A 72,089-nucleotide genomic window follows, 5' to 3' on the forward strand; every position below is an offset into this window, starting at 1 on the left:
TTTTGCTAGCATGTTTTAATCAAGCAATATTATTATGGATTAAAAATTTAATATCTTGTTGTTTTAATGGTGATTGGGTTTGTTTTGTTCAATCGTGAGGTGTGAAAACTCATTCAACCATTAGGTCAAGGGTGTTCATCTATAGGATATGGATGGGGCATGGTGGGATGTACTGGAGCATCTGGGAATTGAAAGAGGAAATTAGTTGGTGGCTCATTTTGAAAATTGGACAACAGAGTACGACGAGAGTATCACCATAGACCAACTCAAGCTCTAGTCAAGGGCAACCAAAAACTCTAACAGTGCCAATTTCTTGAATCCCAAAATGAATGTCTTGGTTGGGCTTCAAGAAATTGGCACTATTGGAGTTTCTTGTTGCCCTTGATCGAAGCCTGAATTGGTCTATGGTGATACTCTCATCATATTTTGTTGCCTGGTTTTCAAAATGGGTCATCGACTTCCTCATTCAATTCCCAGCTGCTCCACATCCAACTATACCTCATCCAAATATGCATCCACTTTAACCCCTGTCATAGCATCTCAATTTACCTTTGTTGCACAGAAACAACTCAAATGACTAAACTGGAGGTATAACAATGCACATGAGATTTCAATTTGATCATTGTACTCGTTATCTAGTAGATTTGTGTCTTTTCATTATTATGTTCACTGACCATGATTATCATTATGTGCTCTCTAATTATTGATTAGATAGTGGAGTTAAGAGATGTTGGGTTGTAAAAGAGATGTTGGGTTGTAAACATCTAATGTTAATATCTTTGAGTTGAAATAATCAATGATTTTTCAGCTTTTTAGACACATTTTTCACGGTCATTGTTACCTCTATTTATCAAATATATGGCAGTTGAATCAAAATTTCTATTTATCATTATTTTTTATGATTATCCATTCAAGACGTTTATCAATATTGCATGTGTTATTTTTCTTGAAATTTGAACAAAAATCAAGAAGTATATAGACAAAAGACAAATCTTTGTGAATGAACCTAATGGTACTCATAACCCTCCTAATCCAACTCCTATATTACCCACTAATATCCCTCAAGTTCTAGTTCTTAGTGATCCTAGGGTTGCAAGATCTAGTTCTCATATTCCTCAACCTATTTTTAGCTGATAGGCTTTCACCTGGGTGATAGCCCACCGGGAATTCCTCACGTTGCTCCTTGCACCGGACAGAAAATTTGGTTTGTGGCCCTGTTTTCCTGCCTCCCACATATGCATTACACTAACCTGCTTATAGTGGTTCGAATGATAGAGCAACCAATACAGGATAGAGAGTTGCTTTCTCGTCAGAGGGAGCTGCCAGGAGTCTTCCATTGGAGAGTGGGATGCTACCGATACTTATTATAAGAACTTAAGGAATAGGGTCACTAATTTGTTGATAGAGAAATAGATGGAGTGTGGGGAATCAGGGATTTTGGTTGATAGGGACGATCAAGTTGCGCTCTTGCAGATTTTCACAAAACCACTCAGGGATAGGTATGTAATCTAGTTTTTCCTTTTATATGTAAAGGGTCATGATAGTTGTGTTGAATGTTGTCCGAAAACAACCAGAAACCAACATTAGTCAAAGTTGAATGCTGGACGAGGCCACCAGTGCTCTCGACGTGAAGTCGAAGAAGACTGTGCAAGATGCCCTAGGTAACACTTCCATCGGTTGCACAACGCTCATAATTGTCCACTGCCTCTCCACAATCCGCAACGACGACCTCATCTATGCAGGAAATGGTCAAGTGATCGAATCTGGGCAGCACAACAATCTCATATGCAGAGGGCGGAGCCTATGCAGCTTTGGTTCAACTACAGCAAGCGGGAAGTAAAGTGGAGGAGGCAGGGGAAGAATAGGGGGACGTGAGAGAGGCGGGGCTTACAAGAGAAAGAGGCTCCAACGGGCTAAGAAAATCGATCTCATTCCAGTCTTTATCAAGGCATCGAGAAGAGGAGAAAAAGCAGGTTTTTCTTCTGCCCCATCATTTCAGTGGCTGGTGAGGTTAAATGGTCCAGAATGGAAGCACTAACTAGATATTTGTGCTTGGACAATGTCAATATATTTTACTGTTCATCAGAACAGAACAACCAACTTCACAGAGACAATATTATAAAATTTATTTATCTACTACTTGAAAGGCTCATTGGTGGTTTTGGACAAACAGCAATAGAGTAAACACAGCAGACAGAGATGTAACTCTAATTTTCAAAATAACAAAAATAACATTGAATGATATACTTTTAAATTACATGATACGTGTAAAAATGGCTTTGTTGACAAGGTTCCAAAAAATTTCAAGCAATGAAAATTTTGTATTGGATCTCTTTTGTATCAAACTCTTGCTTGGTCTTAATACACCTCTTCCGTTGACAATGTCATTTTGTTACTGTTGAATCTATTGTTTTGTTATTGCAAGTGTTCAATGAAGCTTGAATCTTACCTATATTGAAATCATGACTTAAGAAATATTGTGCAGTTAATTTCTACATCACTCTACAAATCTTGCATATAAATTGTGGAGAACCTGTATCCAATCATATAATAAGTTCGATCATATAATAAGTCCAGAGTAATGCTATGTGCACATTGCAACACCAACGCCTATCGGCTGTACTCTTGGACCCTATTGGGGTACAAGCGCTAGTAGTAGATACTCTCATAAGGGTTAGCAAATCCTTTGATTCCTATCAAAATGTTATACATAATAAGGATGTTAGACATTTCCTAGATAATTTATCTGTGAAAATATTAGATAATCCTGATCATCTTTCTTCACAATCTAAAGATGATAGGAGAGATGATCTCATCAATGATAATATCCCTACCTCAATTCCTTTGTTTTGTCACTTACTGCATTTTTGTATTTAGTTTTGTCACAATAATATTTGAACATGTCTACCGCAGGTTGAATGGATCTATCTTAAACATCGCAAATTGGACATGATAAGATTTAGAGCATTGTGGTTCTTGTAGAACCTTATTTGGTTTCATATTGTAAAAGAAATTGTGTTTCGAACCAGAGTTGTCCAAACCCTCATTTAAAGGTGGATTCCACAAGCATCATGTTATCGTCTTTGAACCCAAGCATGAGTGACGTATGTCTTCAGCAATCTTAATATCTATCTGAGGACTCAGATGCCCTATGCCACCTGTAAGTAATGAGAGTCGGTAAAGCATAATTCAATAATCTCTAGCCAGGAGTTGATAAAGCCAAACTTCGTCATAATATCTAATAAAAAATCCCAATTACTCTATCATATGCCTTACTTACATCTAGTTTTATGAGCATACATCATCACCTGTTTGTGGCGATAGTGTGTAGTTTCTCCAATGTAAGTATGATGTTGTCAATGATCTCACTTTCAGGTGTAAAACTATTTTGCTCCTCTAAGATGATCCTACCTAGTAAAGATTTTAGGCGATCCGTGAGGGGCCTTGGCGACAATAGTATATATCGTGTCATACATCAAAATTGGTCAGTAGTCCACAAAGGATTTGCAAGCAATATGCTTTCAAATCAACACGATTGATGTGATGTTGATACCTTTGACAAATTCTTCTATCCGACACTAATCTCCAAACTTCTTTGCCAATGAAGTTTCGGCATACCTGATAAAGCTTCGTAGGCATCCTATCTGGCTCAGGGGCTTTCTTGAGACTGTTGAAATCCTGCTGCTATGATCTCCAAGAGTGAAAAATAGAACATTGTTCAATTCTGTTCTTCAGTTACTTATTGGAGGATGTAGTCCAAGATGGAGTAATCCCATTCCTCTAGATCTCCAGTCCACGCAGCCAACAATTCCATGGAGTAACTGATCATCTCCATTTCTACTGAATCTCTGCCCCTTCACATACCTTCTATTTTCCTACACCACACCATCCACATGGTTCCTTATTCTACATGCTTAGGTGGAGGCATGGGAGAACGTTGAGTTAGCTTTGCCTGTTGCCAAACATGTTTCTCTTACTCTATCATTCTAATACAATGCTTCTCAGACAAAGAGTTTTGTATGCATCTCTTTGAATTCTTTCTCTTCTTCATAATCATTAACAAACATTTTCTTATTAATAATATCAGATTTCTATTTTCTCATTAACAAACATTTTCTTGATAACTTTAGCAGTTTCCATTCAATGGTGTGTATGCTATACTGTAACTCACACAGATTGTCACGAGTTCTTTAGAGAAGACAATGATATCATTAAATATACAATCATTGGTTGCAGAAATTAACTATGGCAAGATTTTAATATGTAGTTTGACCATGCCCAACAATGGCATCATTTAAAGATTTCAGTTCAAAAGTTTTAAACAGTGAGTGGAAGCTATCACCTCGCTATACAGAAGGAACATATAATATATACCTTTCTCTACCACTATTAGAGTTCCTAAGAAATTTTAAAATGCTAGATAGGAACCGTGGCTGGAGGTTTCAGATGCAACCAGCGTCTATGGTGGCTTCTGAGAAGGATGTTTTTGTTTAAGTCTTGAGGCCAACACGAGGTCTGGATTACATTCCCAGCCGCCTGGAATTAATCCAACCAAGATTTGGATTACATAAATTAGCATAATAAAGGAAACTAAAGAACCATTGTTCCTAATGTGCTCCTAGTATATGCATAATTGTGTTGACAGGATCAACATTAAATATCATACAATAAGGAAGAAATTAAGCATGAAAAAATAAGTCAACTTTGACTATTTAACAATTTTAGCTTAACAATTAAGCATTAGTATGTGATGTTTAAACCGTCCCTGTTGAGAAGGGAGGGGAGCGGGCATTAGCACAGGTACAGGTTTCCATTCCACACAACTTTGGCATAAAATCATAACTTAAAGCCACTTCGTAATTGTCTCCAGGCATCGTGGTTGATTACTAAGGAAATCTGACCTGAGAAGGCCTTTCTAACAAGTTTGATTATGGATCAATGGATTCTCTAAGGCGAAGTCTTATCAATGACAACTCTATCATCATTCTGAGCATAAATTTATGGGTCCAATGCAAGCACACAGCATGGGAAATGTTGTAAGCCACTAAACAACTTGCACTTGGAACAAGGAGGATTTGCAAATTCTGCGCAAGCTCCAACAATAACCAGTAAAGAATTTGATTTGCAGTAGCAATAACAAAGGGAGAATCACATTGTAATACATTGATAGCATTTAAGAAAATAAGGTATCTTGAGTTAACCAGGAGTGCCCACTAATACGCAATATATACAGAAAAATGAACCATTTCTCATATATTTGTTTCCATTCCACCAACATCAAGAACATTTCAATATTGTTAGAAACACATCTCTAAAAGAGGGACACCTTGACTTTCTTAGCGGATATGTACCTCCTAGCTATGATCCATTATCAAAATAATTTATTTATTTTAATACAAGGCACTTGTCAAAATTTCAACGCTAACTGGTAGATATCTCGACAAGGATTGTCGTTGAAGGTTCGGCATCCTCGTCGCAACAACCATCTCCTTTCGTCGTAATTTTGACATTCGGGTGGCGAAGAGAACTGTCATCGAAGGCTTGGCATCCTCGTTGAAACAACCATCTCCTTTCATCAAAATTTTGACGTCGTTGGGTAGATCTTTTAACGAGACTCTCGTCAATGGCTTGGCATCCTCGTCGAAAATGGGTCTAGCTCTTGTCGAAGGTTCGACAAAATTTGTTAGATGTTTCGACGATGTTGAGGTGATGCTTGTTGGATCAAATTAATTTGGAAGCCTCCTTTTCAGCTATTTTTTGATGAACTTTTTCATCAATAAATAGTCGATGCATAGGTACCTCAAAATTTTGACAATAAATTAGGAACACTTATTTTGGTCAAAATTTCAACCATTTGGTGTCGGAAGTTCAACCAACTGACGTCAAAAATTGGGTCCAAATATACTAGTGTGGAGTCATGTGGGTTTTGTGGTGTGTTTGATTTACTAAATGATTTATGGTATTTGAATAATCATGAGATATTTGAATTATTAAATATTAATTTAATTAAAAGAAGAAATATTAAAAAATGATGATATTTAATTAATTAAAAACTAATTAAATATATTTGTTTAACTTAAAGACTTAAATTAATAGTCGAAATATGGCAATTGACAAAAATAATTAAATTTTAAAGTAATTAAATTTAGTAGATAATATTTATCGACATATTGTTATGACTAACTTAGGTGGTTGAAACTCACATTTCATACTATTGTTATGAGACGACTTGTCAAGGTACAAAGAGCATTAGGCCAAATGGTTATATGGAAGGCTTTGAATTTAGTTTGGTCACAAAAGATCAAGGCATTGATCTTGGATCATAGTCAATGAGCTCATGTGCAATTTGTATTAGATTTCACAGACCCTATCATGCATATGCTTCAATTTGTTGATACAAATCAACCTTGTTGTAGGGATGTTTATGATGGCACATCTACACTAGTAGAGAAGGTGAAACTTTCTATACAAACATGTGAGAATGACCTCACACAATGTGAAACCTTATGCAATAAAAAAATCGTTGATCATCATTGAGAAAAGATGACTACCACATTATACTTCCTCGCATATGTGTTATTTGTAAAGTACTATAGTGAGGAGACACTTGTTGTGCTAGATAGACTAGAATCATATGTGAATGAATTTGATAGTGGGATGACATCATATGTGAATGAAGAAATTGCTAGTTGGTTGTTATAAATCATTTGCAAGATTCTTCCTAGATGATGACATTCACAAAAATGTTAGGACAAAATTTGGATTAGTTGCTTCAGGAGAAAAACTTATTCCAATTACAATAGAGGACCAATGTCACATGGGAGCTATCAGATGATGGTACCTCTATAATCAATCATTTAAGCATCTACAATTCACTCACAAATAAGTTTTTTTTTAGTTTACCACTTGTGTTCTACAATTCAATAAATTGTTTTTCATTTTTATGCTTTACTTCAGTTTTATGACCAACATCCACATTGCAAGTTATTTTGTTACTAAATGAGATTGGACGACATACTCTTTTATCCACCTAGTGAAGCGTAATTGATTGGGCTCACAAAATAAGATGAAGGCTTGTTTTACACTAATACCAACTTGTACCTTTTGTCGCATAAGGAAGATTGTTACAAGAAAGGGGCAACCAAGCTTTAGGATGTAGAACTCGAATATGCAAACTTGGATGCAACGATTCAAGATCTCACTACATTCACAGATAATGATGTTGACAACATAATGACACATTGTGCATCTAGTAGAAGTTGAACCGTTTTTGGTTTAAATGATCTTGAACTTAAAGCAGTTGAAGGAGTTGACTATAATGAAGATATTTTTGCAATTCATATGATTCTGATTCAAATTGATGAACATTGAATCATGAACTATATTTTGATTTTGAAATTGCAATAAATAAATAAAAATTGCATTCAAATAGTGAACATGGACAAATATGATATGGATCATAATCTAATTGAATATTCAGTTGCTAGTTATAGCTTAGTCTTATTTGAATTTCAAATTTTATATGCATTGGTAAGTACCATGCTATTACTATATACTACATAACATTTTTTGCAAGCCTAAGTCACACATACATCATAAGATATAAAATTTTATACCACAATTAAGTACATTTATTGTGTAAATACAAAATGGTATACAATAAGTTTGTTTATCTATCTATAGATATACTATAGCTCTTAGTTTCAGTTGTGACTTGCTTTCAAATGTGCTAGTATAGGCCCTCTAAATCATTGTTGTCACCTCTTCTTTCAACCCTCACTATCCACCCCATGTCTCCTTCCATCTATTTTAGTTATTGATATTGCTAGATGGGGGTACAATAGGTGTGCATCACTAGTTCTACGAGTATAACTTAACAACTTGAACTATTGTCAAGGGAATGGATGCCACCACTCCTATCCCATGTGTATATATTGAATATTTCTCACTTATAACACTTGTTACCTATCTAGTAAAAAGATCCTTAGACTTCCCTCTAAAGAGTTGTATAAATTCATTAACTAAACTTTTAATTATGATTTGTAATTTTGTAAAAGGACATAGTTTAATTTAAGGCAACTTTAAAGCTTCTAAAGCTTCAAGATCTCACAAAACTCAATTTTACCCCAATCAAAATGGTGCAAATATGTACCTACGTGAATCAAGTAAATCTAATAATTGTACAGACGCTTGCACATCACAAGGACAATAATTAATTCTAACATAATAAAACAAAATTTATAGAAAATAATGTTGCAGAGATTATTGTAGTAGTAAATCTATTTGTTATATGTTTTTCTGCTTTTACTTAGTGTAATTTTCTCTAAGTTGTGACATTCAACCTTATCTGGTATACACAAAGAATTTTGTTCCTTCATAAGTCAACTCATTTGTTGACTCTCAACCAACATGTGGATTCTCAATTTAGCTCTAATGTTATGCAAGTTTTCTATATTTTTGCACCTTTTCCCTACCATTTTACTTGCCATTCAAAAAAGTAGGTCTCCCATCCCATATTTTAACCCCAACCTAAAGACATAATGGAACATTAAACATTCCATATTTTAAGACCATCCCAAAGACATGGAACATAGAACAAATATGATCTCTAGATTTAAGTAGATTACCAAGGATGACTACCTCATATTTATGAAAGACTAAGCATGGATCAATCAAGCTAATCAAAGTAAAAGCTTTTACATCTAGGGAAAGGAGCAAACACATTCAACTAAAGACACACATATTGTTGACAACATTCATGAAGAACAGTTGCAGATTCAATTACATGCATCTAGTATTGGCAAGAGTGGCTCCTCCCAAGCTTCATTTGAACTTTTATGTTTATGAATAAAAGTTAAAACCATGTGCACGGATTTTCAAGTCCATTTAGTGTACACAAGGAGAAAAGTTATGAATATACGAACAATTGTGTCCTTATATCAGCTTCACATTTAAATTCAACATTCAATATCACATTATTTATGTATCGTGATGGATACACATGATAAACATAATTTATTATTATTGGTATACAATAAAAGTTCATTTAGAGACCTTTTGTTGAAAGGATGGTCAAAAAGTCAACTCTGACAGTTGTTAAAGGTATGTACACATTCGTTTGTAGCACAGTTGAGTATTTCCCATAGAGAATATACGGTAGTCCCTGCTACATCTCAAATTTTTTTATCTTTTAAAATAATATTATAGTTGTTGTAATTGTTAGTTAAAAACCCTCAGATATTATGATCTTGTGAAATGCAAGTTATTATTAACCAAATTGATTCTATGAAAATAACTTGTTAGTTGATTATTGTTATTTCGACTACAAATCAATGATTATATTTTAAGAGAAATGTTAGTAGTCATTAGTCATTGTAAGAATTATTAGTTATTGTGTTTTCTTCATATTCCAATTTAAATGGAGGAACATGTTATTATTGTGGAAATATGCATTTTTGGTTGCAGGAGTGGATGAAGGGGAGAAACATTGATAAACGGAATTTAATGATGGGGCACCAATTTGTTCTATTGTCAGACCATCAGGTATGGGTTCTAACTACTTTGGTGAAGGATTTAACAACTAAGCAACAAAGTGCACCTTGGACAGTCATGAGCTACTTACTCGGTTCTTAAAACTAGAGAAAACATGAATCATTTAATATAACGAGAACTATTACCTCTCTTTTATTTTGAAATTGTGGAAGTGGTCAACAATTAAAACTTTATATATAATCACCATGATATTCTGTTAATATCTATAATTTGCAATTACATGTATATATACATGTATGCATGCATACCTAGAGACAATATAATTATAAAAAGGATTTGTACGTACTCTTAAAATTACACACATAGATATATGCATATGTATGCACAATTATAGGTAAAAATCCAATAGCATGATGATGACATATATATATATATGAGAAAGTATAATCTTTGTCTTAATGTTGGCTCCATATCAATGAGTGCTTGCCACCTTCATATTGGCTTTATTTTCTTTTAAAATTTGAGAGTTATGATAAGTTTCTTGTAACCGATATTTGGCTTTGATCGAGATTCTTTCTTGTAACTGATGAAGCCACAAGAAACATTACTTACCCTCCCCACGACTAGAGCCAAGAATTTGAAATCATTTCTTTCCTCATGTGATTGCTCTAAACCGAAACTCCTCTTTCCATTACACTTTTCTTTCTAAGAACAACGTTACTTAGAGGATCACATTATGATACCTCAATTGCAGTATTTGCGACGCTTGATAGTATTTTCAAGTTGGAGTCGTGTTGCTAGACCAGGACATCAAATCCAAAGTTACAATCTTAGGTCATGAAATCACTCGACCAATCTTATTTCTTATTTCATATGTATGTCTCTTACATTGCATTCTGTCAGATAAATTCTGTAAGGAATGATGGAACATTATGTTAAATGCATCCACAATCTTGACTAAGTATTGTAGTGGATACCAAGGTTCAAAAGTATTAAGAACAATAATAGAACATCAACTCTTTTCTTCATTATATAATTATTCTTTTTCCACACATGTCAAGTGCTAGTACAAACCCACAGAGTAAAAACTAAAGAGACTCCATTATTTATGATGATCAATTACTTGTACAAAGCTTAATACTGAGCATTGGTATAAGAATATGTATTCATATTTCACAAAGGACATATTTTACTTATACAGTGGTATTATCCATATACCAGTTGAGATAAGAATCAAATTTGTGTACATAAATTGGTATTGCTGAGTACATAACTACTGACATATCTCCCAAGATGCACCCAAGACCAACAGGGTCAAATATAAATGGGTGAAGAAGAGAGGTATCCCTACAAGAATAAACTAAGAATCAATAACCAAAGAACATGAACATTAAAAAATAAAAATAAAAAAGAAATTGTTTAATCCAAATCAGCTCATAACTGTCCAAAGTATATTCAATTGTCAAATTGAGTGGAAGTGAATGGGTTGTTCATTTGTCTATCTAAATTCTTAGCCAAGGTAGATTAGAGACATACTTGCCACAATTGATCACTAAAGGTCAAGAGTGTTACTTGACAAAGGGAAGGTTGGTGGAGAAATTCCTCAGCCTTGTCTGCCACTTAGCTCAGATGGCAGGACTATGGTACCCCAAGCTTAGCCCAAGGTAAAAAGAGCCTTTCTCGTAAGAGATTGTGTAGGGATATGTTAACATCCACAGTTGAGAGGTTAAGCTTATGTCAATGCTTCTTCTCTTTGCCAGATGTTCAAACTCGCACAACGCATCGTCACATGTATGAATTCTTAATCTATTACTTGTACATACTTTTTATGTTACTTTAAAGTGCATAATTGTGAATATATTTGAAATTTTAGTTTCTTCCAAAATATAATTGTAGAAGTTGGTTATGAAGTTATATTGGTTGTCTTTCATGTGAAATGGATATAGTCATTGCTTAAATTTGGATTAGATAGTTTTCCTTTCTATTTGATGTAATGAATTTCAACTACTTTGTTATTTCGTTTCGATTATAATCTTAGGATATGTTCTCTAATATCGACATAGCAAAAATACTATGTTACAGTCCCATATTACTGTCAACATATGTAGACCCAAAAACAAATGGTTAGTATCATTGACTACAAAGCTCCTTTTCTTTCATTTGATGTGGAACACAATTAATTCTTTTCCTCAAATTTACTTTTTTTTTCCTGATTTTATGCAATTTGTTTTCACTATTTCACAATTAATTCTCACTCGAATTTATGTTCTTTTCTTGATTTTTTGGAATTTGTTTTCACTATTTCTTTAACACGAAGATTGCTGTCAAAAATCAACCTGCCCAGGTTTTGCAGAATCTGAATCTAATAAGTTTGAATTCAACACATAAATCATTTAACTCGGCATACAAATGGAAGTACTTTTCAAACTACATACAAAATCTAGAAGGAAATCGGAGAAAAATATACAATTTCCACATGACAAAGGATAAAATCAAATATTTAAAATCCACAATGCAACTTAAAAAAGCAAAATACATCCACAAGATAACATTGAATGTACCTTGGGAAAACCCTTTCAAGGTGAGTGCAAACTACCCTTCAAAAACACCCACTCAACTAAATGTATTATATTAAGAACGAGATTATAACACATCTGCAAAGTCCCCATGCAAAGCTTTTGAAGCATCAAGCAACTCAATTGCATTACTACATACCAACAAAGTAAATGAGGACCATGTAGCCACCTGTCCCAATCCATGCTGCTTGTACTCACATATGCAACCGGTAATGCTCAAACGAACCAGCCAACGAGCCAACTTCAAAAATCACTCATATGTTTGTCCTTATTGAACAAGTTTATACAAAACGACTTACCGATATCGCATAAACCATGTTGCTCAAAACCATGAGCTCAATAGACCATGAACCAAAATTTAATATTAGGCACTAAGCGATTCCCATGTTAAATATTTATCGCAATGTAACTACCATATTCACAAATCCCTATCCCACATGGTATCTACATCTTTAGATGCACCACTGTCAACTTTTGAAGTATTTACATTGTTGGCATCATGCAAGGTTTACAACACACCTTTCCCACAAAATTGACAATGAATAATCTCAAATTATTTTTACATTTTGGTACCAAACACTCATCAAACAAAATTTTAGTTTATTATTAAAAATAATAAAATGTATATTTACACCACAAATCATTAATAGTCATGTATTTGTGAATGTGTCTGTTTACTCCAGGGCATCAGGACGATAAAAGATGTGGCAGAACCCAATAGCCTGTAAAATTCACATCGTTCCACTGAAGCCACTTGTCCAGTGAAAATCCAATTACATATGGATCCAAAATAATTATGCCTTCATGCTTATTATGCCGAACCTGAAAATTCCAAATAATCTCACAAATGGTAATTTGGAAGGATGAAAAAATACAGATGCTAAAACACATGAATGTGCTGGTATGAATCTATAACTATATCGTACAAACATGAAACTAAGCACATTCTGCTTAGTGTATAATCTATGTTACCCCAGGTTTCCCGGACGGGGAATGTGGGGATGGGGAAACGGGTTTCCAGGACAGATTTTTTTTGCTCGGAGCAGGGGATGGCAAGGGACGGCAGTGGGAACAGCTATACAAAAAGTAGGAAAAATTTTAAATATACAAAGAAATTTTAAATATTCATATAAAAACATGGATAACGCATGCTTATATAAATTATAGAACCTTAACATATAATGTTTGTGTTAAATAATTTAACTTTAGAGTTCACATAAGAGTGGAAATCAAACAAATTATCAAAACTGAAACATTAATTTTATGGGACAGCCAAGGGAAAGGTTTCCGGAAGTTTCCGAGTTTCCGGGACGGGGGGACGTGGGCAAGGGGTCAATTTTTGCCAGAAACGCATCCCCGGGTAACATAGTGTATAACTCAAAGTTGAAATATAATAAACAACACAATTCATACATTACCTAATTTCTGGTAAATTCTGCTTAGTCCTCCTCACTCTCACTAACAACCACCCTTCTGCGCTGGGCAGGCTTACGGGGAGGTGACTCCTCCAAAGGAGAATCATCTCTCTCCTGTCTCTTTCTTTTATCTCCTCTTTCATCCTCCTGTACAAAAAAGTTGAAGTGAAATTTAGTGCTACATAAACAATAAGACAATATTAACACAAATGAAAATTGTCATTTACAGTGTACTTGATTTAAATGCAAACAATAACCAAACCCAGGCATTGTCAAAATTGGGGGGAATTTGCAGTCCCGAAAAGAAGCTGCTGAAACAATTTAATCATTTTCCAAGTAAAAAAGTAAAGTACTTTACTTCCATACCTCAGATTCCTCTTCTTCATCCTGCTGCACTTCATCCTCTTCCTCCTGTTCCTCAACCTCTTCTTCTTCAGCCTCCTCCTCAACATCATCTTGAACAGGTTCTTCCTCATCATCAAGGCCCTCACTTTCATATTCAGATACCTCTCTTTCACTCTCATCTGACATGGCTTCCTCAGCTTCACGTCTAGAAGGTCGCATAGGACGCCTATCTCTAGAATATTTAGGCTGACGCTCTCTTGAAGGTGGTTGCTGCATTAAAATCAAAATCATGACCAATAGTCAAATACAAGATTAAAAAAATAGTAGAGCAGGACAAAAGGAAACATGAGACTAATATATGTAGTTGATGAGCATGTAATGAAGGTGCATCTTATATCCAAAGATAAAATATCTACATAATAGAAACATGAGAATCTGTAATAATGAAATATCTAGCTAATGAGGATATAATATAGATAATATGTTATTGAAGAAAAAAAATGTGTAAAATGTTATGATGACAAAAATAGAAACATGTAAATCTGTAAAATCTTGTTGATCAACATATACAGTGTTGTACATAAACAATGTTACCATTGTCTGCAGGGATAAGGTCCACTTAGTTCCAGTAAGAGAAGAAACTCATGCTCTTACTGTATGACATTAAAATCGGTAGCCTGTGTTATCAAAAAGTGAAATTTTAATCCAAAATACCTTTTTAGCATTGATTATCCGTCTCTCAGCTCTGCCTTCTGCTTCTAATTCCTCTTGGAAACGGCGGGCATGCGCTCTTCGGTTCTCTGCATATCCATCCACTTCATCTTCCTAATCAACAAAATACTGAAAATTACTCTCACAACTCTGGAGATAATAAATATGCAAGAAATAGGCATACATTTTTAAAAAATCTTTCACTCGAAATCCTCTTTAATCAGATTTCCATCTACAATAATTAAACCCCTGTCAATTACAAAAAAACACATTCAAGTTACAGAAACACTTTGCAACTTGATATACATGAGACTGTGTGTCCTTGGTTTCAAAATGTTCAAACCAAAAGGATAATCTACTCAATTTTTTCGCAAACTCAATCTTACTCGATCAAAATCAAAGCATTAATCAAATAACAAATCACCTCCAGTGCTTCCTCCAGATATCCTGGGGAAAGCTGTTGCTCCTTCTCACGAACAGGTGCATATTTGCGGCTAATTTTCTCCTGCTTTCGATGAAGATCTTCTCTGCTTCTGATTCTTTGCTCCAAAGCCTGCAAAGTATCCAAGATTTAGGTAGCAGAAAAATATGTTCTAAAAACTCTACTAGTGTTTTATTTCCATTGCAACAATGCATGATTTTGATTATCTTGAAGAAGTTGCAATTATTTATATAACACTTGAAAATCGTAATACCTTTTCCTTTTCCTCCTTCTCCCTCTCTGGATCAGTGTTTGTTATGACATTTTTCACTTTATAACTCTTCTTATGCCGAGAATCAACAAGAGCAGTCAACAACTTGTGTGACTTTGAAGATAAAGAAGATGGCATAAATCTCATCTTATGCTGTAGCCGCCCTTGAGATTGCAAAATTCCCTGATCAAAAAAGATATCAGCAGAGAATCAAAATATAACAAACCATATCTCATCCGTCCCATATCTTCATATCTTGAACAGATGAGCTTCTTTCAAAGGATCTAAAAATCTTTATTGAATGACAAATATTCATAAGATCATTTGTTGAAAATTTGAAATTCATAATTGAAATATAGCCTTCCCAAATTGGACTTGGGGGTAAATTAAAATCATTTCTTAACCCTAAACCTCAAATTTAAAAAGCATTTAAGTCGACATACCTTTCCATGTCGTACAAATAGATGAGCATTATCATGTCTTGCATTTTGAACAGATATATCAAGCACTTCATTTCCAATAAGCAACTGCATACTGCCATCTGACCACCTCACAAAGCGGGCATTGCTTTCAGCCTGCAGTTACAACATTAATTTAACCACAGATCTCTTTGTTCCTGGTTTACCAAAATAAATTATACCTATACAAGGAAAATGATTCCTATGATAACAAGTCATTGTAATTATATATATAATTAAATTTTTTGAAATGTTCAAGGCAGAATCCTCGTAGCCAGTTTAAGGAAAATATCAAGCAGCATTGGATAGGACATATATAAAGCTAGCACCGCTTAAAAGTACATGTGCCATCATCATCCATTTCAATAGAAGATTTGAGTTTAGACAGAGAAAAAAAACTGTAGATGCAAATCTTTCAAATGTCAAAAAATGAGACATGAAAAAATGCAGGTTCAATCAGCAGTATCAACAAGACAAGAACTAACGGAAAACATATCATCAAAAATTAATCAGAACTTCAAAAACCTAGAAAAAAACATTGCACCAGAATATAAGAAAAATGGCAATTGAGTTCTAATTGTGGCTACCCAATTGTAGCAAAGATTGATACTTCACCAGTATCACTACAGAAGCCCTTCGACTTGTTTAAAAATATTAAATAGTTTGAATTTTTCAGCACATCCTAAACAGGTAAAAACTGCACAAGAATGGTGCCAATCAGTCATTCAAACCAATCATATAAGTTTATAACCATCGCTCCTATTGCTTAATGGTAACAAAAACTCTAGATCTCAAATATGTAATCAAATACTTCTGGATCATTGCCTTCAATTGTTCAATTAGAATTTCCAAGATAAGCTCCAACCAGATTTGAAATTTCCATTTCTCAATAAATGGATTTTCATTGTGTAAAAAGATGATTTGTGTGGAAAACGTGATAATTGTAATTTTAAATCATGCACTGCCAATGACATCGTGAAAGAAAAAGTAATATGAAAGAGTAAAATAACTGCATACATACAAACATTTCTGTCCAAAAGTGACTGAAGTAGGTAAATAGAATTTAAAAATTATTAATGTGAAGTAATTGGCAAAATATTTGATGTATTAACAAATGACCAAAACAATTATAAAGAACTAACAAATGTACACAATAGAAAGTTTCTAAACTGAAGAAGATAGTAGAAACGATCTTATCTACCTAATTTGCATAATATACAAAAGAATATCAAAATCCTTGCACAGGTCTTGTTTGATTTCTGCAATTGAATGTGTTGAACTGCCAGTAATAATCAAGTTGTCCACATAGACAATAAGAAAGAGAACATCATCACCAAAACGTTTGATACAAATTATTGCCAGCAGGGCTACGCTGAATACCATGAGCAACCAAATACTGATCAATCCTGATGTAACACGCTTGAGGGGCCTGTTTGAGTCCATAGAGTGCTTTCTTTAGTCAACATAGTTAGTGGTCTTTGCCTACAACCTTGAAACCAGGAGGTTGTGTCATGTAGACTTCTTCCTACAACTCACCCTTGCGGAAGACATTCTTAACATCCATCTGATGGACTTTCCATCCAAACTGAGCTGCAATGACAAGAAGACAAATTGAACTCATCTGGGCAGGAGCAAATGTCTACTCATAGTCAATGCTCTCTTGTTGTGTGAATTGAGCAACTAATCTGGCCTTGAATTTATCTAAAGTACCATCTACATGATACTTGACCTTATACACCCATTTCTTCATTGGAGAAAGATTAGAGAGAACCCATGAGTTGTTGTTCATAAGACTCTGGTATTCTGTATCCATAGCATGTTCCCACTTTGGACGCCCTTTTGCCTCTTCAAATGTCTGAAGCACATTAATACTATGAAGGCTGGTCATGACAGCAAAGTTAACTATATCTTGTTGCTTACCATTACTTCTTGAAGATCTACCATCAATAGCTCATCAGGATGAAGAGTACTAATGGTCTTAGCCCACTATTTAGGATAGAGTATATGTGGCAACATCAGATGGAGAAGTAATAACAAGAGTTGGAGAGGGAAGAGGTTGTCTAGGTGGAAGATTAGCATCATCTAGAGGAAAGTTAGGTGATGCATCATCAAATACAAAACCTGTGTCATCCCTCCCACTAGGTGAACCCAATGGAAGATGGGCACCCAAATAAGAATCCTTTAGTGGTTGATCCTCAGGATTCAGCACAAACAAGGAAAGCTGAAACGATCATTGTTCTTCATGAAAGACAACATTGTGACTGAAGATAAGATGATCAATGTCTACATCAATCAGTTGGTAAGCCTTATGGTTGTCACTATATCTTGTAAACATAAGCTTCCGACTATTGGAATCTAACTTAAAGAGTTGAGGATCTGGAAACCATTCAGACGCTAAAGAGCCAAAAACTTTCAAGTGATTGATCCTAGGTTTGTGACCAATCCAACCTTCCTCAGGAGTCTTCCCCTTAACTGCATATGTAGGAAATTGATTAAGGAGATAGACCGTCGTAAACACTACTTCTACCCAATGTTTCTTGAGAACATCTATATGCTCCATAATAGACTTGGCCATTTCTATAAAGGTGTGGTTGCAACGTTCTACAACATCATTTTGTTGAGTGTATAGTGTGGTTAGATGGCGTTTTATGCCATGTGTATCATAGAGATAGAGAAAGAAGTAGAACAAAACTCCCCACTTTTTATGTCATGTTTTATGATGCCATCTTGCACATTTCCCAAAAGCAGAGGAAATGAGAAATAAAGAAGTGGCAATCATGAAACTTAAAACACAAATCCCAATGCAGAAAACAAAGGCAGATTCAGTTACAAATTTCACAAAATAATTAAGTATTCCTGGCACAGATTTCAAGAAAAAACTGTGTGACCCAGAAGAGATCTCGAAAAACCCACAAGGAGTTGGGTAGAACAAAATTCAGATTGGTACAAAATTTGAGGCACAAAATCCGAGACACCCACAATACGACGACCCAATCGAGGTTTCAAAAAACCTCCCAAGAATCTGCAATTAGATTTTAAATTTGGCAAAGAAACTGAGTTTCAAACAAAGCCATAGCCCTCTGTAGAAGCCTTCAAGAAATCGCAAACAAGTTGTAAAAGAAGGATGAAATCATGGCCACAAAAGATAGAAGACACAAAGAAAACCTAAGCAGCAAAGAAAGGGTGTCGTATGCAAAGAGCCCATTGAACTGAATACAATTCAGACAAAGGTTGATGACATTAATGGTGCACAGGATGATAAGTGGAAGTCCTCGAATGAAAAATAGTCTAAGGAAAAAAATCGCACAGGCTGAGAAGACGTGATGTGTAGTATTGTCACCTTTTTCTCCAGAAATCTGAGCTGTGGAAGGATGCTCAATGAGTCATTAAAAAAAATGAGCCAAGAAACCTCAATGTTTTGCAAAAAGAACGATCCACAATACCCACAAAAATAGGGGCAGGGATGACCATGTACGGGATTTGCAGAAGCAATGGCTACAAAAATTCTCGTCAGGTTTTAGACAGAGAGCCACAAGCCAAAAATTATGTGCAGGGAAAAAATCACTTTTCAAAAAAACTAGAGAAAACCATTATTTTTGTAGGAGGCTCTGATACCATATTACTAAGAAGTAACTGGTAAAATATTTGATGTATTAACAAACGATCAAAATAATCATTATAAAGAATTTACGTATGCACAAAATAGCAAGTTTCTAATAAGAAATTAAAGAAGATCATAGAAACAATCTTATCTACCTAATTTACATAATATACAAAAGAAGACCATTAAACTAATATAATAATATTCTAATAAAAATACATTGCCACACAAGAAAACTAAGGTCAGGTGCTGATAAAGTGAATAACAACTAAGAAATTAAAAATAAAAACAATAGAAGCGAGAAAGAAGAGAGGGGAAACCTAAGGTTTGTAACCATGGCAATAATTTACAAGTGATAACATAGGTATCCATTTGAGGAAAGGGCCCCCCAAGAAAGGCTGCGAACAAAAACAAGCCAATGCTGAAACTAATGATTGGTGACTGGAAATCAATGCCATTAACTATATCAACGCTTGCAGCAGATAAGCAAGAATTGGACACATCAAATTCACCAATGCAAAACAGTGTAGGATCTAACACATTTCATGAGGGAAAATCCTGGGCTAATGGAAAAATATTCAGTACCCCTAAAAGGAAAAATATACTTGCTCATAAACTTCTTGTGACACCAAACAGAATATTTTACTATTTCCCCAACTATGATCTATCCTAGCCAAAATCGATCATAATGTCCACCACAACCACTTACCCAGATGAAGAATGAATAAATGTCCATGGAAGCTTGCCTTCTATGTGTGAAGTAAAGAGATACAAGAAAAGAACAGCACACTAGATGGCCTTCTAAGCCTGTTATGATGGTCTACAATAAGCATTTAGGAGTAACTAAAGACAACTTTCCTGAAGCATGAACCTTGCTGAAAGTAGAGTTAATAGCTCTCTACAACCATTTCCAATTCTAGCATATATATATATATATAGAATTGATGATTAATCAAATGCAGTAATGTTTAACCAATAACCATTGGAGATTAACTCTAGATCAATTCAATCCAACTGAAGCTACAACATTAACACTCCTAATTAGCTAGGAAGGATTGTTATAGAACACATTATGCTCTCAAGCATATAGAGAGAGAACATCTCAATATGATATTCTTGGAATAACATGTTTAAAGATATCAACATATATCCATTGAAACAGATATAATCAGTCTGATGCTATATCATCAACACTCCCTCTTAGCGAGGAAGGATTTAAACAACACAACCATCTCACAAAATGGTGATCTGATTTTGAGAAATCTTATCAACCTCACATTCTTTTCTGATATGAGCACTAGCATCAACACCAAGATGCGCCTATCAACAAGAATATCATATCCTAGAGTTTTAAGTGATCTGATTTCTAGCACACTCCAGGACAATACTGAATGTAGTCTATCAAATAACAACCTTGATCTCAAGGACAACAAAGTAGTCTCCATTATGATAAGTATCACGATCTCCGGCACACTTTGGGACATCAACTTAATGTAGTCTATCATGGTACGTTAGTTATCATGATCTTTGACACATTCCGGAACAAATTAATGTGGTCTATCATGATAATAGATCAAGAACTCAAGAACAAAAGTAATATGATCTCCGGCACATTCCAGGACAGCAACTTAATGTAGTTTATCATGAAACATTCGTTATCATGATCTTCGGCACATTCTAGGACAACTTAATGTAGTCCATCATGATAACAAGTCAAGCCATTGCTAAGATCGTCACCTTAGAATAGCGACCTCACAACACAAACATCGATGAAAGATTGTCAACTCTCATCATGTTTTCCAACAAAATCATGTACAAACTCACATGATATCCACCTTGAACCATGTCAGAGGGTGGATCTACCATAGCTGCTCCTAGAGGGTGGAATAAGAGCTTTCACCTTAAACTCCTCTCTCATAGAGAAGAATGCATTACAAGGAATTTCACCTCGAACTTTCCTTTCGTAGAGAAGAACTCATTAACAAGGAATTGCACCTCGAAATTCTCCCTTTAAACAAAGATTCTAGGAAGCCAAATCCTCTAGTTGCTCCCTTAGAATCTCTCTTTTTTTAAGGATGCCTGTGATAAACTGTTGGACTCCCTCTAAATCTGATATCAATCTTCCGACTTTCTGGTGACAAGTCGTCACCTCCTCATGATGTACACAGGGGTAGGCCCATCAAAATCACACAATCACACATGTATTTTTAGACTCCCTCTTAATATAGAAGAATACTATAAACTCAATATTCAAAGATATTCACTTCAAGAGCCTCACTTTATCCATCCTAATCATCAAATGGCTAATGAATTCTACATTACAACTTTTTTGAAGCTACTATCATAAGATTGAGTTTGCACAATATTTGCTAGCATGTGTAAAGCACCAACCTTCTTTTCCTACAAGAATTTTCTTAGACATAAAGGAAAAGATCAAGGCAAATGGCTTTTTATAGTACATATAGAAATACAATTAAGAGAGAATACAGTGAGTAGAGAAATGTAATACTCAAAGACAACAAATAATTATCTGCACATGAATGGAACATCTTCCCTTCAAAGATGGTTATGTGGGAATAGAACATTGTTTATCATTTCCACCCCACAATCTGAAGTTCCCACCCTTATATTGTTGAACAATTTTGCATCATATTCAATTATGGCCATCTTCTCTTTGTTCTTCTTTGCAAAGAATCATCCTTGGAGATCAAGGGAAAGAACAAGAGCATAATAAAGAAAATGACTCTTATATTACATGCATAGTTAAGAGATTGATTATTATATGCAAACACAATTATTATTCAAGAGTGAATAATCAAGAATACTTATCTAATGGATCATTAACATTCCTAATGCACCATTCTTCTCTTCCCAATGCTATCCTTCACGATGTGAGTCCTTTATATGTATGTGAGAGTCTTGATTTGTAGTTTCTTCTAGCATCACAATGCAAATTGTAGTTGGCATTTTATATGAAATTCACACCAATCCCAAAATAAATGTGTTGCAATCTCAAAGATGCCCCTATAACTCCTTATTATATAATGAGTCTTGCCAACAATCAATTTATGCTGAATGTGTAGACTGCTTCTTTAATAACAACATGAGCAGCTCTCCTTGTCTATCAAACATCATGATGGTTGAAATTTCATTTGGAAGTGATGCTTCCAGCAATCGTGATCATAACAATGTGTTTAGTTTGGCAAGGGCAACTCCCACTTGTCTCTGGTTAGGGTCATCTGCATGCCCACATCTTCAACACATTTAGGTAAGTGATTACAGGAAGGATTACAAGAGCAAATGGAACATTAAAAATAGGTTGCCAAATAATGAAGATAGATTGTGTGCTTGGGAGTAATGCTTTACATCAACAAGTATTGATTTCTTTATGCAACTAGATCTGACATCTTCCACAAAATGTTGATTCTGATTGATATTTCAGACCTGGAAATTCAGTCAATAATAACTTGTCATATCCCTCCAATTGGAATCTCCTTATCATTTACCATTATCATATTCATGTCCATTCTTCATGCAGAAGCCATTTCCAACAACCGATTCTCCTCAGCAACACTTAATTCAACCAACATTCTTCAACAATATGCTAATGCAATGCAGCATTCTAAATGGTATTCAATAATATGTGATTATTTGGATATGTGTGATACTTGAAGATCTCCTCTCACTTCATATATCTAATGATCTTTGCAATGTTCTCCAAAGTAAGTTTTTCTGTATTGACTTTCTAATCATTGTGATTTTGTAGCATTATATTCATGATAAGATCATTTCATAGATGATAGTCTAACTTTCAAATCACAGGACACGTCCATTCCTTATGTCGTAGAGTATTATCATCAAGTGATGTGCAGACCAAGATGAAACAGGTATTCTTATATTGAGATTTTACCAATGATTCACCATTTTGGAAATTAGTGGTCTTGCTAATTGTCACTTCTTGCATGTAGCAATTTTTAATTGATAATATTTCATATCAGTTGATGATTTCCATTCTAAATACTTGAAAACATCTTTATTGTGAGACTCTAACATGTATATGGAAGTGAAGGTTTCATAAGTGCACAATTGAAATGCATACAAAAAACTATGAAACTCCTTTGTTTATATAACTATATTTCTCGTCATTGACAGTTGGCTTGATTTTAATTTAGATGGGATGTTGACTTTGCTTCCAAACATTGATTCCAATAGATGAGAACGATCATATAGATTCTCCAGTGACATCTAATAGACAATATCTGAATGATTACCAATTCGTAGCACCCCAAAACAGTACATTGGCTGTGTTCAAACACTACCGTATATTATTTGTCTTGATAATCAACTATTTATGGAAGACTTTAGACTTCAATTACAATCATTTAATAATTTGCTAATATTGAAATTGCCACGTAGATTGTGTAGCCGAGTAGATAGACTCCCAGTTGCTCAGCACGGGACATACTCCACATACTTAACACCCCACATATTCTGCACAAGTATTCCATGTACTCTGCGCACAAGATAATCCATGTACCCTGTACCTTATATGTTGATAAATCACTTATTTGTAGAAAGGTGAAGTATATATTTGAATATTTGTGGAGGGGTCAAATCCCATATGTTCCCTGTGGTCTTATATTTGACTCAGTATATGTTATTTCCTATTGTTTAAACGTGTGATCCCCTCCATATTTGGTGGTATTCATAGTCCAAAATTATCTATCATTTGGTATGTACATGTATCGTTAGAATGAACATATCCTGCAAACAATATAATACACAATGGCAAATTCATATCATCCAAGTCATTTTCGTAAGTCATCCTTCTTAATTATCACCTTTGTTAGTGGTGGGCCCGCTAGTATTGTCCTTGACTTTCTTTATTAATCAGCAATCCCTTAATAATTGCTTTTTCTTTTTATGGTTTTCTTCAATGATGCCCTTTTGATTCGTAGGTTTTGAATATGTCTTCTCATATATATTTCTCCTCGTTATTTGAACCGAGACCCTGCTAGAATAAGACAAGGTCAAGATCAACAAACTGCTCAATTCTATCGACCATAGATAGGCCTACACTCCTGTGGGAATTCCTCAACTACTCATATCCATGGGTGACCTCTTTCACAATCACTCATCAGAGTGTATTCAATTCATGCAACCAATGCTACAGAAAAAGTAGTTGCAGCTTGGTCTCACCTTGCTTGTAGCTTCTACTAGGTTAACCCGAATGTCAGCTCCCATCATGAAAGGCACATCATGTCTGCTGAGGAGGATCTTTGTTTGACGCACATTGTGTCCTTTATTGCCTGCAATATATGGTACGTTCTTTTCCACATCATTTCTCTATGTTGACGGGTTGAACCAATAATGGATCGCCTAAATAATGCATAAATAAGGCTTCGCATTGGCAATAATGGATGTCATTTAAGTGAAGACCAATCCTAACCAATAATGGATCGCAATGTGTTTGCATTGCTCTATATATTCTGATTGTCACTATAAATCTCCAACATTGTATCTTTTTATTAAAATCGATGTTAAGCTTATTTCATTTCTAGCAGACGCACATAGACTTCTAGACCAAGCACTATTTGTCACTCTGCTATTTTCAGGCATTATGGACGTTACTGATGTATTTCCCCATATAGCGGAATGACAGATCTACTCCCAGCTTGGCTCTGATACCATGTTAGGTTATACAATCGCTGCGAGTGTAATGGCACTGCCTAATGTTGTGATATGTGTTTTCCAAGTGCAGATTTGAATGCATATATATAGGAGTAGAAGAGACATGTCTCACAAAGAGACATGCCTTTATAATAATCAATATTGGTTATTGTAAGTTGATTTCCATTAGACATTATTAACAAATATATATATACATATATATATATATATATATATATATATATAATTGATGATTAATCAAATGTAATAATGTTTAACCAATAACCATTGGGGATTAACTCTAGATCTATTCAATCCGACTGAAGCTACAACATTAATAACTCCTCCCCATGGTCAACAAACATTATCGAACTAAAAAGGACCTATCACGGATACATCTTGACCATTATCACTTTAAAGGTTTTAACAGTCCATAATAACAGCATAATCACAGTGCAATTTGCATTGCACTTTTATGTAAATTATATTAAAAAAATGTAATAGGGAAACCAATTTTTTAGACTAGTTAACTGGATAGGTAATGCTATTATTTTAATGCATAGCCCATCACAAGTAAGATACTAGGAAACTCCACAGACCAACAGAAGTAAAGCTATAAAAATTTCCACTAATACATGAACTTAAGAAAAAAGAGTTACAAGACTTTGCAAGTCTGACCTCGACTCAGCAAGTCCAAGCTCAAGACAGCTCTGCTGAGTCTGTAGAGCCTGGGACTCGGACTTGGCCGAATGTAATTGAGTGTGCCAGACTCAATAGAATCATCGAGTCTTAAGCTTGGGATTCGCGCTCAGTAGAAAAGCTCTAAACAGGGGAAAAGACATTTTTAATTGTTTTCACTTTTTCATTTTACGTTTATAAACATCTCTCAATCCTAAAAAGTTGATTTTATTGTTTGCAAACACAAGGAAAAGATGCATTTGAGCAAAATATTGAAGCATTGAACAGCAGATCAGCAGATCGTTCGATTTAGTAGCTTGCGTTCACGCATTTAGAAGAGTTAAAAGAAGGATTTGGAGGAGGCCTCTACAAATTTGAAATGCATTTCTAACGAAAGAATTTTAAAAACATCTAATCACTAGTAGCCTCAATGTCAAGCCAACAGTCCCTTACGAGATCCTCTTAGAAGAAGCTGGTAGGTTTCCAATTGAGGCTTCAGCAATCATTCGTTTGCTAAGTTACTTAAAAAAGGTTGGAAATATGCATAAGCACCACTGACCAAAGATGGTTGTTGAGGGAAAATGTGGAAGAAACAACGTAGCAAGTGGATGGACAAATGGAAAATAAATTTTCATCTGTGCCCAAACTAATGAGGAGATTGTAAAAGTGGGAGTTAGAAAAAATCAAGAATGTCATCTGGACAAAACAGCTAGGAAGCAAATAAGCATATTATGTCAAAGAATTATGTGGGAACATGATGATAAAAACTATTTAAGGTCCACAATCAAAGGAAAGGTCAAAATTATAATTGCACGATTGAGGACAAGCGAAAGAGCCCGTAATTTTTTCAGCAAAGGAGTGATGGAAACTGAATGGCATTTTATCAAAGAATACTTGCTTGTTATTGACAAAGACCGAGAGGTCTATAAATACAAAAGAAAAGATGTCAAATTGCCAGTGATGACCAAATCATCCACATAAATAACTAAAAGGATGATGTCACTATCAGTACTCTTGATGTACAAATTTGAGTCTAACGAACTCCTCTTGAAGCCTTGATCACTGGGTACTTATCAATTGTTATGTACAATGCCCTAGAGGCCTACATTAAGCCATAGAGAGCTTTCACCAATTTGAGAAAATAATTTTGAAAAATATTGCTATGATAATTTTGAACAAGAAATTATACTATTTTTGAAAAAATTCAAATAATTGGCTCTGATACCATATTACGGAAGTAATTGGCAAAATACTTGCTTGTTAGTAACAAAGATCAAGAGGTCTATATATACAAAAAAATAAAGCGACGTTTCCTTAGGAAATAGAAATATTCTATTCTAGCTAAAAGAAAACTAAAGAAAGCTAACAGATAACTACAACTAACTAATATTTGATATTCTATTCTAGCTAAAAGAAAGCTAAAGAAAGCTAACAGATAACTACAACTAACTAATATTTGAAACAATCTAATATTTACAATAGATTACAAACAGAGAACCATTAACTAATTATAGAAGCTTTTCTATTATCGTAATAGAGCATTCAAGGATATCCATTGTCAAAACAGAGACAACTTAAAGGTAAGCAATCTGAATGAACTTTTTGAAGATGCAAATTTGCAGAAAATGGTAAGTTTATTACTTTGAATCCACAACACAAAAGTCAACATGAAGCAAACTATTTTGTTATCTCCTAGTCCCTTAGACCACAGGTCTCATGGACCTCATTAAAATTCCTTCATTTACTTTTGCAGCAAATTTAACAAGGTGAGTCACATTTTTTTGTTGTTTTCTTTTTACTTTCGTATTTTCATTTTATTGTACATTTGTTTTAGGTTTGTTTTACTATGTTAATGGAAAAAATAAGAAACCCTAATTTTTTTTCCATCATTTTATTTTTAATTCAATTAGAATGTGTAGAATTTGTAGACATTGATTTTTATCATTTATGATATATTGCAGCAAAATGTCTCAACCTACCAGTATTGGTAACCTAAATGTGAACCCAACTAAAAAGGATAGGGCTTGGAAACATGTCATCCCCAGATCAAAAAAAGAAGTAACATGTTTCCATTGCAAAGCAAAATATAGTAGGGAAGGCATTAACCAGTTCAAATATCACCTTGCACATATATCAAGGCATAATGCCAAACCATGCAAAATGGTACCAATTGATGTTATATGTGAAGTACAAACTCATTTAGAGGAATTTGAAGAGAAAAAATAATTAAAACAAAAGGCTTCTTCAATTCCTTCACCTTCATTGGTGGAGAGGCTTCTCCAATTCCTTAAAAGTTAACCTTCATTTCCTACATCCACAAGTAGTCGCAGTGACAATGTGAGCATTGGGCTTTGGATTCGTAAAAAGAAACCCGCATTGGATTCACTTTTTGTTTCATGCATGACTCTAAGTGCCCAACCATTGCTCAAGAGCATGGGTTGGACCAAGGAGAAGCATACATTGTGAAAATTACAATTGGAGGTTTTTGGTTCTACAACCCCCTTCCATTTCATGAAGCGAGGTATTCATTATTATTTTGAAATTAATGTCTTGATTTTCTTGTTTTGAAGTGTATAATAAATTGATTATTTTAATTTTTAAAGCGAAAATTAAAAAACTTAATACTTATTCTATTTATTGAATTTGTTTTACGTCTCCTTATCAATAAATTATGATAAATGCCTTTACTATTTGTGGCATAGGGTTCAAAGCCCCTAATGATGAGGAGCTTAGAGGTCCTATTTTGAGTCAAACTATGGCTGATATCAAAGCCACAATCTATGAACAGCATATGGTATGAAGGAGGAAGTGTTGCACCATCATGACTGATGGTTGGACCATCAGAAGTATACACTGATGAATTTTCCTATCTCCTCTTTAGTAATTGTGCTTAATACTTTATAGAGTATATTGATTTAGTGGTAAGTTTTTATACTTACTACTTTGTAAAGTATATTGATTAAGTGGTAAGATTTTAAATTTTCATTTTACTAAATCTCTTTTTTCTCTTTCTCAAGTGGCTCAGTGTTTTTTATGTCAATTGATGCTTTAGGAAAAATGAAAAATGCAGTGTATCTTTGTGAGGTCTTAAAGGAAGTGTTGTAGGATGTGGGTGAGTTGAACGTGGCTCAAAAAGTCACAAGTAATGCATCAAATTATGCAACTATAGGTAAAAGATTTCTTATGAGGAGGTGCCCCACTTTGTTTTGGATTCTTTGTGCTACTCATTGCCTTGACCTCGTATTAATAGATCTTGGCAAACTTCCCTGATGAAAACTATAAAGTTTCTACAAATTCTGTTATAAATCAGACTTAGATAATACCTTCTATATGCTTGCTGAAGATGATCTTCCTTCTACAGCCTTGTATAAAGAGATGTCAATAATATTTTATTATTCTGAAATGTTCTATTTCTGCAATTATTCGTATAGGGCAGACTTGCTTAAAGGAGCAGTTCTATTTCTACAATTATTCGTATAGGGCAGACTTGCTTAAGGAGCAAACTGTATGTTCTTCTTGTGTGTCCTTTAACTACAACCACACCCTATTAAATATAGAACCAAGGGGCATGTCCTTACAAAGGACATGTCCCTTCCAAAGTCAGCTTTGAACTCTTAAAATCGGCGACTTTCCAAGAAAAAATTAGTTTAATACCTAAACTAACCAAGGAGATTAGTTAGTTCATAAAACAGTTGTCCAAGATAGGTGCCGATACCTATTACAAAGATAAGACAATTATATAAAGACTTAAGAAGGGATCTAATGCAAGAACAGATCAGTACGATCTGTAATCAGATCAGTATGATTTAAAGTTACAGAATTAACTAAAACATGTGTAAAGCACACAAGGAATATTTGTAAATTCACATATTATCATACTTGGATCCTCAACCTTGCAAAGATTTCTTGAGGGAATACGTGTGTTAATGGATACGCTTGCAAATGCAGGATGGAATAATTTCCCTACTCTTATACGCACAGTATCCTTTCAGAAGAGCAGGACTTGGTCCCAAGGTTAGCATAGGATTCCTCTTCTAGCAAAAAGCCAGTAAATCCAAAATTTAGAGCTATGCACTTTGATTTAGCAAGTAATCATTAATTAATTCACTTGAGTGGGCAGTTGTGATGCCCCTCTAATCTGAAAGAAGTCATAGCTTTATTAATACAAATCGCCAGCCAGACAACTGTTAGCAAATAGGAGTGACCTCCCTGAACTTGGTGTTCAAATGAGGCATGCAAACAAAATAAAACAAAGATTCATTGTTGGAACCAACCTCTCCCTGCATTGGTGCCCACCTTTTTGAAAGGGAATTTAAATTAATTTAAATAAATTATTTCCTGGCCGACCTCACTGGAATAGGCACCCCCCTGTTTGAAGGCAAAGTTCAAAATTAGATAAAATTATTTTCTCCTACTTGGTCAATCTGTTTGAGGAGATGCAACTGGTTAGTGAAAGAACACGTGTTGGAATAAATCAGAGGTTAAGGGGGTTCATTTTAAAGAAGGAGAAAAAGGAATAGATGCAGCAATTGTCAGAAGAGAATAGTGAACATTAATGAGTTATTTTTAAAGATTATCATTAATATATATAGCAGTGAATGGAGAAAACAAAGGGGAGTAATCACCCTAATAACAACTCCGATAAGGGACTAACAAAATAATTCCAAGAGTATAGAGCTTGACTAAATAGCTTGAAAGATTAATATTTAAGGATGGTGATTACGTTTTAAGGATAACAATGAAGATAAGGCAGCAGTCATAACTATGAAAGCAGTGATTATGAAGGGGCAGCGCTGAGATTGATTATAGAACATCAAGTAAGATCATAGATTAGTCAAGGGGTGGTTAAGAAGGTGAAAGAGACAACAATCTTGGAAAACCTTTTAGCATAGTAGAATGGCATTTAAAGAGAAGATAGGCATCAATTCAATCATAACGGAACAACTCCGATCTTACCAGTGGTCTCACTCATGCATTGAATGGATATGATCTGATTCAAGGCAGTCAAATGAAGAGATACAATTTTGATTCTTATGATAGACAACATGAAGCATCTTATGCATAAGTACTCAATTACGGATAATGTGTATACAGTATGAGAATATGATATTATCATGTGAGCTTTATATATGGAATTTAAGCAGCAGCGGACACTGACAGTATTACAATAATAGATAAGTCGTCTATTATTAGTTAATGGTTCTCTTGTAAATATCTTAAGCTTTAGTTTGCTTTCGTTTTTTTGCTTTCTCTAGAATAGAATATTTCTATTCTTTACGATCGTTTCCTAAGGAAACATCGTCTCATTCTTTTGTATAAATTGACCTCTCAGTCTCTATTAATAACAAGCAAGTGTTTACCAATTATCTCGTAATATGGTATCAGAGCAAATACTTAAATTTTTTTTGGAAAAATTTATAATTTCTTCTGGAAATTATTTGTTTAAATTTTTTCAAAAAAAATTCAGTAGAATTTCTCAAAAACCTGCCTAGGGTTTTTTGCCTTGAGAAATTCGAATCAAACTAATACTCGAGCTAGGGTTTGAACCCCCTATGCAAATCACGTGTTCTCTACAAATCGCGTCTTTTGCATATTGTGTGGGTTGTCTTGTCTTCAGCAAATCTGCAAAACGCGAGTTGCAAACCACATCTAAAACCCGCGATTTGTTGTTGGATAAACTCGCAATTTGAGGAAGAAAACACTCTATTTTTGCCATGCTTCTCAGATCGTGACCAGATCCTCACTTCAAAGGTCGTGTTTTTTTTGACGTTTTAAAAAAAAAACGGCTCTATGATTTCCTCAATCATGTCTCTGCAATTTCCTAAACCCGCCACTGTTTTTGGAAGGTCAAATCTGTCTTTTTGGCATCGTCTTAGCCTATAGTCATGCTTTGGGCAACAGATCAGACATTTTTTTCACCAAATCCATCATTTTTTTGATCTCCAATCCAATGGCTAGGGTTTTGCCCGAAACCCTAATTTTTGGAGTCGAAAAAATTTTCTAATTACAGATTCTTGGTGGGTTTTTCGAGAGCTCAACTGGGTCACTGCGGATCCAAGAATCTACTGTAGTTTTTCAATCTGTTGTAGTTTTTTGGATCCGCAGATTCCTTTTGGCTTTTTCGAGCTCTCTTCTGGGTCACTCTCTAATTCTTCTGGGTCTTCTGTATTTTTGCCTCGAAGAATGTGCCTTCACAGATTTTCATAGTTTTCAATTGAAAAACATGCCTTGGCATCTTTGACGAATATTCTTCTCGAGCATAATTCCAAATCCAATGGTCGCAATTATGGAACTTGGAAGTAGCGCATCATCGCAATTTTTGAATATCGAAACACCGATCAACTTGTTTTGGGTGTTACGAAGCGTCTAACTTCTCCAAGTCCTGATCAAGATACATGGGATTCGAATAATCGAGAGGCAGTGATGCTTCTCAAATTATCTATGGCTAATTATCAGCTTTCTCAAATTCCATTCGGCAAGACAACTGCCGAACTTTGGACACACCTCAAAGGTCTTCATGAGACTTCCGACAAGAGCAGAGCCTTCTTTCTGAAAAACACTTTATTTTCTATTGTCATGGATGAGCACACCACGCTCCAAGCACACCTGAATCGGATTCAAGAAATCTGTGATCAGCTACTTGCCATCAGTCGCAAGATGGAGGAAGAGGATATTGTGGTAATCCCTCTTCAAAGTTTACCAAAATCCTATGAGCATTTTATCAAGACTCTCAACATCACATCTACTCGTGTTGATCTAAAGTTCACTAATCTCTGCACCCTGCTACTTTAGCAAGATCGATGGAAATAACAGTTCAGTAGCAGCTCTAGTTCCACCTCCACTGAGCAAGCCTTTGGTGCAAAATCCTTTCAAAAGGATAAGGGCAAGTTTCAACAATCATCTTAGCAGAAGTCTTCTGCTCCAGCATCCGATGGTACCAGAAAGAAGAACATTCAATGCAACTACTGCCACAAGTTTGGTCACATAAAGGTTGAATGTCAGAAACGCTTAGCTACCCAGTTTAAGCAATCAAGTTCGCAACCCAAAGCGAACAGTGCAAAGCACATTGAGCAGGCGGAATATGCCTTTTACGCCTTCATGGCTAAAAGACCTATAGAAGTCATCTGCCTGGTACATTGATTCAGGTGCCTCTCGACATTTCACTCACCGCAGAGACTGGTTTACTGACTACCAGCCTTATTCAGATTCTGTTATTTTTGGTAGTGGAGAAGAGTACACAGTTGTCGGTAAAGGCAACATTCAAATTCAGCCTATGGGGAGGAATCTCATATTCCTTGATGTGTACTACATTCCAGGGATGGAACTAAATCTACTCTCACTCAGTGAGTCAGTTGCTGCGACATTCTCCACAGTTGGCAATCACCTTCAATTCACATCAGTGCACCATCACTGATCAAGTGAATAAGTCTACTATTGTAGTAGGTCTTGAGGATCATGGTCTTTTCAGACTTACTGATTCTGGTGATTCTCAAGACTTAGTTATGGCTGCTCGACGACCTTCTATCAGCACACTTTGGCATCAGCAATATGGGCACTTAAATGTGCATTATCTCTCACAGCTTGCTCAAGATGAGCTTGTTCTTGGTTTGCCAGAGATTCAGACTCAACACCCTGAAGTTTGTGACACATGTCAAGCTAGGAAGCAACATTGCACACCTTTCCCCAGTGGCGATTCTTGGCGAGCTTCTCAGGTACTTCAGCTTGTTCATGTCGATATCTGCGGCCCTATGGCCACTCCTATTCTTGGGTCCAGGTATTTTCTGTTGTTTGTAAATGATTTCAGTAGAAAAATGTGGGTGTATTTCCTTAATAAGAAATCACATGCATTTACTGTATCAGACGTTTAAACCCTTAGTTGAAAAAGAGTCTAGGAAATCTATTATTACTCTTAGATCAAGCAATGGAGGGGAATTTTGTTCTAATGCTTTCTCCAACTTCTTGGATACACATGGCATCCAACGCCAGTTCACCACACCCCACATGCCACAACAGAACAGTATAGTTAAACGTCAAAACAGGACAATCACCGAGATGGCTCGTTCCATGCTCGAACACAGACATGTTCCAAAGCAATTTTGGGCAAAAGCAGTTAACACTGCAGTTTATCTGTTGAACCGGTCACCCACAATAGCGGTCAAAGGTAAAACTTAGGAAGAGGCCTAGTCAGGTCGCAAGCCCAGAATCAGTCACCTAAAGGTTTTTGGCTCTCTTTCTTTTGTTTGGATCCCTGATGCTTCACGCACCAAGTTGGATGCCAAGAGTCAAAAACTGATGCTCGTTGGATATAGCAGTCTTTACAAAGCCTACCGCCTAATTGATGTTGAGACATTTCATCTCATATATAGCTGTGATGTAGTCTTTGATGAGCAACGAGGACCATTCATGCATGTTTCTCCTGTTCCTGATCCAGCAGACCAGCCTATGCAGGCTCAAGATTTGGGAGTTCAACTTCCATTACGTCCACATGATGGGAGGGCAGCAGCTCCTACAGCTCCAGTTCTTCCCGTGATACCTGTACAGACTCCTCCAGCTTCTCTTGCAGGATCACCTCGCTTTGTAGATGCTTCACCTGAGTTTGATTCAGCTTCTTCTGATGAGCATCCTGCTGATCAAGCATCTCCTAGTACTACTGTTGGTCATTCTCCTATCCGGCCTAAGTCGTGGGCTAAGACACTTGCTGATCTTCGTGATGATGGGCTCATTGATGGGAGAACTGCTCGAAAAAAGAGCAAAATTACATATTCTATTAACTTTGCTCTTATGGCCAACATTCACAGTGTGTTTGAACCTCAAACATATTCCGAGGCTAAAGGAATTCTAGAGTGAGAACAGGCCATGACATCTGAACACCAGAGCCTGCTGAAGAACAACACTTGGGTCCTTTCTGATCTTCCCCCAGGGAAGAAACTCATTGGCTACAAATGGGTCTACAAAATCAAATACAAGTCAAATGGTACTTTGGACAAGTACAAAGCTCATTTAGTGGCGAAGGGCTTTTCTCAGCATTAGAGCATTGATTATAAGGAGAACTTTGCTCCTACTGCAAAGATGAGCACCATCATATTAGTACTAGCCATGGCAGCACAGTTTGGTTAAAAGGTCCATCAGATGGACATAGAGAGTGCTTTCCTGAATGGTGATCTCCATGAAGAGATCTACATGATGCAACCTCCTAGTTTCAAGGTTGCTGGTAAAGACCATCAGGTTCTCAGATTGGTAAAAGTTCTCTATGGTTTGAAGCAGGCCCCTCGGGCATGGTACATCAAGATTGATAAGTACCTCAGTGATCAAGGCTTCAAGAGGAATTCTTCAGACTCAAATCTGTACATCAAGACTACTGACAGTGACATCATCCTTCTAGTTATTTATGTGGATGATCTGATCATCACTGGCAGTTCAGCATCTTTGATTCAGGGAATCAAACAAAACTTATGCTAGTCTTTTGATATCACTGACCTTGGACTCATGCATTATTGCTTAGGTGTTGAAGTTTGGCAACACTCTTCTGGTATATTCATCTCTTAGTCCAAATATGCCAGGGCCTTGTTAGACAAATTTCGAATGCAGAATTGCAAACCTACATCTACACCTATGGAGAAAGGTCTCAAGCTATCAGCAAAGTCTGATTCTCCTTCCGTTGATGATACTACATACAAGCAACTAGTAGGCAGCCTCATCTACCTCTCTGCTACTAGGCTTGATATCAGCTTCGCAGTCTGCTATATTTCATGCTTTATGACAGCTTCTAGGGCTGATCATTGGATGGCAGCAAAGTGTGTGCTTCGTTATGTGAAGGGCACTTCAGATTATGGACTTCTGTACTCTCGGAGTTCTAATCCTAAACTCAGTGGGTTCATAAATTTAGATTGGGCAGGCTTTGTTGATGATAAAAGGTCAACATCTAGATATGTGTTCAGTTTGGGATCCGGTGTAGTCACATGGACCAGCAAGAAGCAACAAGCAGTTTCTCTCTTCTACAGAGGCTGAATACAGAGGGACTGTTAAGGCAAGATGTGAAGTTGTTTGGCTTCGTCGGATGCTTGGGGATATGCAGATGTCACCAGCAGGACCGACTACTCTATTTATTGATAATGAAGGCATTATCAAGTTAGCACAGAATCCAGTCTTCCATGAACGAACCAAGCATGTGGATGTTCATTGTCATTACATACGATAGCTGGTTGAAGACGGGACTATAGATCTGCAATATGTTCCTAACACAAATCAAACTGCAGAGATTCTCACCAAGCCTCTTGGTCCTGATAAGTTTGTCAAATTCAGAGGACAATTTGGTGTGTTCAATAGATTAACCATTAATGGAGGGTATTACAATAATAGATAAGTTGTCTATTATTAGTTAATGGTTATCTTGTAAATATCTTAAGCTTTAGTTTGCTTTCGTTTTTTTTACTTTCTCTAGAATAGAATGTTTATATTCTTTACAATCATTTCCTAAGGAAACATCGTCTCATTCTTTTGTATAAATTGACCTCTCGATCTCTGTTAATAACAAGCAAGGATTTACCAATTACCTCATAATAGACAGAAGGTTAAACTGATATAAAGAATAGATCAACGGATAAGATATGATTTCTAATACACTTACATAAACCTGAATGAGCAGCAGATCAGATTGCTACAGGGCAAACAGAAGACATATGCATTACTCGTAGGCCTTGTTTCTAACATGAATTATATTTCTATTAAGTAAATAGATCAATCAAATGTGAATTGGAGGACATAAGTTAAAAAGATTCGCTTTATTAGCTCCCCCTAAGTAAGTATGCCACCCCAAGGAGATGGAACTAGTCATAGTTGGGCATACCTGCCGCATGTGGGCTGTGAGGTAAGTTGAATACCCCAGTGGACAGAATTTGACATAGTTGGGAATTCCTGCTGCTTGTAGGAGATGGAACTGGTCATAGCTGGACATTCCTGCCACTTGTGAAATAAGAGGCAAGTTGACATGACGTGAATGTTGCATGCTCTCCGGCTTAATCGAGCTGGGCAGTTTACTGGTGCCCTTTTAAGTTTCCCACCAAGACTAATTTATGATTGATAATGAGATGGTAAACCTCAATTTGGGGAAGTTACAAAGGGACTCCATCAATGAGATTACGTCCATCATATCATTGAGTTAATGTTCCTAACCCTACTAGAAAAAATATGTTTTATGGATTATGTTGGAATTGTAATTTTGAGACAAAAGCTAGAGCATTGAAAAAGGGACATTGCAGAATTTACTTCCTATTCTTTAATTTGTGTGTTCTTGCGAATAGAATTTATCAGCTTGTGCACAAAACATTTAAAAGTTTTTTTACCCTCTTGCACTAGTCACTATGGTTTGTGTACTGCTGTTTTGTTTTGTGCAAATGTCACCACTTGTCTGGACTATTTGGGTGGCTGGGAAGCCCAAATGAAAGAGAGTTTCACAACAGACAGACAGAATTCTGAAGTACTCAAGTAGCCAATGCAGGTAAGTCTCAAGGACAAGTACTTCGACGTTTGGGAGGGGGTGCAAGTCCCTGTGTTACACTGTTTAAAATGCCTACAACAATACAAGAGTTCCTTGGAAAAATGCTTCAAGGGGAAGGAAAATATATTTTATGAGATAATTAATTTATTTCAAATATTTTTCATTTAAGTAGTTCCTCAACTAAGTAATATTGTATGCAAATAAGGTGTTGCCACAAGAAATTTCTTCTTGAATAAAAGCCAATGAGGCAGATTATGAACTCTTTTTCCATTTGGAACAAAAAGCAAGAAAGGTTGAAACCTAGGTTAGGGTTTTTCATGGTGGAATAGATAATGGATATAAGAAAATCATACCTTTCCACATCCATACTTCCCTTAATAGAAGATGATATTAAGAGTAAAATTTTAGCTTTCCAATGACTCTGTGTTTGTCAAGAGAATTTAACAACTAATGCTATATTTTGAATCCAAAATAACAAACCCATCATCATATATTATCTGAAAATAAAAACTATACTAGAAAGAGGATACATAAATATAATGAAATTGAAGATATTTCAGATACTGCAATCAGAGCTAAGCATAATTTGTACTTACAGAGATGGTACCATTACGATTTCGGACCTCCCTCCATCGCACCACATTATCTTCCAATCTAAGACGTTTCTTAGCTCCAGATTCATCTGTAATGAAGACTTCCTCTTCAACAAATGTCTTAGGATCAAACGGCTTTGGTTCAATACCCATTATGTTTGACACTCGCACAATATTCATCTGAAAGTTTGCAGAGATAAACTTGTACAGTCACGCAAAATAAAAGGTGAAAATTACTAATAGTAACAATGATAGAAAAAGACAAGCACAAGACAAGATCCCTCATTAAATATGGCCAATAATGAAAAGAATGAAAAGATTCCCTCTGAAGGAAAGTTACCTCTGCAGTTAATATGGTGAAATGAGAAAAATAATCTAGGCTCTAGGCTGAAAATGGGGCTACATATAATAGTCTAAAAAGCTAACAGCACATTCAATCAGCAGCATTCTTCATTTTATGAAAAGCAGCTTGAAAAGCAGGCTGAAGAGTTATATTCTCATTCACACTGGTCTCAAAACCCTGATAGATGAAAGCTTCTGCTATTGTGAGTTTGCAATAATTCCCTCCCCATTATAGGTTAATTGGCCTCCAATCACAGAACAGATCTATTGAGATAAATCATAGCTATACATACGGCCATAGACTGAAGAAAACTAATTAAACCTGGCTAATAGTAATAATCTTAGTTTATGCAATAGCATACTAAATGCCATAATATTTTGACCATAGCCAGTGAATGCAAAAACTGATAAAGGAAAAGATAGGACACTGCACATCAACCAGTAAAATGAACTCTATATTGTTTTAATGTACTTCTGCATACATGATCTGTACCCAGTTCCGTAGTGAAACAATGATCCCAAACTCTGTGCAAAAGCATTAGTTTCTTTATCCGAACATTGGACTACTTATAAAAGATCATAAAAAGCCCATTGACATCTACAGTTTGCGACATCCTTGGTATAAATTTTATAGGTAATGTTTTCTACTTAAATGCATGCAAAAAGCGGGGTGGAGGGAACTCAAGGCTAGATATTTATAGTCTCTTTTATAGCTTGAGTTTGGTTTCCTTCTGCTGTATAAGAGAACATTTCATTTGTCAGTTGAAATTCAATGAAATGTCAAAACAAATAATAGTTTTACAAAACCACAACTTTTCCAATAAGGGTTAGGAATGTTTTCATAAGAAATAGAATCTGTCCAGTATCCACAAGCAATTCTTGTAAAATCAGTTCTAAGCAGTATTTAAATTTTGCACACCGCAAGCATTGAAATGGATCTAATATGTATGAACATTGAAAGAAAACGGAACACTATATATCTAAAAGCACAGCTTGTCTCAAAAGTTACAACCCAAGCTACAAAAGACCATCCAAAATTTTCAAAAAACATAAACAGCAAAAACCAACAGAAATGTAATTTTCATCCATCTCTTCCTATTTCATTGAGTCTTTTTTGTGGAGTAGTTGACAAAAATTAAGATAAGGCTGAGAAACAAAGGATTCAAGATGCAGAAAGAACTCCATTATTTTACCTTCTCTGGGAGACCTGGTGGTGTTACAAGTGGAATCTCCAAATCTAAGGGTGGACCTACTGGCTTCTCCTTTATCTTCTGATCAAATGGTTGCTCTTCTTCAGATTCATATTGCTCCTCTTCATCACGTACCATATCTTCTGGTTGCATTTCCCTTTGTACACTTCCTTCCTCTTCTGAAACAGCCCTCTAGAAAAAAATAAAGAAATCAATTTTACTGAACAATATTAAGCCATTCATAACTTCATTTAGATATAGAAAAACATATTACATGAAACTATTAACTATTTAAAACTAACAATAGTAGTATCCACAGAACAGTTTTAGGATCAAACCCATTGTAATCATCATTTATTAGCCTTGCTTTGGTATAAAAAAATTCATCATGAGTTTCTCATGTTATACTTACACCTGGACTTTGTTCCGGGCTATTCTGACCAGCATATTCTTGTGGCTCTTCCTCATCAGAATCACCAAAAACATCATGCATATTTGTTGTCGAACGTAAAACATTGTGTTCGTCACCTTGCTCACTGTGTTTTACAGTTTCAGAAAATATCAATTAAGAGGAGATAGAACTTAATAGCATATGAGAGATACTGTAACTGTGTTCTACATAGCATCTATTTCTTTCTTACACAGACTATGCAATTGAGACCATATCAAGCAAAGACATATACCTCCAGATCAAAGACTAGTCCTTACAAAATATAGTCAAACAAGTAAAGGAAACCCACACTGATCCAGCTAAATTCTCTTGATAATCAATATATTATATAACTCAGAAGATGCAGTGAAATTTAATGACAAAACCTGTCTTGGCAACAGTAACAATCTGTATGAAGGCATTTTCTATTAATAAAATTCTCCTCATCTATATGGGTAAGCTCTATGACATGATGACACAAGAAAAATAAGTTGTACTAGGCCACTGTATCAGAATCATAAAATTTTACATTCGAAGTAAATTAAAAAATCTTCCTTGTTACAACATCAAAAAATTCACACTAGCAGATACATCAATAAATACTGCAAAAGCTGAAAATCACCTTTGTTCTCGGACTTGTTCAACTTCTTCATCCCCATCCTCTAAGCCCTTATGCTCTCCAGACCCTTCAGATACACTTACACTGACTACATGTCTCCTACTTGTTGCTTCCCTTCTATCATATTCTTCTGCATCACTTTCTGCTTCTTTTCCCTCACTCTCCATCCTTTGGCCACTAATTTCTCTTTCTGGTGAGCTTCTATACCTTTCTCCTTCACTTTCTTCTTTTTCAGGCTCGCTATCTGCTCTTTCTCCTTCACTTTCAGCTTCAGCTTCACCTTCTCCTTCAATTTCAGCTTGGCCTTCACCCTCAAATTCCCCTTCTCCTTCTTCATCCTACAAAGCAAAGTAATGTTATAAAAAATAAATGCATCCAAGTATTTCCATGGAAACCATAACAAATGTAAAGCTGATATAAACCAAGAAACAAATTAAATGAAATAAAATTACATTTATCTTCAGATAAAGAACTTCCCATAAAACTCAAAAATGGCTTATATGTGACCAGATTGAATCTAGAGTTAACTACAATAAATGAGCACAATAAGTATAATCTACTGTCTATATATATTACGTAGTAAGGTTCCAATGCACCATTTCCTCCTGGCAATTCACTTTTTCACAGCATGGTGTTTCAACATTATAAGTTTGGTAAGCATTGAACATCACACAACCTAAATAAGTAAATTGCATAATTATTTAGATAAAGCATTATTGGAAGGGAATAAAATCCATTTTACATACCTCTGGGTTAAATAATAAATAGAAACAATAGATATACAGTTAGTCCAGATTAAATCAGGAGTTGGGTTGATAAATAAGTACTGAATATTCAAAAAATAAAACAGGCAGTGTAAGTGTGCTTAGCTTTGAAATGCTTGAGGAATGAGTTCTTCTTTAAACAGAATCATTATCATCCACTTTGAGAGCAGTCACACAGTCTATAGAATTTTTACTGACATAAGAAATTTGTATAAGTTTTACATTATACATGAGCATAAAGATACAGTATACATATAAATAAAACTGAACCCTTGGTACACCATTCCACTCCCACTTGTAGCATAGTTTAGTCAACTTATTGAATGATGTCACTAAAAGGACCATCTTTCTGTTGGCACAAATATTTTCTTTTCGGCTAAGTTACCAGTATAGGTATGGGCATAACACCTACAGGTATGAGAACCCAGAGCATGGGTAAAGGCAAAAATTATTGCCCTTGGGTATGTGGGTTCAGGTACATTCATGCACGCAGGCATACATAGATACATGTAGAGAGATAGAGAGAGACAGGGATATACATTAAAAATTAAAGAAATATACAAAATTGTAAAATTAAATACATTTGAAAATATGATACATCATTGATCAATGTCAAATACCACTCGATAGTTCAAACTTCAGAATATCAATATTATGCCATATGCCACATAATATATACATGTATCTTAAGGGTCACAATTTAAATGAAAATCCTTACATTTACAAAATTCACAATCAATCTATCTTTATCAATCATCAAAAGGATCTAGATCAAGATCCTCATCATTTGCTTCAAGTTCAAGCTGTCTTCCTTCCTTAGGCTCTCCACAGTTGCTCCCTTTAAAAAAACATCTGCCTTCCAAAATTGTAAAATGAGAAAGAGAGAGTGAACAGACAAAATGAGCTTTGTCTAGGGCAAAATGATGCTTTAAGGGATGGATTAGGATTTTGGCATTAAATTGCTCCAAAAAAAAAATTGCTGGTTTTTAAAGTGAACTGGGGATTCAACCTGGGGGTTCAAGAGGAATTAAATCAAAAGTAAAAATAACAAATGAAAAATAAACAAGCCAAGTGCACAAGATTTATCATGGTTCATCACACATGTGGGTACGTCCACACCGAAGAGCAAAGCAAATATCTTATATAGTCATTGAAGCATATAGCTTAAATCTACCTTTATCAATCATCAAAAGGATCTAGATCAAGATCCTCGCCATTTGCTTCAAGTTCAAGCTAGCTTCCTTCCTTAGGCACTCCTCAACTGATCCCTTTAAAAAAACATCTGCCTTCCAAAATACTAAAATGAGAAAATGAGAGAGTGAAAAGACAAAATGTGCTTTGTCAAGGGCAAAATGATGCTTTTAAGTTTTAGGAATGGATTAGGATTTTAGCATTAAATTTCTCAAAAAACAATAAAAAATTGCTGGTTTTTAAAGTGACATGGGGATTCAACCTAGGAGTTAAAAGGGAATTAAATTGAAAGTAAAATAACAGATGAAAAATAAACAAGCCAAGTGCACAAGATTTATCGTGGTTCACCACAAATGTGGCTACGTCCATACTGAAGAGCAAAGCAAATATCTTATACAGTCATTGCAGCTTACAGCTTGAATACATAGGGCTTTGCCCCTACATTTATACAGTAGTCTTCAAGAGAAGACGAAAAGACAAACAAGAGAAAGATGAAGTGAAGAGTCAAGAAAGTAGAAATGAACAGTTGGAATACACATCCAACAATCTCCCACTTGAAGTTCGACTTATGGTGCAACCTCACATCTGAACAACCTCCCACCTAACTCTGCTGTCCTTTACCAATCCCATGGTAATAAATTGCCCAAAAGACAATCTCCATAGCTAGAATAGCAACCACAGCTAGTTGCTAATCACATCCAACTAACCATACAACATTAGTTGATTTATAACCACATAACCAGCTCATACAATAACTCACCATATAACAAATATACCATCTTCCAATAAAACACACCAAAAATCACTGATGTACAAAAAACTAGAAGACCATCGTAGAGAAATCCAAATTGCATGAGCAGTGTCATCTAAAAGTTGACTCAATCTACCGATCATCACATAGAAGGCATGGCATTAACTTCGGATGATCTGCAAACCGCAACCAACCTGCTGCAAAAATATCATGACATCTTCCAAATCCTCATGAAAAGACCACATATTGTCGTTAAAAAATAATGAAGTACAACTACAATAGATGACCTCGAAAAACTCTTGGAAGGAACACACATGCAAACCATAACTCATCCTTCTACCAACACCACCAAGTGCTCATATGTGCTATGATCTCCTTTACCTCTGCAAATAAGAGCATTTATAACACCCAACCACCATGTATGAAAGCCCTTTTAAACAAGAAGATCAAATTAAAAACATTCCAAAACTAGGAACCATCTCTACCATCTCCTTAACTCAAATGTACAAGGAGATAAATCTGCCAAGTAGACCAAAAGTGGGGAGTGAGAATGCTCCTCCAAGATACACCAAGTCACAATGACTCTTCTCTTGGAACAATCTCCACAAGGTCCATAATGAGCTCACATCCATCTACAAGTGTAGGCTCCTCATACCTCATGCTGAAACTTTCAAAGAGAAACGGTCTCAACAAATGTTCTCCAAACCAAGAGAATTGCAGCCTCACCCAAGCCTCTTAATCTTCAAGAGCACCTCCATGGTAAATTCACCAATGTACTTGATACCAAGAGCACTAACCGACCAATTGTTAAAATCCCCACTGCATGTCTGCACAATTTGGGAACACATAATGATAACTTGATCTCAACATATGAAAACCTCATGCTCCAAAGAGCATAACCTGTCAAGAGAGCCTGTATCATGCCAACACTCTAATCTAGAATCAAGAGCTCATCATGGCACAATAACAAACATCACCAATCACGTGGAGGGAACCATCTCATGACAACAAAATTGTTACTATCAAATCAAAACTCCCACTGTACTGTGACACCAACTCTTCATGGTATCAGAAACACGATACCCAACATCACATTGAACACTTCAAACACTTTGTCATATTTAACCAAAACTTCCTATACCATGGTCTGTACACCATCCTTGGTGCTCTCTTCCATCATTCTATCATTTTATCAAACACTTGTCATGCAACAAGCACAAAGTGCTAGAGACTGCTGCTGAACCACTACACACAAACCCAAATCGGAGGACAAAAAAATTCTATCAGTTCTAGTGCAACAAAGTTTCCTCACTTTCAGACAACCATAGTATTTCACAACTCATGTCTGCACACATGGATTGTAATTAGAAATAGTACACCCAACAAAGACACCAAAAATTGGGAGGCATCCCCTTTCAGCCCTCATATATCCAATAATCAAAGTTGAAGTGCCTTAGCTATTATGGGGTTTAAACATATTTGATATAGCACACTGAAATGCCATCCCATGTCCCTGATTTGTCATTACTCCAGGGCTGCCTGCAATACCAGCAGCCAAATTCGCAACCAAATTAACAAATATAAATTTGGTGTAACGTGAGCAAACACATGATTTAGTGTGATGCCATATCCATTTCATGCATACACCCCAATCAATGCAATAATCTTCGGCTGTTCATCGTATTATATATGCTGGAAAATCCCAAATGGCAATTAACTCAGAGAACAGTTTCATATTTTGCAGCACACTACCCTTCCGTTTTGCTTTCCTTTGCAGTCTTCTTCTTGCCTTGGGTCTGAAATATCCCAAATGGATATTGACCCAATCTTTTTCTCAAAATAATATTCAGAACATAAACATATGAAGTTGCATTATAAAACCAATAATATAAAACCGAAGATTCTCATAAAATACCTTGAAATATGCTATTGCATTAAACATCAGCAATACAATAACCAGCATTCAAAAGTCCAACCTTAAACACAGATTTACAGTTAGATTGGAATACTAAGAAAGAACATGTAAGCACACGCAAGACACCCGATGTGACGTCTCCACAGACAATGGGTTTGCGTCCACTATCTACCGACACGAGGGTTTACATCCTCCTATTGGATGAAAGTTAAAGCTTTCCGAATATCTCTCGCAAGAGAGAATGAAATCTGAATCATAAACCAAGCATGAACCAAATGAATGAGTCTCTCCCTTTTTAATCCTCAAAGTTGTGACTCTTCGACTCCCTTCCTATCTTTCGTCTTATCTCTCCTTGTCACTTTTAGCCCACTTTATAACATAAACTGACCCTTTATAATTTTAATTCACGCTCTCATAGTCAATTTTAATATTATATGAATATGTCTTTACATTTTCTAATGTCCCAAAAAGGGGAAATTACAAGGGCTCTTATAGTCCGCTCTGCTCTCCAAGATCTTACACCCTTGATACCAATTGAAGAGGATTAAATCAAAAGCAAAAACAACGGATGAAAATTAAACAAGACAAGTGCGCAAGATTTATTGCGGTTCAACACAAATGTGGCTACATCCATGCTGAAGAGCAAAGCGAATATCATAATTAGTCATTGCAACTCACAGCTTGAAGACATAGGGCTTTGCCCCTACATTTATACAATAGTCTTCAAGTCTTCAAGAAAAGACGGGAATACAAACAAAAGAAAGATGAAGTGAATAGTCACAAAAGTAGAAATGAATTGTTGGACTTCACATCCAACAAGAGTTTGCCCCAGCTGCCTCGGGTGCGTACAGTAAAACTCAAGGCAACTGGGGCGTACCTTGGGCACACCTGGGAGAACCTGGTGTGGGTGGCTAGTGAATATGAATGTACATAGTAACTTAGCTATGGAGGCTCAAAGCACAATGATTAATCAAATATGTTTTTATGGCCTAAAAAGTATTCAACTGCAACTTTTAAGCTCAAAAAAACAACCACCATCCTGAGGGAGGTTCCAACATAACAAAGAAACTAAAAGTAAAAACAGATGAAAAATAAACAAGACAAGTGCACAAGATTTACCGCAATTCACCACAAATGTGGCTACATTCACACTGAAGAGCAAAGCAATAATCTTATTCAGCCATTGTAGCTTAGAGCTTGAATATACAGGGCTTTGCCCCTATATTTATACAAGTCTTCAAGAGCAGACGAAGAGACAAACAAGAGAAAGATGAAGTGAACAGTCACAGAAATAGAAATGAACAGTTGGACTTCACATCAACAGAGGTTTGCCCCAAGTGCCTCGAGTGGGTACAATGCACCTCGGGGCACTTGGGGCATACCCAGGGAGAACCTCATGTGGGCGGCTAGTGAATATGAACGTAGACGGTAACTTAGCTTTTGGGGCTCATAGCACAATGTTAATCAAACATGTTTTTATGGCCTAAGAACGTACACATTAACTTAGCTTTTGAGGCTCAAAGCACAATGATCAATCAAACATGTTGTTATGGCCTAAAAAGCATTCAACAACAACTTCCAAGCTCAAAAAAAAACCACTATCCTAAGAGAGGTTCCAACATAACAGAGAAATTGAAAGTAAAACAACAAGAACATAAACAAGACAAGTGCACAAGATTTATCCTGGTTCAACACAAATGTGGCTACGTCCAAACTGAAGAGCAGAGCAAATATCTCATACAGTCATTGCAGCTTACATCTTGAATATATAGGTCTTTGCCCCTATATTTATACAATAGTCTTCGAGAGAAGACAAAGGGTACAACTTGAATACATAGGACTTTGCCCCTATATTTATACAACAGTCTTCAAGAGAAGATGAAGAAACTAACAAGAGAAAGGTGAAGTAAACAGTCAAGGAAATAGAAATGAACAGTTGGACTTCACATCCAATAAGGGTTCGCCCCAGGTGCCTCAGATGGGTACAGTTCAACTCGGGGCATAGAAATGAACAGTTGGACTTCACATCCAACAAGGGTTCGCCCCAGGTGCCTCGAGTGGGTACAATTCAGCTTGGAGCACCTAGGGCATACCCTGGGCACACTTGGGAGAACCTAGTGCGGGTGGCCAGTTAATATGAACGTACACAGTAACTTAGCTTTTGAGGCTCAAAGCACAATGATTAATCAAATATGTTTTTAGGGCTTGAAAAGCATTCAACCACAACAACTTCCAGGCTCAAAAAAACAAGCACCATCCTGAGGGAGGTTCCAACATAACAAAGAAACAGAAAAACCATTTAGCACCAACTCTCACTTATTGCAAAGGGTTAAACATGTCCACTAAACACAACAGACCCTCTCCAGCCATACCCATTTCGATCACTTTGAGTTGACAACCACGATTTAGGGTTGTGAAATGCAATTTTTTATGTGAAAAAAATGTACATTTGATTTTTTAATTTTTTATCCATGTTCTCATTGAAAACAACTATGAGTTCTCCTAACCGTGATCCATGTTGGGCCACAGCATGGTCCTGAATCTCTATTGCACAGGATGGCAAGGTCAGGATGGCAAGGTCATGCACTGGCTGTCTCACGTGTCAGCCAGACCTTATTACCAAACTGTAACCCATTTGGTCCTACAACATCCCCAAACTAGAACCTGGTAACAGAGATATGACACTTGCTGAAATCCTCTTTTCATCTATTACTTAACAAAAAACAACTTATCATTTCTCTGAATTCATTTTTATGCATGTTCTAAAATAAAATAAAAATTATGTTGACAAATTTTGCCATCTTTTTGACTTGCCTGACACATTTTTGCTGAGTTGCAAGTTTTTAAACTATGGTAAAATTAAGTGTCGATTGGGCTGACATCACCAAGTATATCTACCTAAATCTGGTTCTGATTCCCAAACTTTAAAGAGACCCATAACATGTACCAAATAGATATTTCATTTTTAAATTTTATAGATCAGTCGTAGGATACCCACTCTGGCATTTATGGAATATAATCACAACAAAACCTGTAATCTAAGGGCTCGTTTGGTTGCTGGAATAGGAATAGGAAATGTATTCTTTGTTTGGTACCCCAAATCAGAATAAGATATAGGCATACATATTCTAATTTTGCCCCTAAAATAAGCATATGTCCATTCGAAAAAATAGTTGTTATTGGAATAGGCCATTCCTATTCTCAATCTAATATTTTTTTTTTTAAATAATTTTTTTATTTATTTTTTATTTTTTAAACATTTTTTTATAACTTCTTTTTATTATATCTATTTGTTTAATAAAAATGAAATAAATTATATTTCTCATTAACTTCAATGAATAAAATAAAAATGAAAATAAATTAACCTTTTTACCATTATTGAAAAAATTAACCAAAAAACAATAAATCAAAACAAAAAAATTTAAGGAAAATATTTTTAAAAATACAAAACTTAACCTTATTCCTATTCCATTTTTGTACTACCAAACAATGGATTAGCATATTCCCATTCCAAATCTAAGTGAACCAAACAGGATTGGAATTGCCCTTTTCTATTCCCATTCCCCATTTCCATTCCCATTCCATTTTTCTATTCTAATTTTCAATTCATATGCCAGCAACCAAACGGGCCCTGAGTTCTCTTCTTATTATTGCTGAGAAAGATGGATGCAACACCTATCAACTAACCATCAGTTCTGACTCAGCAGACTATGCGGTGATGAGAGAGAAAAGTGAAAAATTCAAATAGAGAAGGTGAGAGAAAATGAAGAAAATCAGCATACAGAAGGTAATGAAGGAAAAGATCTGACAGAACAAACTCAACTCACAAGGCCTTAGAAACAATATATGGGAACAGTGGGGGGAACTTCAGCAAAAAATCAAGTCCTAGAAGTGCACATAGGGTAAAGTGAGAAAAGAAGTGAAGAAAAGCCTACCAAAACAGAGAGATGTCTTTGGTAGTTATCCAGATAAATCTGGAATACTAATTTTACAAGTTGTCCAGGTCTCACCATCAAATGAAGCTTCTAGCTTTAAATGAGTTGTGGAAGTTGGAATCATAAAAACAGTGCAGAAGGTGATGAAGGAAAAGATCTGAGAGAACAAACTCAACTCACAGGCCTTTGAATCAATATATTGGAACGCTGGGGGGAACTTCAGCAAAAAAAATCAAGTCCTAGAAGTGTGCATTGGGTAAAGTGTGAAAAGAAGTGAAGAAAACCTACCAAAATGTAGAGATGTCTCTGATAGTTGAGCCGATAAATCTGGAGTACTACTTTTTCAAGTTGTCCAGGTCTCACCATCAAATGAAGCTTCTAAATTGTGGAAGTTGGAATCATAATAACAGTGTCAAGGTCTCATATTAATAATTATATAAACCTATTATCTTCAAAAGGGTTGTAGTGGCTAGCATTAAATAATGCAGTCAAACTTCTTTGAGACTAAATAAAGTTGTCAGCAATTTACAAGCATTGTCCACTATGAAGAGGTACTCTTATTAGTTATTTGTGGTTTTTCTTGGTATGAAATTCTTGTGGGGAATCTTGAAGCTTTTAATGTTGAATTGAATAGATTTTGGCTTGTTCGTTCAAATGAGATTCTGTGGTTTATCTGGAAGAAGAGGAATGCCCTATCTATCTATCTACTATGTTGCAGATCTCAGTTGCTCTTGAAATTCCTAAAGACCGGTTCATGATTTTGCTTAAAGAAGGCATTACCATTGTTTACAAAACAAAATCATATCAGCTCATTTCTTCACCCAAAAAAGGAATGACTTGAATCAACAAGAATTGGAACTGCTAAAAAATGTATTGGAGGAAAACAAGATTCCTAAACTGGCTGAAGGTGAAGGTCCCAGTAAGATGAAGAGAGTAATACACTTGGCACCGATGACAGACACAACCAAATGCAGTAACAGTGTTATAGAAGCTTTGGATTAACTCCCCTTAGCCTTTATTCTTGCACTAACATATGTATATGATGTAACTACATATACTTCATTGTACTATTTTTTGCTTGGTGATGCTGATACTTTCTGTAGCTGCTGCTCCTTATAATGTACTCTGTGACTTGATGAAATATCTTTGACAGAGGAAAAAAAGAGGAACTAACAGAGTTGAATAGTTGGGTCCATGAGGGGAATCATATGGTTGTACAACAAATAATAGGGCCTCAGAAATTTAGATGCAGCTGTCTGGTTGTTCTTTTCACCAATGATCAGCTTATCAACAAGGCAGTAGAGAAGTGCAGAGCATGTCCTTTTTTGAAACTTTATTGTACCTGGTTTTTTCAAATTAAAAGAATAAGAATTGTTTGTTGAACCAAACTGGGTATCCTGTTGCATCTGTGAGCTCTGATTAGTTGTCTTGACTCTTGACCACACCATCAACAAGTTATTACCTTCTTGTCAGGGAAATTGATGGAAACCTTTGATGTCTTGCTTACTATTCAGATCTTACTTTTTCCTTATAATCTTAGAAGCCGAAGCGGGCATCCTGGCACTGGAGGCAGAAGCCTGTGGAAGCCACCCAAAATCACATATGCTTCTATTATTTGGTTAAGCTTTATATCCAGTTTAGGCTTGCAGAGAAGAAAGAAATCAAAATTGCTAAATCCAAAGGTTGTCAATTACATATGGAGGGCATTTGCAGAGCATTGTCTTGTGTTAGATGTGGAAAATGTGTCTGAGAGTTTGTGTGGCAGCAAAGATCAATTCCTACTATGTATGTTAATTTTTCCATACCAGGTGTCTTCCATTACAAATCCATGCGATCCTATCTGATGCTGTTTCCAGTTCAGGAAATCTGTAGTTTTTGACTGAGGATTTTGGCAATATCTGTGAACCTGTGATCCTAGATAAGATAAGATAATAATATTAATGTCCAACAAAAGACCACAAAAGGTCTATGGGACTGAGAGCTTACAACAAGATAGCTGACAGAAGCAGGAGCACCAAACAGTGTCCAACAAAAGCAAACAACAAACAAGACACAAGAAGAAGAGAAGAGAAGTGCCAAGGCAAGGACTAGGGGTCCTTCATTGGCAAAAAGAAATTGGTCAAGGTCAGTCTATTTATTCAATATTCAAGGTCAATGGAAATGCATTTCTTTGCATAAACATTATACACACACACACACACATCCAAACACCATCTGCAGCCCCCCAAAACAAATTCAAGCATTTGCAGACCCACTTCTTGCATCTGCACCCTAATTGGTAACCAAGCTTATAACGTATAGTCTAGTCTACTTTTATTGCTAGATCTCCTAACTATATGTTGTGAGTTGTATTATAGCTTAGTGTATTTGTTGTGAATGTTCCTATCAAGTAGGAACGTATAGTTCAGATTTAAAGCTCTTATTCATAATATTCGGGGGGTGGGGAATCTATGTTTTCTATTTGTGTATTTCTTTGCACAACAGCAGGTAACTAACAAGAGCATTGTGTTATTGCAACAATCCACATACTACTTGAGATAAGCAAAATGTCATCAAAATGACCACCAGCTATGGAGTCGAATTTTAAAGATTATATGCATGACGAAGATAAATTAAGTTCAAGTTTTGCTACAAAACTGACACAATGAGAATGAAGATAATATTGAAGAAAACCACAATTCAAGAAATTTTCAAAGCAGTTCATTTAATATTAAGAAGCCAAAGGCCATGGAGCACAGTTCAAAATCTATTATATCTTCATCATGCATATAATCTTTAAAATTCGACTCCATAGCTGCAGGTCATTTTGAGGACATTTTGACAATCTCAGGTAGTATGTGGATTGTCGCACGAGCAATGTTCTTGTTAGTCGCCTGCTGTTGTTAGCCATGGAGCACAATTTGAAATTTATAACCAACAAATGGAAATAGACATCAATGAGATCAAAAATATTTCCCATAATCATGTAAGCACGGATATTCTCAGTAGACATTTTGTAGTACAGTTTCTTGAATTGGCTTCCGTAGACATTTTATAGTTCAGTTTCTTAAATCGGCTGTCTGCCTGGTTTACTTCTCTCTCCACTTTTGACACTAAATAACAAAATTGCCCGTTGGAAAATGGAAATCTCAATAAACAAAAAACAACTACAGGTATCAAGAACTTACAGATGGGTATGCAGACTGCTGAACAGCTTCTTGATCAGACTCTACCTCTTCATCTGATTCCCCGAACAAGTTTTGCATCATTTCTTGACGTTTCTCTTCCCCGGCCCCCATGATGACCTGTTTTCACAAGTTCTTTGTGAAAATTGTTGCCTTGCTAATAAAGATAGGCCAACATAAAACCAAAGTATTCAAAATAAAATAAGCCACAATCAACATAGCATCAAAGATAGTTGTTAACTATTTGTCTATAACATGCCATGTTTTATATCTAAAATTATACAGGCCTATGTTCTTTATTATAACTTTGATAAGGCAGGAAATCAACTATCTTCAAGAAAGATTAACAATCAAATTTAACGATAATAGAATGGAACTGCTATTCTAGCAATTGGATGGGCTAACAATCTGCTGGACCTTCTCACAATTGATTGATTTGGTCAAAGTCTCACTCAAAAAGTAAAAACTCAAAAACCTATAACTACTTCAACTTCACTGATAGGGCCAATCAGGCACAAAAACAAATCCAAAATCACAACAGAATGGGTTCATAGGATCCAAAGACATATGTGTACATTGTCTACATAGGGTCGCACTTTTGTCTACAACCTGTATCGGTTTTTCTTCTACAGGTCGTTTTTCCCTCCACCGGATTTTTTGTGCATGACCTATATGTTCTCCGAGTGTGATTTGCTCGGCATCGGCTATGCAGGCACGGATTTCGTCGGACACAGTTTATTTTTCTCAAAAGTTGTAGAAGGATTTCGTCGGACACTTGGTTTATTTTCTCAAAAGTTGTAAAACATGACATACAAAATGCTAAATTCGTGCCTGTATAGCCCGCACCGATTTGCTCCACACAGCTAGGGTTTCGGGATTTCTCAGCGAATTAATGACAGCACTATGTTTGAGAGGTTTTTATAACTTTTTAATTTTTACTAAAAATAATTCTCGGATTTATATATGTTTTGTCCATAAAACATTAGAGTCGCTTTTTTCTAATTTTTCTCCGAAAAAAAAAAAAATGAAAGGTAATTTTTCCCTTCAAAATAATTTTCATATGTATTGTAATTTTTCCCTCGAAACATTATAATGGTTTCATACAATTTTGGACAAAGGTTTACCATTTTTCCTTGAAATAGAAGTTGTTTATGTTGATTTCTATCTTGGATTTTGTGCCAACTACTCATAGATGGTTCACTATTAGGAAAATATTGTCTATGGATTATTGATCTATTTCTCTCCTTAAAATTTGTCTTTTTTTCAATTTTCTCCTCCAAATCATTTCTATGTTTTCTAGTTTTGTTTCCAAAAATCATGATCCGTGTTGTTGGACTTCGGATTTTTTGAATTTTTCATGAACAAAACATTGGAAGGTTTTGTCGTTTTTTCCCACAAAAATTGTGGTTTCTTGTATTAGAATATAATAATATTTCTTTAATAGTCATCTTCGTTAGTCTTTAGTTTATTAAATAATTTCTATTTGTCTTTAGTTCACGATTGTTCCATTTAGAAACATCATTTTTTTTAATCTATATAAGGAGCTTCCATCTCCTTTGTTACATCTATTGTAGCTTCAATCGGATTGATTTGATCTTATATACATTATTTTTATTGGTAATCAGCATTTCCTATATATAATTATCCATGTTATAATATATATACATATATACATATTATATTATATATATTGTTATACATATTATTATTATTTATGTTAATATAATATTATTTAAATGATGATTACACCATAGAGACATGTCTTTTTACAAGACATGTCCCCTCCTCTAGATCCAAATCTGCATTTGGAAATCATCAATAACAATGGTTATGATTCTACATTTGTAGAAACGATCCTAGAAATAACATGGTATTAAAGCAGGAATGCAAATGCAAGAAAATTAGAGAAAATAATAATGTGGAATGCATAGACTTGTTTGTGGAGGAATCAACAAGATACATCGTCTATAAAGATTCAAGATCTATAATCTTAGGGATGATTCATGTTTGTGACTTGCTCCTTGGTATTGCAACCTTTATTTTTCCAATCATAAATTTCGTTACAAAAAGAATGTGATGAGATCTTGCACCTAGATGGGATCTTATGGCTTGTAACATTGTTGTTTTTTGCATGTCGATGAGTGCATATATGGGTTTTGCATCATACTGACTGGCCTCTTGTATCTAAGACTATAATTTTGAAACTTCATTTTTTACATATCTTGTCTTTTTTGTGCAAGGATTTCATGTGCTTTGAGAAATATGTTTAAATGCAATCAAGTGCAATATGACGTGGGTTTTAATTTTTGGAATATTCTTTCATGCCTTGCATATGCACTTGGATTGATTGATTTGCACATAGTCAATATAATGGTTAGTGTCAACTCTGCCAAACAAGAGTAGATAATAAGGACACGAGGCCTTGTGAGGGGTGATAGTTTAGATTAAACACAACCACTAGAAAGGAAGGAATTGAGAAATATAAAGATGAGTTTATTATAAAGGGAGGACACCTTATATGCCATGAGGAGAAGTTTGAAACCTCTAACAAGGAAAGGGAGTGGGATTAAGTTGCCAATGACTACAGGCCCCACTTAGAAATTAAGTGTATAGGCCGCAATGATTGGTGCACATAGTCTGACCACCCAAAGAGGATATCAGTTTGGATTTTGAAAAGAAAACTAAGTTTGGGAAATTGAACACTACCCATATTAATGATCTAAATATTTGTAATTTCTTCAGGTACATGAATGTTGAAAGTGGTTTGGATGATACCGATTACCTTTGTGTGCATGGTGAACTACAATCTGCAAGATATAACCAATGGTAAACAGACCTTGAAGTGATGCCAGCACTTGGAGGAAATTCAAAATCACATCAGCAAACAAAATAGGAAGCTCATGAGATATTGGTCCAATTAGTAATAGGCGAGTGACATCCACGTTTGAGCAAGGCTGGCACATGGTCCTTTTTTTATTTTGAAGAGCTAGTGTTTAACATAACTAGCAAAGTGAAAAAGGTAGTAGGGAAGTCATGAGCCTCATCACCTTGAAAGGCCAAGGTATATTTTAAGAAGGTATACTTTTTAATAAATATTATTATTATTGTTAATATGAATGTTGTGATTATAATTTATGTTAGTATATATAATTAATTATATGAATCTGTAATTACATATGTGTGTGTGTGTGTGCATGCACGTGCATTATAATTAATTTCAAAGTTGGACTAGAATTTACGTGACATGGACCTCATATAGACTACAAACAAGACATGTGGGAAATAAGAACAATGCACATACTATGTGGGAAAGAGAAATAAAGGTAAAATGCCACAATCTTATAGGGCTAAGTGCATCAATTAAGGTATGTAATAATTATTTATTTATTTGTATAATATGCTAAAAATATATGATGTATAATATGTTATTTTATTATTCATTAGTATAGTACATTATCATTGCACACACACACACACACACACACACACACACACACACACACACATCTATACATACATACATACATATATAGGTGAACATGCAAATGCGAAATGTATAAATATAATCAAAGGATAATTAAAATAATTATTGAAAAGATGATTGTAATAATCTATTTAAAGTTTATATTGAGAAGATTTATATGCATAGATGTTCCATTTATATTTTTAAATTAGACTTTTAACTATACTATATTGGAATGATTTATGAAGAATTATCCATTATCCTTGAGTTTTATATTAGTCAATCTCTTATTTCATTCGTCACATGAAAGACTCACAAATGGTTCAAATGGTCCACAATACACCAATGTCTTGATTAAGTATGATTGTGTCACATGAATGACTCTACAACTCATACGTCAAGTTTCATTCATCAAGGAAAGACTCACAAATGGTTCAAATGAATTCTTAAACTTCATTAACGTCTCATAAAAACTCAAATTTCCTTACAGTAACTTTTGCAAATACAAGTGACATCATTTAGAAGTCATCACTTCCTCATGATGTTCACAAGGGGTAGGCCCATTAAAACCATAGTCACAAGGTATATTTATAAATAACAATCCTCACGACTAATACAATTTAATGATCACTAAAGAATTTATATGGTTTACTCCCTCTGAATCAATATAACCAAGATTGTAGAAGGTAGAGTGAATCATATCCTCTATTTGTTCCCTCTCTTTCTAGGTTGACTAAAATGTCAACCTCCCTCTGAATCTTAATCTTCCTCTTTTTCCTACAAGAACATTCATAGAAAAGATCAAGGTAAATATTTACTGTAAGAGTTATTTCCCTTGATCTTTTCTATGAATGTTCTTGTAGGAAAGAGAGGAAGATTAAGATTCAGAGGGAGGCTGACATTTTAGTCAACCTAGAAAGAGAGGGAACAGATAGAGGATATGATTCACTCTACCTTCTACAATCTTGGTTATATTGATTCAGAGGGAGTAAACCATATATAGATGAATTCTTTAGTGATCATTAAATTGTATTAGTCATGAGGATTTTTATTCATAAATATACCTTGTGACTATAATTTTAATGGGCCTACACCTTGTGTACATCATGAGGAAGTGATGACTTCTAAATGATGTCACTTGTATTTGAAAAAGTTACTGTAAGGAAAATTGAGTTGTGTTGAGACATTAATGAAGTTTAAGAATTCATTTGAACCTTTTGTGAGTCCTTCCTTGATGAATGAAACTTGAGGTATGAGTTGTAGAGTCATTCATGTGACACAATCATACTTAATCAAGATATTGGTATATTATGAACAAGTTTGATAAAATAAGACATGTTCGCTTCTACTGTTAAACTAAACGAATGTTTGGACCTTCAATGTATGAAAAGAGAATTTGGAGCTTAGAAAGGAGTTGTCATGTTTAATACAAAATTGTTCAACAATATAAGAATGAGTGCAGATTTTACATTGTGGGCAGAATAATAGTCAATGTTCCATTCCCACTTAAACCTTATTTAGAGGGGAGATGTTCCATTCTCAAATAATCTAAAAAAAAAACAAGTGTTGAATCTTCATTTGCAAATAAGTATTTTTATCTTTTACATTTATCTGCTCTTTGTAGTCTTTCTCTTATTTGTAATTCTATACATACTATAAGGGTTATTTGCCTTGATCTTTTCCTATATGTTTGAGGATTTTCTTATAGGAAAAGAAGGTTGGTACTTTACATATGTTACCAAATATTGTGCAGACTCAATCTAATGATAGTACCTCCAAAGACCCTAATGATCAAGATGGATAAAGTGAGGCTCTTGAAGAAAACATCTTTGATGATTGAGATTATGAGATTCTTCTACATTAAGAGGGAGTGTGACACTTCTTCTAAGGCAATGCAGGAGCTTAGAAGATTGATAGTTAGAGGGAGTCTAGAAATAAATGTGTATAACTACATGATTTTGATGGGCCCACTCCCATATATATCATGAGACAGTGATGACTTATCACCAGAAAATTAGATATTAGATTCAGAGTGAATCTGACAAGAATCATTGGGGAAAATCTATAAGGGAGTAACCATTGGACTTGACTTCTCAGAATCATTGCTCAAAGGGAGAATTTTTTGAGGTGTAATCGTTTGTGAATGATATCTTCTCTGTGAGGAGAAGTTCTAAGTGAAACTCCTTGTAATGCATTCTTCTCTGTGAGAGAAAATTAAGGCGAAAGCCTTTGCACCACCCTCTAACTAGGTTGATGGTGGTTACCATTTCACATATGATATGTAATGAAAGACGACGATCTTTCATTGACATATATAAACATAAGGTAATCATTGTAAGATGGCGATCTTATAAATGGTAGACTTGTTATCATGATAGACTTCATTAAATTATTTTCTCAGAGTGCTAGAAGTCATGATAACAAACAGACAGAAGGTAACCATTGTAAGGTGGCAATCTTATAAATGGTAGACTTGTTATCATGGTTCTTTAGGCCGAATTTTGTTGAACACTATGATAACCAACTCATCATGGTTCTTTAGGCCAGATTTTGTCTAGCACCATGATAACCAACTTGTTATGGTTCTTTGGGTCGGATATTGTCGGACACCATGACATAGTTACTATTATAGACCCTAATTAAGGTATTGTTTAAGCTTATATTAAAGCTATGGAATTTATTTCAATCATGTGTTATAAAATTTGAGATGATATCTATTCATATACTTGAGAGAATAATGTGTTCTATACTGATCCTCCCTAGCTAAAAGGGAGTTTTAAAGTTGTAGCTTCAGTCGAATTGATTTGATCTGATATACATTATCATTTTTGGTAATCATCATTTCCTATATATATATATATATATATATATTGTTATACATATTATTATTATTCATGTTAATATAATATTATTTAAATGATGATTACACCATAGAGACATCTTTTCAAGAGATGTCCCCTCTGATATTTATATTAGATCCAAATTAGCATTTGGACTTCATCAATAACAATGGCTATGATTCTACATTTGTAGAAATGATCCTAGAAATAACAACATCGATTTACCATAACATCTTGCAGTTTTTTTTGAGTCATAGTGCTCATTACCAAAAGGGCTGGCCAATTTTTCCCCAAAAATATGGAATTGAATGACTTATAAATATGAGAGGAGGAGTCATGTCTCTTCACGAGACATCTCTATGGTGAACCATCATTAGATTATATATATATATATATATATATATATATATATATATAGAGAGAGAGAGAGAGAGAGAGAGAGAGAGAGAGAGAGAGAGAGAGAGAGAGAGAGGTATATAAGTAGATGTAAGAGTATTTGTCTAAATGATGATTTACCGGCAATAATGTACCTTAAGATCAAATCAATCTGATTGAAGCTACAATCTTAACACTCCCTCTTACCCAAGGAGGATTGTTATGGAACACATTATGCTCTCAAGCATATGAAGAGATATCATCTCAAAAAGATATCTCTGGAATGACATAGTTAAGGATATCAACATACACTATCAATTCACATGTTATCTTTCAATATGATCCAAAGTATGTTTCAACAAGAAATATCAATCATATGATATCCATCATACTTATATTCTTATGTGCACTGACATTAATCCTTGATGCCTACCAAAAGAATATGTTATATTTTATAGAGATATGTGTTATCTGATCTCCAACACTGTGGGACAACAACTAAATGTAGTTTATCAGATAATAGCCATGATCTCAAGGATAACAACTTAATGTAGTCCATCATGATGAGTACAATGATCTTCAAGTAGGATTTGATCAATATGATCATCTCATGCACATAATAAACATTGGCATCAACATCATGGTACCTACCAATAATTATATTATTATATATCTAAGAAGGATATAAATTATCTGATCTCTGATACACTACGAGACAACAACTGAACATTGTCAATCAGATAACAACATGATCTTAGTTACATCAACTTAATATAGTCTCCATTATCACAAGTATCATGACCTCCGGCACACTTCGAGACATCAACTTAATGTAGTTTGTCATGATACATTTTTTTGTTGGAATTAAAGATAGAGTAACTGAGAGGGGGGTGAATCAGTTACTCACAAAAATTAATCCACAAATCCCTTAGATGTCTTAATGATCTAGTTACTGCTTTTACTTGGTAAACAACTGTTGTAACTCAGTAAATTAAACTATTACTTTCTTTTCAAGCAATCATGCATGTAACTGAAAATAAAGTGAACACAAGAGACACCAGATTTAACATGGAAACCCAATATGGGAAAAACCACCAAGTAACTAGTCACCAATTTTCACTCTTCTGAAGTGAGCCCTGTTAGGAGCCAACCTTGTTAAAGGTTACAATACACGCTGTTAGGTGTGACCTTGTTAGAGGATTTAATCACCCTGTTAGGAGTGGTCTTGCTAGAGGTCTTTAGAACAATTCAATTGAACTGTCACCTTGTTAGAGGATTTAAAAAATGGTTGTTAAACCAACTCTGTTAAGAGATTTGATATCACTGCTATAATGGTTAAAAAGCAATAATGAATTGACCTGAACAAGATGCAACTGAATTTTCTAGATACAGGTCTTTGTTCAGCATCATTAGATCCTCCTTGATCAAATATGGCTATGTTGCTTCTTAATGATCTCTGATCATTCTTCAAATTCGCTTCCACAATAATCAATCTTCATATCACATTAACTAAATTCAAGCTTCCAAAGAATTCCGCTTCATCTCAAGATCTATGATATCAACCCCTAGTGATCTATCAACCTCTCCGGAGAAAGGATGCCTCAATCAACAAGTTGAAGATCCATCTAAGATTATCAATTTCAATCCTTGATTCAGTTTTATCAATTTTATCCTCGACTTTTTCAAGTTAAAATTTATTTGTATTCTTTGTCTTGATGTGTTCCCGAGTCGACCACACATCTGGTTTGTTTTGTGATCCCAAATTGACCTCACACTTCAATTTCTTTCTTTGACTACATGTGTTCCCGAATCGATCACACATTAGTCAAAGAGGGGCAAATGTATGCACCCAAAAATGGTCGCCTAGACTATGGGCCCCATTATTCAATTTATCAAATTTTCTGAATCAATGGTTTGTAATATTTTATTAAATCAATTCAAATCAATTTCCTTGGTCAAATTCGATTTATTTCATTTCTAAGATTGATCATTTTATTCCAAGTCTTATTTAATTAAAAGAAAATCTTCTCTTTTAATTAAATAAAATAAAATCTCCATTTAATTAAAAGAAAACCTCTCTTTTAATTAAACAGTTCATCCACATTTAATTAATTAAGAGAAAAACCTCTCTTTTAATTTAATTAAATATCTTCTATTTAATTAAAAAGAACTTGCTCCCTTTTAATTAAATAAAAATCCCACTTAAATATCTCTTTTGATGAAAAAAGGAAATAAAATAAATTCTTTTTATTTAATTTCTCTACACTTAAAAATGTGATCTAAGTGGGATTTATCTTTCCACTTTCTCCTCAACCACTCCTCTTTTCTAATTGGTGGAATCTTGTCTCACATGGATCACCACTTTCTTCTCAACCACTCCTCTTTTCTCATTGGTGGAATTTTGTCTCACATGGATCAAGCTCTATTATCCCATATTGGTTGTGAGAAGCCTCTCACCTCCATAATTTCCTTTATAAGGGAGAGCCCTCTCCTCATGTTAGACACCCATGATTATGCTATCGTTATGCTGCAGGTTTGAAGACCAATTTTTGAAAGAGTTTGAATACAAAAGCTTTTTGTGGAGAACTTCTATTTTCTTGTCTCTTTCTCTCTTGCACCCATCATGGGCTTTTAGCTTAGATCTTTTGCTTTCATAGATTAGATCTTATTTTCATGCATATTTGAAGATCATGGAGACTAGCATTCTTGCTTTTCCTCTTTGAATCTCTCATCTCATGTTGTACTTGCATGGGCACAAAAATAGGTCAAACTGAGGGCCTCCATTGCAAACCCTTGCACTCTATGAGTAGAGAGCTATGGATCGATTTGTGAGGGCTCATTCTTGAGTTTTCTTACATGTAATGATTCATAGAAGTGTGACAACATTTTAGCACACATTTTTGGCGCCCACCGTGGGGCTTGAATCAAGTTTCTAGCTCCATTTAATTTTATTTTTCATCTCTGATTTTTTACAGCAGCATATTGGATCTAATCAAGTGCTCTTGTAAATTTTTCACTTTGGTTTTAAGGCCAACCCATATATAGATTGGTTTGCAGGCAAAAAATCTAGTTGGTTTAAAGATTCAATCATATCTTTTAAACCACTTAGAGTTTAGTTCTGCAATTTTTTTTGTGAGTTACTTATGTGTCCAACATGTCCCAGTTCGATTTTTAGATCATTTTGACATGATTTGCGCGAGTTATGAATTTTTCTCTATTTTTCATAAAAAGTCGTTTCTGATCGCAAATCAGCGTATTTTTTGAAAAAATTTACATTTTCAGAAAGCTTTTTGAATTCTAATGGGGGTTCTTTCTTTGTGTTTTGAATTTTGAGGCCGTATTAAAGATCAAAAACTCAATTTGATGAATCTGGCCTATTTTGAAAAATTGGGTCCCTAGGGCACAAATGAAGAAATTTTTTTGAATTTCTTACATTTTTTGAAAGCTCTTTAGTTTTTACCAGGGGTCTCTTCTTTTCATTTCTATTTTTGGGTTCAAAATCATAGCAAAAAAAAAAGGTCTAATCATGTTGACTAGGTTATTCGTATTTTTTTTTTTTTTGCAGGGATTTTCGTGTTTTTCTTATTTTTTTCTGTTAACTGCTCACTGTTTGGGTTTTTCTATGTTTTCTGATTTTTTTGGAACAGCATAGCAGCAAGTTATGATTTCATTGGAAAAAAGTGCTAAAGTTGTTAAAAATAGGTAAGATCTACTAAGCGCGTTGCGAGGACTTCAGGTATTCTTCTTTGGCTGATAACACTTTGATTTGGAACTTTAAAATGAACCTCTCATGTGTCTAGCTTGTGTGTTTTTCTTATGCTTTTATTTTTCAAACACATGCATAATTGATACTAGGTTGTAATCTCCATTCATTTTTATTTAGCAAGCTTGATTATTAGTGATAGATTTAGATAGCTATATTGGGTTATTGGACTCGCTGAATCCGCCGACCCCTCATTCCACCCCGTGGTTGCAAGATCAGCGCCACATTAAAGGGGATGGGTCTACAGGATAGAAGCGTTAAGTGCTCCACTTGGCAACCCTCTTGTGCTTTCTAGAACTCACTAATCTTTGAGTTGTGGACTCGTTTTGGCTTGTGTGAGGGGTTAAGTGTTCCACATCTTTGGACTCACCTTGCATTAGTTAAAGCGTTAAGTGTACCACCTTGTGCTTTTTGATTATTCTTGGATAGATTTGCTTTTGAGGAATTAACATCTGTACACACATAGTAATTAGGCCCCATGAATACTATTCGTGGATCTTGAGGGAGTGAGTTCCTAGTGAAACTCCTCTCAAAGACGGATTCCTTGTAGGTGGGGAGGATACTTTGAGAATCTCTTAGATAGATGGATCTTCAACTTGTTGATTGAGGCATCCTTTCTCCGGAGAGGTTGATAGATCACTAGGGGTTGATATCATAGATCTTGAGATAATCTTAGTTAGCGTGTCAGATTAATCTGCTTGCTTTGATTGGGCTAAAAGTGAAAAGGTGTCAAAACCTTGGATCTAAAAGCTAAGTCCCCTTGTGGTCCACTATTGTGAGTCGGTCACCTTTAGAGAGGGTTAACCATAGCAGACAATCCCTATACAGGGCAAACTGCAGACGGAACCTCAAGCGGTAATAGCTACTTCTGCCGTGGTTGCAACAATCGCTATATAAATGTCCTTGTGGAAGAAATCTCCATGGGGTATGGCTCATTGTGGGTTGTCAGATCTCCCTAGCAGCTCTTGAAGATTAAGTTCTCAGACTGTGTCAAAACCTCGGTGCGTCGGGATTGGAGGTCACCCTTGTGAATCATAAAAGTTGCAGAGTCAAACCATTACTAAAAACCTTAGAGAGGCCAACTTTTATTTTTTAGGGATGTATGCAATGATTGTGAAACTTTTTGAGAACATACACAATTAGCTCTCCTAGGGATTAGCATAAACTAAGTCACTTGATTGCTCATGTGCAAGGTTGCTTTGCCCCTTGTTCATTGTTTGAAGACTGTTTGCTTGAAATCCCTGTTTTCTATCTTGCATGCTTGGTTTATGATCAAGAATCTATTGATACATCTAGTTGGATATTTAAAATGAACAAAATCTGAGTTCTTGAGTTGAGACTTTACGATCGAATAACTTTGTTATCCCATTATTTCTAGTCTCCCTAGGTTGGTCCTATTTGGATTAGGCTACTTAACCCATTGTTAAAATCTTTTTTGCACCATGGGTTATTGTACTTTGACCTCTTGAATTAGTGATCATTGATTTCACAAGAGACCTTGTTTGGAGTTGGTAAGTTAGAAATTGTCCTTATTGAGAAAGATATACACTTGGATCCTTTGATATTACACTTGGAGAGTCTTAGTAATCTCTTGTCCATTCACTTTCATAAAAATTCAATTTTAATTAATTAAAATTTGGGTCAATCATCCTCCTGGTCCATATGTGTTAGGGTATTCACCCAAAGTTGTGAGCACCTCTGTGGCAGTGTTGGTTTACACCTATTGCAAAATTCTATCTTATCACATCTCTTTTGGACAAGTGAGAGCTTTTACTATCCTAGTTTGGTACCAACGTTTCTTAGGGTTATCCTATCAACTAGTACCTTTTCTTTCATGTTGATTACAAGTGCTATTACATGTTGCTCAACATTCAAATGATCTCAAATGGTATCAAATTTTTCAAAATGACTCTTGGTCTTCTTTCTTCTTCATCTTCCATGTCTTTCTAGTCTCTCATTTCCATTATTCCTCTTCTTCATGTCTTCTTGATTCTTTTCCTCCTATTATCATATAGTCTACCTTCTTCTATTCATTCTTTCTCTTCTTCCATACTTGATTCTTCTTCTTCTAGAACCATGGATCTTGGATATCTTTTTAGGGATCCTCATTTGAGCTCAGATGAAATCCACCTCCTTCTTGAATTTGAAAAGTGTTGTCACTCCAATAGATGCATGGATGCTAACGTTGCAACAAAAATGATTAAAAAAATGGATAAATCAGACACCTTTGCTAGGATCATGTGCAAGATCAAATCACAATATCCTTCTTCCAAATATTTCCCATCTTCCAAGTCTTATCATGATTCTTCTAAATATCATACAGATTTTCCATCTTCCAAGTCTTATCATGATTCTTCTAAATATTGTTCAAATTCCTTATCTTCCAAGTCTTATCATGATTCTTCTAAATATCCTTCATATTCTTCATCTTCTAAGTCTTACGATAATTCTTCTAAATATCATTCACATACTTCATCTTCTAAATCTTACCATGACTCTTCTAGATATCATCCATCTAGGTCTTCACCTACCTCTTTTTCACGATATCATTCTTCTTCTACTTCGACCAAGAGTCTTATTCCTCTTATTAAGACATATGATAATGAACAACATGAAAAGTCTTGTGATATGCCTATCTATAATTCTTCTAGTGACAATGATTATGATGGTAATGATTATTACACTCCAACAGTTCCTAAAAGTCCTCCTAGTCGTATGCTTGTGCTTAAAGGGGATGAGTCACGAAAAGATATTGATGGTAATTCACATGAATCAAATCTTGAAAACAACATTGATAAATTTTGTGAACAATACCTAAATGATAAATCTGCATTTTTTGATGAAGAGAAAGCATTTTTTTGTGCTGAAATACAACATCAATGGGATAAGAGTTTCTCTTCTAAGAACCCTCATGCTGAAAATAAAGATTACACTCTTGAGCAAGATCATGTTAATGTTGAACCTTTGTCTTCTGATGCTCCCCTTCCATCTTCTACTTCCTCCACTATCCATACATTCCATAAAGATTCTAAGACTCTCAAATCTTCTACCAATCCTTCATCCAACAAAGATCCTAATGCTTTTCATGCAGTTCCCTATAGTTATCCTCAAGGGCTACCTCTTAAAGAAACTCAAGCTAACCTTCACCTGGCTGCAAATACCTTTGACAATGCTAAACCTAAAGAGCCTAAGCCTTCTTGTGCTATAATGCCTACTTCAGCTAGTCCTTCATCATCTATTCCAAAGTCTTCCATACAATTCCAACATGCTTCCTTCTCCTTAGCACTGGCTTCATGTCAAGAGGACTCTAAAAATGATAAAGAAAAGAATATAAAAAAAGATCAAGATCAAGAACCTTCCATGTCATCCAATCCTTTTCACAATGTTTTTGATACATTTCATGGTTCTTTTGATCCCTTACACCCTTTCTCATTCATTCCACCATGTCTTAAGTCTTCTCCTAAGCAAGATCAAGATACTGCTTGCACCACTGAGCTTATTGACGATAAAAATGGCCTTAGTACACTTTCTCCTTCCAAAGATGATACTTCCATTAAGGTTATCAAAAATGATGCTATTACTTCCAATGTTGAGCCTATTGAAAATCAAGAGAACAATTCTATGCTTATGTTATCCAAAGATCCTTGTCAAGATCAAAGTCTTCCATCTTCTTGTTCTACCACTCCATGTTCCCTTCCACTTTCTACTCTTCCTAAGTCTTCTCAAGCTATAAGTTCTCCTATCAAAGAAGTTGCTCCTATTAAAGATGTTCATGATCCTGTTGAAAATCTTAATGCTCACTCGAAAGATCCTGATGTCCTTGATTGTCATATAGATGTTAATGAACTTATTGATTATCCTTTTGCATCTTCCGCATCCATCCTTGGACCTCCCCCACCAATACTAAATCCTTCACATTTTCCTTCCATCTTGGGTCCTTATGTCCCTTCACTTTCCCCTCCCAATTCTCCTAGTTCTTCATCCATTTTGGGTCCTTATGTCCCTCCCTCTCCTATCTTTCCTCAAGATCAACATAGATGCATATCCTTGAATCCTTTTCATCCACCCACTCACCTAAACCAGTCATATCATCCTTCTTCTTCCACAAGTCCCAAGTCTTTTGGAAGTAACTTGAATGTTCAATACAAGAAAAAGAAGCAATTCAAGAAGCCATATAAAAAGGTAGACCACCATGTCTCTTCTAATCGACATGGGGGCATTAAGTCAAAAGAGATATCTAAGAAAAAAATTACAAGACAAGTATGGGTTCCAAAATCCATCATTGAATATATTATCTCTAAATCATCAAAAAGAAATGAAAAGAAGCCTAAGGCAATATGGATTCCAAAATCTCTCTTGAGAGAGTCTAATGTTGAACAACAATTAAATTTGACATTCAAGCTTCCAAAGAATTCCGCTTCATCTTCTTCCAAAAGCATTCTTCCATTCCATGTGCCTAAACTGCAACCTTTTCTATCCACTCACCATATTCCTTTACATATTCCTTCATTCACATTTTCTCTATCCTTTCGCCACCCTTCAAGGTGTGTGTTGACATTGATCTTGCCTTCATTTCCATCTTCCAATCTCACTCACTTTGCATAAAACCATATCCTCCATTTTTGTCTTCCATCCTCTTTTCCCTATCAGCATCTTTGAGCATGTCATTTCAATTCCTTTGTATATCATGGTTTAAACATTCAAGGAGAATTATCTCAAAAGCTTGACTTATTCCAAAAAAAATTGAAAAAGATTGAAAAAAAAGAAAAAAAAAATGAAAAATTTGAAAATGTGCCTTGGTGAAAATCTGGTAATCAGGCACCTTGGTAGCAAAAGTAAAGAGAAATGAATTCATCCTATGGTGAAAACCACTCCCTTGTGGTTCCTTGGATAAGTACCATGATGAAAACCTAACAAATAGGCATCATGCGTAGTTCTTCTACATCTTTCATTCATTTCGTCTTCTCTCTTTGATCTTGACAATGTTGACCTATAGACAAACATTTGGCTATCTTGTGAGATATCTTATGATGATCTTGTTTTCATTCCTTTCATGTTTAGCCTTCATATCTATTTTCCTCCATTCATTCTAGTCTTTCGCTATCCTTTTCCCATTTACCCTTTTGGTCTTGATCTAATAAAAAAGAGTAAAATATGATGCTATAAAGTCTCTTGACATGTCTACTTCTTTGGATTGCACCTTTCCCACTTTTACATTATGCTTTCTTGAATTATCCTATACTGGCCTTTCATTTCTTGTCCAAATGTTCTTTACATGACAAATTTTCCCTAGCTTGGGTACTCTTGAGGAGTCAACCTTTGAAGATCACTTTCACTTGGTTCATACACTCCTTGCTTATCCATAATATCCATTAGCTTATTGCTTCATCACATCCTCCACCTTGTTAGACATTGGGACTGCACGATGTGATCTTGCTTAAGAGTTTAATGCCCATTCTATCTAGGGGTATCTTTGTACATATTTATTGATCCTGAAAAAAATCCAAAAAAATTGATATATTTTAAAAAATTCAAAAAAATTTGATATATTTTAAAAAATCCAAAAAAATTGATATATTTTTAAAAATCCAAAAAAATGATATATTGTAAAAATTCTAAAAATTGAAAAATGTCCTGAAAAAATGATCATCTTAGTGACAACCTAGCAAAAGGAACTTTGATGTATCTTCAAAAAAATTATATATTCCAAAAATACAAAAAAAAATAAAAAAATTCAAAAATTCAAAAAAAATAGAAAAAGTGCCTTGGTGAAAACCTGGAAACAGGCGCCTTGGTAGCAAAAAAAAAAAAAAAAACCAAAAAAATAAAAAAAAAAAAATAAAATAAAAATCCAAGTGGTGAAAACTTGGAAACGGGCACTACTTGAGGCCTTTGCACCCATGTTTCTTAGCACATGTCCTCGACACTTAGCCTTTCTCCACCATGCCTTGTCCTTGTTACCTTGGTTTGGAATTGGTCTTTGTCTGGGGGGCATAACTATGTTAGCTTTGGTTTCTTAGATGTGTGAGTCTTTAGGACACCTCGCAAATGGTGTTTTTCAACACCCATTGACATCGAGTGTTTTTCAACACTTATTGGTTTGGTCTTACCCAGTATCATCATGTGATCTTACCTTCCTGCAAGCATTTGATCCTTGTCCTCAGAACTCAGTATCAGTTAACACACTTAAATTTTTAAACGCAACACTTAATGCTTGACTTATGTCATGATTTTTTTTTCTCTGTGTACTAACTGTTATTGATTTTTGTTGAGTGTCTTTGTCTGATAAGTCTCTCCATGATGCATTGCTAGAAGACTTGGGGCATGGGACATGTTTTTATTTGTTGTTTGCTTGTGCGTGTGGTCTTGAAACTCTAGAGTGTCTCTTGTTGTCCCCTTGAAACACTTAGGAGATTTGAGGTATCATCCTTGATTGTTTTTGCACAACCATTCTTATGGTCATCTTGGCATCTATGCCTTGATGTGAGCATGGTTTTGCTACATTAAATTGGGTAAGCTAATATCGAAGTCATCTTGATCTTTATGTCTTTGATGCTTATGTTAGAATCTTTCCACATTCCAATCCGATATTAATTACATTCATATCTTCATAGTTGCGTTTGTAACTAGTGATGATTGTGTGATTTTTCGATGTCCGTTAATAATGGCCCAATGATGAAAATAAGTTCTTTTACATTCTCTAATGAATGATGAACACAAAATCCTATGTTACAGTTGCTCTTTTGCAAGTACACCATTGCATTTCATGTAGCTTGCATTATTAGACTTCATGTTAGTTTGCATTTTTAGGCTGCATTATGAGTTTGAGAGGGTTCTCCTTTCATCTTTATTGTGGACATTTAATCAATTGTGGTCACATTTTGATCTTCATTTCCTTATTTTCTTTCGTGATCTCAATCGAAATTTCTATCTTAAACAGTTGATTGATTTTTGGAGCATTTTCTTTTCTTATTTCTTTTTCTTTCCATATCTTTCAAACTTCTATCTTCCATTTTCTTTTTCCCCACTTCTTTTCTTCTAAATCACCTTTGGGGCATAATATTTCATGCTTGATGATCTACCTTGGTTCTATGATTCTTATATCTTTCATCTTACATCAAGAACCTTATCTTTTGTTCGATTTGATCAAATTTATCAATTTGTTGTTTCTCCTCTATCTCATTTCGATTTCGATCACGAGGGGGCAGTAATTATCAATTTCAATCCTTGATTCAGTTTTATCAATTTTATCCTCGACTTTTTCAAGTTAAAATTTATTTGTATTCTTTGTCTTGATGTGTTCCCGAGTCGACCACACATCTGGTTTGTTTTGTGATCCCAAATTGACCTCACACTTCAATTTCTTTCTTTGACTACATGTGTTCCCGAATCGATCACACATTAGTCAAAGAGGGGCAAATGTATGCACCCAAAAATGGTCGCCTAGACTATGGGCCCCATTATTCAATTTATCAAATTTTCTGAATCAATGGTTTGTAATATTTTATTAAATCAATTCAAATCAATTTCCTTGGTCAAATTCGATTTATTTCATTTCTAAGATTGATCATTTTATTCCAAGTCTTATTTAATTAAAAGAAAATCTTCTCTTTTAATTAAATAAAATAAAATCCCCATTTAATTAAAAGAAAACCTCTCTTTTAATTAAACAGTTCATCCACATTTAATTAATTAAGAGAAAAACCTCTCTTTTAATTTAATTAAATATCTTCTATTTAATTAAAAAGAACTTGCTCCCTTTTAATTAAATAAAAATCCCACTTAAATATCTCTTTTGATGAAAAAAGGAAATAAAATAAATTCTTTTTATTTAATTTCTCTACACTTAAAAATGTGATCTAAGTGGGATTTATCTTTCCACTTTCTCCTCAACCACTCCTCTTTTCTAATTGGTGGAATCTTGTCTCACATGGATCACCACTTTCTTCTCAACCACTCCTCTTTTCTCATTGGTGGAATTTTGTCTCACATGGATCAAGCTCTATTATCCCATATTGGTTGTGAGAAGCCTCTCACCTCCATAATTTCCTTTATAAGGGAGAGCCCTCTCCTCATGTTAGACACCCATCATTATGCTATCGTTATGCTGCAGGTTTGAAGACCAATTTTTGAAGGAGTTTGAATACAAAAGCTTTTTGTGGAGAACTTCTATTTTCTTGTCTCTTTCTCTCTTGCACCCATCATGGGCTTTTAGCTTAGATCTTGCATTTATAGATTAGATTTTGCTTTCATAGATTAGATCTTATTTTCATGCATATTTGAAGATCATGGAGACTAGCATTCTTGCTTTTCCTCTTTGAATCTCTCATCTCATGGTGTACTTGCATGGGCACAAAAATAGGTCAAACTGAGGGCCTCCATTGCAAACCCTTGCACTCTATGAGTAGAGAGCTATGGATCGATTTGTGAGGGCTCATTCTTGAGTTTTCTTACATGTAATGATTCATAGAAGTGTGACAACATTTTAGCACACAACTACAACTTTGAATTCGCAACTTGACTTCTTACTTATACCATTCAGATTGTCAACTCGGCTCATTTACATGTTATATTTACCAATAAACCATTCATCAGTCAGCTACAGATATTATTCTTAAACAAATAAATGTTCTTTACTGGCCGACCCTGCTCGGTAAATACTGCTTCCAGGAATTTCCAGAGTTAACCTTCTTGACTCAGTTAACATTACAATATCTTAAAATCCTTTGGTTGTTGAGTTTACTCGGTAAGAACTGCTTTTACCAAATTACCTTTGATGACCAAGTGAACTCGGTAAGAACTGTTTTTCTCATATTTTCTTCGATTACCGAGTGAGCTCGGTGAGAACTGCTTTTGTCATGTTTTCTTCGATTACCAAGTGAGCTCGGTAAGGACTAAATTTCTTTGATTATCTTGAAGGCTCGGTAACCAGCGGTCTACTCGGTAGACACTGCAAGCTATCTATTACTAACCTTTTGGGCTCGGTAGACACTGTCTATTGCCTTGCTGACCTTCTGAGCTCGGTAGACCTGTCCTTTGCTTTGCTAACTTTCTGAGTTCGATAGGCACTATCTGATGACTAATATGACATTTGTGTGACATCAAAGACAACACACAATTAAACAATTGTATCCAACATTCTCCCTCTTTGGCATTGATGGAAACACAACATCTCATAGTAGAATGAAATTTGAAAACAAGTCTTTTAATGACAAAACTCCCTCTTACATATAAACTCCCTCTTACATATAATCTCTACCTCTTACACAAACTCTTATTATTTGCAAATTTCAGAAAGATATGACAATATATATTCTCCCTCTTTGACAACACATGCCAAAGATAACTCAAAACAATTGAATAGCATTGTACTTGATGTACTAATTCATGTGCAATGTCTTCATTGGTTTGCTGCATCAACTGATAGATCTTCAATTCTGTTCCTGTTGATGCATCACTAAAACTGTATTTTAGTGAGCTTCAGATAAAGGAATGACCCCTAACTTACCTCTTAGATACAAGAATGCATCCTTAGGTACAGACTTTGTGAATATGTTAGCAATTTGTTCCTTTGTATGCACATATTCCAATTTTATTTCCTTTTCTTGCACTAATTCTC

The 72,089-nt window shown here is 35.2% G+C and overlaps 1 protein-coding gene across 4 annotated transcripts; it reads right to left on the minus strand.

The window, feature by feature from the left end:
- Window positions 1-12,653: 12,653 nt before the first annotated feature.
- VIP4 (leo1-like family protein) lies at window positions 12,654-52,947 on the minus strand. Of its 4 annotated transcripts, none has more exons than XM_089807503.1 (13): window positions 52,861-52,947; window positions 52,033-52,149; window positions 40,313-40,647; window positions 39,673-39,796; window positions 39,264-39,452; window positions 37,732-37,908; window positions 15,675-15,806; window positions 15,235-15,414; window positions 14,964-15,092; window positions 14,543-14,653; window positions 13,850-14,098; window positions 13,487-13,630; window positions 12,654-12,890 (listed from the first exon to the last, which is right to left on the minus strand). In XM_089807503.1, exons 2-12 carry the CDS (start codon window positions 52,141-52,143, stop codon window positions 13,508-13,510), a joined length of 1,860 nt encoding a protein of 619 aa, XP_089663629.1. In that variant the 5' UTR covers window positions 52,144-52,149; window positions 52,861-52,947; the 3' UTR covers window positions 12,654-12,890; window positions 13,487-13,507. The 4 variants fall into 4 exon arrangements, with proteins under 4 accessions (XP_089663629.1, XP_089663627.1, XP_089663628.1 ...); XM_089807501.1 differs by having other exon boundaries at window positions 52,639-52,934; XM_089807502.1 differs by having other exon boundaries at window positions 52,605-52,920.
- Window positions 52,948-72,089: the final 19,142 nt, after the last annotated feature.

Source organism: Cupressus sempervirens, chromosome 10, assembly GCF_028749045.1.
Source record: "Cupressus sempervirens isolate cs-2001-9-10 chromosome 10, ASM2874904v1, whole genome shotgun sequence".
NCBI lineage: Eukaryota > Viridiplantae > Streptophyta > Pinopsida > Cupressales > Cupressaceae > Cupressus > Cupressus sempervirens.

Coding starts and splice junctions, on each gene's coding strand:
- VIP4 (XM_089807503.1), bottom strand. CDS start 52,143: ATGGGGGCCGGGGAAGAGAAACGTCAAGAAATGATGCAAAACTTGTTC. Junction 14,654..14,963: donor ATCTGGAGGAAGCACTGGAG/GTGATTTGTTAT, acceptor TTTGTTGATTAG/GAAGATGAAGTGGATGGATA. Junction 14,099..14,542: donor GGATAATCAATGCTAAAAAG/GTATTTTGGATT, acceptor ATTTTAATGCAG/CAACCACCTTCAAGAGAGCG.